The sequence below is a fragment of the Pituophis catenifer genome, unplaced genomic scaffold, assembly GCF_029215685.1.
Source record: "Pituophis catenifer annectens isolate HBS135680 unplaced genomic scaffold, rPitCat1.0.hap2 SCAF_1, whole genome shotgun sequence".
Lineage (NCBI taxonomy): Eukaryota > Metazoa > Chordata > Lepidosauria > Squamata > Colubridae > Pituophis > Pituophis catenifer.
In genome coordinates, this window is record NW_027256881.1 from 64,797,155 (window position 1) to 64,858,102 (window position 60,948).

The 60,948-nt window shown below is 41.2% G+C and overlaps 1 protein-coding gene and 1 long non-coding RNA gene across 2 annotated transcripts; one reads left to right on the forward strand and one right to left on the reverse strand.

Annotated features, from left to right (window-relative positions):
* Positions 1–24,680: 24,680 nt before the first annotated feature.
* On the reverse strand, positions 24,681–28,019 carry LOC139321640 (uncharacterized). The gene is made up of 3 exons (XR_011600809.1): positions 27,856–28,019; positions 27,051–27,172; positions 24,681–25,141 (listed from the first exon to the last, which is right to left on the reverse strand). It is a non-coding gene; the product is annotated as an uncharacterized lncRNA (long non-coding RNA).
* Positions 27,688–55,770, forward strand: SRD5A2 (steroid 5 alpha-reductase 2). Its single transcript, XM_070950418.1, has 5 exons — positions 27,688–28,001; positions 50,109–50,272; positions 52,076–52,177; positions 52,763–52,913; positions 55,193–55,770. The coding sequence occupies exons 1-5, from the start codon at positions 27,688–27,690 to the stop codon at positions 55,257–55,259; spliced, it is 798 nt and encodes a 265-aa protein (XP_070806519.1). The 3' UTR covers positions 55,260–55,770.
* Positions 55,771–60,948: the final 5,178 nt, after the last annotated feature.

The window sequence follows — 60,948 nt, forward strand, 5'->3', positions numbered from 1 at the left end:
TTTGCTTGCTTGTTTAGCAAATTTATTAGGCTGCCTGTCTTAATGAAATAATCCTGGGCAGCTAGCAAAACATAAAACACAAACATATTTGTAACCAAAATAAAAATGCTTGGTAAAGATAATCTGTTCCTCACCAAAACTATCAAACAATGCAGAACAAAACACTGACTCTACTAATTCCCTAGCTCTGAAGTCTGAGAGAAAATATATCCTGGCCACAATAAATAGCTGTTATGTTGTCTATATTGTTGTTCAATAATTAGATTTAGCAGGATTGCTGTATAACATCAAGTTCTTTCTTGAATTGTAGGCACACAAAGGACAACTATCAATGTTCCTTGAAATAATGTGCCCACAGAGCTTACTTTTTTTACGTTCTAGTACAACTTTTATGAACATATACAGTACATGTCTCCCCCATTTGGAGATGAGACTGAAATTTTCATATCATTTACTCTGAGGGGCAATGGATGTTTCCTATTTTGAATAGGACTCAATGTGCATTTATCATCTTTTTATCCACAGATTTCTATAAACCATTTGTCTTGTTCCTATTTCAAAACCTGCTGCTGGGATTATCAAAAGAAGAATGATCTGTAAGCAATTATCCATCAGAGCTTCGATGTTTCGTTCATCTGATTCCATCTTGCTGTACTGATTATGCTTCAAAGATCTGTATCAATATTTATATGGGTTTGCATTTCACTATGTTTGTCAAACTTGCCGATTTTAAGATGTACATACCTCAATTCCTAGAATTCCCAATCATCATCTCAAAGTTGCCACGTTGGAAAAATGTTAAATTGGGAGATGACCCTTGTTACTGATTTATTTGCTCTCTTTATATAGTCTGTTTGCCTACTGTTGAAGACAAGAATAAGCATAATCATTTTGTTCTTTGTTCAGGGTGCTTTCCCCCAAAGCTAAATACTGATTTATAAATTTCCTGTTAAAGGAAATATGAAAACCTCATCTCCTACCCTAAAGAGCAAGAGTTTACCATTCTCTAGTCCAGGGGTCAGCAACCTTAAACAAGCAAAGAGCCACAAAGGTCCTAACCGGAAGCCCCCCATTCAATTCTGGAGCCGACTGGAAATCCGGTTCCACTACCAAAGAGTCTCCTCCTAGTGCAGTGTCCTTTTTCCTTTTTACCTTTTTCCTCTACCTGTCCTAACCGAAAACCCTATCACTTGGGGAGCTGACCAGAAAACCTGCCTCTTGCCATAGAGTCTCCTCCTAGCGTGGTGTGCTTCCCCCCCTTCCCAACCAGAAGCCCCTCTCAAAATTGTGGCACCGACCGGTGACAGGGAGCTGCAGCAGAGGGATGAAAGAGCCACATGCAACTCCAGAGCCGCGGGTTGCTGATCCCTGCTCTAGTCACAATTCCAGTCGCCATATTAGAAAATGTGATTTCTTCTAGATTTTTTTTCCCAATCCTCAAAGCCCTTGAAGCCATACAGGTATAGGTATAGGTATAGGTATAGGTATAGGTATAGGTATAGGTATAGGTATAGGTATAGGTATAGGTATAGGTATAGGTATAGGTATAGGTATAGGTATATGTCAGATAATAATCTAAAATAGTGCCACTGAACTACACTGTCTATACTGGAAGGATGGTTTTGTGTTTATACTTTCCCTCCATTTTCATTAAGGGACTGAAGGGGGAGTGGCTTAGCCACCCTATAAATATGACCCCCTTTCATCACACACAAAGAGATACACTGACCTGACAGATTTATCACAGACACTCAACAACAGACACTCACTCTATCAAAATGGCTAAATAAGAAGGGAATATGCTCTAGACACATTTACCTAAGAAACAAAATAAAGACCAAGAGACAATGTTCTGTGATTTAAAATGTAAATAGTTTATTGACTTTAAATAAACAATTAAAGTTTTCTTGACAAAAGAAATCTGGCTTAATTGTAGCTGCTGGGACATTCCAAGATCTTATTGACCTCTACAACCTAACTAAAAACTTTTCTAACAGTATAGGTATAGGTATAGGTACAGTATGTATATGTAGTATACACAAGCAGCACAATAGCCTAGAAGTGAAGATGCTCGCCTCACAGTCGGGAGGTTGAAAGTTCAATCCTATCCCGCAGGGCTCAAAGAAAAAATATCTGCAACAAACTCTGTGTAGGCATCAGGAAGGTCATCTGTCCAGTAAATGTTCAGCTCCATTTAGCCACCCTCACTCCATTCCAATTAAAGGGATTACAGGGTCATAAAAAGAAAAACAAATGTACTACATACACACACATACATACACACAGAGGGAGAAAGTATACACAAATACATTCTGAATGCATACATCTAAAGAAATATTTGCTATGCTAACAGTTCACAGTGGCAATATATTAAGATAATATGGTACAACTTTTATTAAAATATCTAGCTTAATGGCAGAAAAATAAAAGGATTTATGAATTTTGTCTCAAATGAAAAATATAAAGCAAGACCAACAACAGTACAAGTTACATAGTAGAGTGTTATTGTTGTGGCTCGCCAGCTGCCAGGAAAGCTGGTGGCCGACTCGGATGATGAGGTTGGGGAGGAACTTGGGCCAGTTCTGGAGCCTGGGAAAGGCTCTGATGGATGTTTTGCGTCGGATGCAGAGATAGAGCCAGGGCCGTCTGACATTACCCAGCCACCAGAGAGGCAGCTGCCTTTGGAGGCTAATATGAGTGAGAAGGAAGAACAGTTGGAGCCTGTTCCAGATGTACGTATGCGCAGAGCAGTTAGGAGAGGTGAGCAATGGAGGACAAGGAGTCGACTTGGGAAGCAAAGCACACATGGACGCTGAATGGCCCCTCCCTGGCTGTGGAATAAATAGAAGGAAGGGGAGTTGTTGTTGTAGGAGACAACAGTTCGTATTTCTGAAGGTTTCGCTCATTGTGTTTTGTGCCACAAAGACTGCTTGCCAGAACTTAACTTGCAGCCTTTCAGCTGGGAGCTCATGGCCTTGTAATTATCGCAAGGAACTGATAAGGTCTATTGCTGCCATTAACTCCTTGAAGGACTATTGCCTGGACTTTTTGGTGGGTGAATGCCATTAATTCACAAGAGGTAAATAAAGAGGGGGTTTTCGTGACAAGGAATCTGTTTCTTGCTTCTGTTAAGGCTGGGTCAGAATAGTTATCCACAATGCCTGTTTATTAATTAATTAATTAATTATTAATTAGCCAACAACTAATTGCTTTAATGAGATTAACTAATGTTGCTTCAGAGAAGAAAAATCCAAGGAAAATGATCTAGCCAAATCTGCATGCTGTTTCACATCATACAAATAGTTTTTAACTTCTATATGTATTTGTATTTATTATGGCTGTTCACCGCCCTGAGTCCTTCGGGAGTAGGGCGGTATACAAATATGAAAAATAAATAAATACATAAATAAATAAATAAAATACCCTGCACAGCAGTTTTAGCTGGTGGTGAACAAGCTATACACCAATTTTGCAGCTCCCAGAAGGAAGAATAATGTCTAGGGATTACTGACCAACGGAGAGCATCAAACACCAATTAAACTCAGCCTTCTAAGAAGTGAGAATGTTCCTCAGAAAATTTTGATTAGAATAATTAAATAAAAAATGAGCAATGAGCAGTAGCTTTAGTGAGTTAATATATATGAAAAACCATCATCCCAAAGCACCTCAAGAGTTTATTTATCAAAGGCTGTAAGGTAGAAACATACATTTATGTTTATCACAACAGAAAACAGAATAAAATAGTTGGAAAGGACCTTGGAGATCTTCTAGTCCAACCCCTTGCTCAGGCAGGAGCGCCTATACCAGTAATGGCGAACTTTTTAGACACTGAATGCCCAAACTGCGTGCACATGTGCAGACATGCACTCATATGTGGACATGCATGCATGCGCAGCAGAGACCAGCTGGCCGGTGGGAGGCGGAGCATCCCAACAAGAACAACCCTGTAAAATGAGGTGTCTGAAAAAAAGACTGTCTGGTCCAAAATTGAAGAAAGATCATAAGCTTGTCCACCCCAAGGATAAAACACCTAGACACAAACTGAGCAATGTGGTATATGCAGTACAATGCAGTGAGCCATGTGCAGATTTGTCCTTTGAGGAAACAAAACAACCACTTCATAAATGCATTGCACAACATAGGAGAACAAACCCATCAGGACTAGATTCACCAGTCCATCAGCATTTAAAAGACAAAGACCACTCTTTTGAAGACATTTTGGACAGAGAGGACTGCTGGTTTGAAACAGGGGTCAAAGAGGTCATCTATATCAAAACTGAACAGCCCTCTCTCAACAGAGGGGGAGGGATATGATATCATCTATCTCCAATCTACAACACAGTCCTTTCAACAGTTCCAAGAAGGTTCCACATCCATTTGCACCACTGAGGTGACCCTGATGACACAGATAAACTCCAGGTGGCCTTAACAACTCACTAAAAGAATGCAAATGACCAACTGTCTGCAAGGGGTATAAATCCTTCAATTCTCCACCATCCAGTCAGAGCTGAAGAAACAAAATGTCTTCAAAGAAAAACAAGAAAGTCCAGTTGCCTCTAGAAAAAGCACCTTTGGGACAACCATGACCTGGATGACTGAGAATCTCCATAGACATCATAAGCACAGTCACAGTGTCATTGAATGGCTGCTTTGCTTGATAATTGAATTGCTGGTCTCAGCAGTAGTCCCTAAAAAAGACTACCTGTACTTATGAGTCAGTTTTCTGTCTACCTGTAGGAAAACAAATTGAAACACACTTTATGTTTTAGCATTATGGGTGTGCCCAGTTACAGTTTCCAGCAAAAGTGATAAAAATGCATATAACAAAATGCAACTTTCATGCTATAAAAACATAATTAGCTCATAAAAAATGAGAACAGAAAGCAATTATATAGTACCCAAATGTTATTTCCCAGCCGAGACTGAATTTTTTGCATTAAATTTATAGTTGTTAAATATCAATTGGTGATTATCAATAAAATGTGTTCAGAGACATCAATATAGAAGATGTGCAGGGCATTTAAAAAGAAAACAAATGCAACTCTCCCTTTGCAAATATCTGTCACTATAGCTATACCTGTGAAAAAATGCAGTCACCCTGAAACAAAAATGCCCTATGAATGACATTGTATTTTGCCTGGACAGAGTCCCAGGGATGTATATGGCTTCCAACAAGCTTGTTGTTCAGATAGTTTCAAAATGGAAGAAGACACACGCTGTTCTCCATATAAAAACAGGAAGTGCATCCCATGGTTAATGGGGAGAGTATAAAAGAGAGAACAGAACAGCTCCTTTATTAATAAAACTGCCAATAAACAGTGGGATGTATTAAGAGGCACATGAGAATTATATTTTATGTCTTATGTCTTTGTGATAATACACTTTTATTAACTCCTTCTTCACATGTGGACCCAACTGGCTGCAAAAACCAATTACATTGCTCTATCATAGGGCTAGATAGAAAACAGCAGTAAGCACGAAGTCATCTCTTTCAAGCAGTATATTATATTCCAGAAAAATGGTTCAATCTGATAACTTCCTACGATCTAATCTAAATCATCTCAATTCAACAGTTTTATTGAAATGTAGTATCATTTCAGAGTATTTTTCTAGCATCTATTTACTACTGAAACTATTGTGTCTATTGCAGGGGTGGGTTCTACTTACCTTTACTACAAGTTCGCAACGGGATCACACGTGTGCCTTGCTTCTACGCATGCGCAGATCAGCGATGACGATATCTGGGGCAGTGGGCGGGGCCTCCCGTCAGTTTTACTACCGGTTCTCATGAACCGGTCCGAACCGGGGTCAACCCACCACTGGTCTGTTGGATACTTTGTAACCTTCAGCTGGACAGAACAATGCATCATAGGGCAAAACTTTGTCAACAATGGTACCTCAAACAGATTAATTTTTGTCATTATTCCTGAGGGAATGGAATTTGGGAACAGTCTGGCTGTTTTGGTGCTGACAGGCTGCCGCTACTTCACCACTACCACATGCAACTGCAGTTAGCTGCAGTCACATAATCCTCATTCTCCGCGTTTCCTGAACATTTCCCAGAAGTCCGTGGGGAACTCAGAAGGAACTGTTACGATTGCCAAAGTTCCTTGCCACCTTCCCTTCAGTAAAGTCTTCCTTGTGGAAATTTGGAGAGAGTCAATGGAGAAATGTTGCATCCTGTGCCAATTCTGTGCTGGCACCATGCTGGCCACTCATGCATCCCTCGCTCTCTCCCCCATCTGGCAGCATCCACTTCCTTGCATGCTAGGAAGGGAAGGGAAGGATTTCACGCATATTCACTGCCGGTTTCCCACAAGGAAACCCAACAGAGAAGCCAACAGGAAGTTAGAAGTTGCTACCACTTCCAGAGATTCTTTTTGCTTGCCTTTAGTCATTGTGTTTCTTTGTTTAAGTAAGGAAACTTAAAGTTTCCTTACTTAACTGACCCAACAGCTCACAGGTTTTCTAATACCATTTAACATCTGGTGCTCCAGGGAGCTTTCTGAGCTTGATTGTTTGCTTGCAGACATTTCAATACACAAGTAGGTAACAACATCAGTGCCTGTGTGTGTGGGGGGGGGGGTTTGGGGGGAATATTTAATCAATTTGTTTGAAGATGTTGCTTGGTGGTCTGTTTCCTTTTTCTGGTGTTCAGGTTTGTTGCACTGCATTTGTATTGAATAGTGTTCTTGCCCAGATCCTCTTGTGCGAGGTTGGATGGTTACTTTGGTAATGAAACACCTGGTTAGTGTGGCTTATTTTTCAATCGACCTGTGTTTCTAATTTGCTGTCTGATCATCTGTTGATGAGGAAGGGTAGCATGTTGTCGTTGTTGTCTTCTTCTTTCATGAATTTTATTTCTTTTGCCTATAAATTCTACCAATTGAGCAGTCAGAGTAGAGAAATCCTCACACTTACAACCATCACAATATCCCCATGATGATGTGAACAAAGTTTGGGCGCTTGGCAAACAGCTTCCACTCATGACAGGTACACATCCCGGGGTTGTGTGATATCCATTAGTGACTTGCCCAGCTGGCTACTGACAGGCAAAATCAAGGAGGGTAGCAGCAGGCTTTATTTAACTATCATGGGATTCACTTAACAACTGCCTTGCTTAGCAACAAAAGAGCTAGGGCCCAATTATGGTCATAACTCGAGGACTAACAGTAATAGTCTTGCACAATGAGGTGGATAATTTTCATAATTGTTGCAAACTCAGCATTTCGTTGTTGGTTCTCAACGAAACCTTCCTCAGAGCATTTCACTCCTTTGTATGTCATATCATATTTCATTTCATATGTCATAAGTCATATTTCATATGTCAGAATCTGACAATTGCTTCTACTGTAATTAGAAACAACTAATGCTTCGGGCTTTTAATTATTTTTAATTTTAAAAGCTGAACAAAGCTTTTATTTTGAACAAATCTCCTGTTTGATGTAACCATCCATTCCTTAATGCAACTACAGTGCATTAAATTTTGGAACCTTAAGAACTACAGCGGCAAGAAATTATATCAAGGCTGCAAATCAAGAATTACCATATTTTTTGCTCTATAAGATGCACTTTTTTTCCTCCCAAAAGTGGGTGGAAATGTCTGTGCGTCTTATGGAGCGAATATGGGTGACAGGCAGCAGTGGCAAATCTGACAGGCTTCAGATTCCCCGGCGGAGGCAGCAGACATAGAGGAGGCGGGCTGTTTGTTGTTTGCTGTGAGGATGCTAGCCAGATGAATACCGGATGGACACTGGGAGGCAGAGGCAGATTTTGTTTTCTTGTTTTCCTCCTCTAAACCTAGGTGTGTCTTATGGTCAGGAGCATCTTATGGAGTGAAAAATACGGTAAGTAAATTCAAAGTTACTTCAGTTGTTAGGTCTGTGTTTTACTGTTATTTTTTAGTATATAGCTGTGATGGCGAACCTGTGGCATGCAGAGCCATGTCACCTGGCACGCACGGCATCGCCCGTTCCACTTCCGGGTTTCTGGCGCGCATGCACACGCATTGATCAGCTAGCCTTTGTGCCTATGGCAGCGCATGAAGTGCTCCCTTTTTGGCACTTGGTGCCGTGGGACAAGCAGGTGCTCCCTTTTTGGCACTCCGTGCCGAAAAGATTCACCATCACTGATATACAGTATAATATATAGTAAAGTGTCACCTAACAGTTAGAATGGAGAGCTATTTAATATTTCTATATCAGAAGTCATATTGGTAGGTCCTGGAAGTTTTTCTTGCTAGATGGCTGATCTACAATACATGGCTTCTTTATACAGTATGTCCTTCTTTTACAAAACAGAGATTTTTGCCTAGTTGAACATCAGCTACTCTAACTTATTTTGATTATAACTTAATTCAGTGATGCTGTTTAAATTTTCCTAAAGGCCATTCGACTTGATAAGTGCGACTTATCCCTATTTCCCCCCTGAAATTTCTGCTAATAAGAACAATTCAAATGGCCGTCATTTATAAAATTAATATGGCTACATTAAAATTTTGGTTTATAAAAAAGAAAACAAAATGTTGCTGGTTCCACTCAAAATTTATTAGTGGCACGGACATATAAGGTACGCATTATCATAATGTTCAATCCCATTACTACTAAACTTTTTATTATAGAATAAATTACTAAATGTCAAGGTTTGAAAAAGCAAAAAAAAAAAAAAAATGCAGAGCATGAGTTCCTTCTCTTTTTCTATGTTTAAGTAAGTTTGCTGAATTACATACGGCAATAAAAAGCCCTTAGCCCACAATTTAATACAGATGAAGTAGCCATATAGCAGTGATGGCGAACTTTTTAGGCACTGAGTGCCCAAACTGTGCATGCACGCATGCCCAGTTGTAAATCTTGATTACCATTTTACAAAGATATTTTTACCTGGACAACACACTGTTTAATTGAAGATAGAATTATTATATTAAAAAATAAAAAATTTAAAATTTAAAAAAAATTGGCTTTCCTCCTTGCTTATTCTTTCCTGTCTTTGCTACTTCTCTTTTGCATCGGTGCAATCATCTGCCTTCTCTTTCATATACCAATTCTATAGCTACAAAGATCAGAATGGTGCAAGGAATGGTTCTCCCTGTGACAAGCAAAAGTTGGACTGTGAAGAAGCAGGACAAAAAGACTATTGACACCTTTGAACTTTGGGGTTGGACGAAATTTGTGAGAATACAATGGATAGCCAAGAAAAGAAATGGATCATTGAACAAATCATGCCAGGGTTCTCACTTGAGGCACAGAGGACTAGGCTCAAATTATCTTACTTTGAACACATTATGCAAAGACACTTTCTCTGGAGAAAATTCTAATCTTTCTTTCTGGGAAAGTGGAAGGAAAGAGAAGAAGAGGACAATTAGCAACACGGTGGATGTTATAGGACACAATGTGGTGAACCTTTTAGGCACCAAGTGGCCAAAGTGCGCGCCTGCGCCCAAACTGCAAGGATCAGGTGCATGTGTGTGTGTACCCTGCACATGCACCAGCGCCCCACCCAAACTGCAAGGTGTGGGCACATGAGCATGCACCCTGTGCATGAGTGGCAGAAATCCAATGACCAGCTGGTTGGCAGGAGGTGTGCGCAGCACAGACCTGAAACAGAGCTGGGGCAATGGTGCATGTGCCCACAGAGAGGGCTCTGTGTGCCACCTCTGGCACTCGTACTATAGGTTCACCACCACTGTTATAGCAGTGGTGACATTTAGCCAGTTTTGTCCGGATCGCACAAATGCAGTAGCGATTACTGCGGGAGGCTCCACCCACCTGCCCGGACGTAATGCACGACTACTGCACACGCACGCTCACATTTGCAAACCGGTAGGGAAGGTAAGTGAATCCCACCTCTGTGTTATACGTCAGTGATGGTGAACATTTTCGACACGGAATGCCAAAAAGGGAGCACCTGCATGTTCCACGGCACCAAGTGCCAAAAAGGGAGCACTTCATGCGCTGCCATAGGCACAAAGGCTAGCTGATCAATGCGTGCACATGCGGGCCAGAAACCTGGAAGAGGAACGGGCGATGCTGTGTGTGCCAGGTGACATGGCTCTGTGTGCCACTTCAGGCACGCGTGCCATAGGTTCGCCATCACAGCTATAGGTAGTCCTAACTTAATAACAACCATCTCTTGACTAGACAGTCGTAGGGTGGTGCAACAGCCAAAACTTTAAGGACCAAAGCACCACTCATTTAACCCCATTGCAACTTCAAATAGTCACTGAATGGGTAGTCAATAAGCAAGGACTACTTATACAGAGGCAGTGCATGTAATGTAAAATGTGAGGGACCAGGTTAGGGACAGATTGTGATGGGGGAAAATCTATTTGTGTGATTGCTAGGAGTCCACAGTGACTTGATGGCACACATTAACACACTTTAGGGCAGTTCTTTGATGAAGCATAATAAGGAGGAAACTATTGCTTTAGCACATGATGCTAAGGATGAATTACAATAGGTTGGGACATGGCAGAAACCAGAAATGCTATTAGCCCATGTTAGTAGCATTGATAGATGTAGCTTAGTGATCTGTCCCCGTCCACACACACACACAAACACAGCCAGCCGAGGGTTAAGGAAGCACTTGGCACACACCCAGGTCTTTATCTCCAACTTGGCAGCGATATACACACCGTCTGCCAAGTGCTTTATTTCCACAGAAACAGAAAGATAATATACTCAGCGTACAAGAGTCCAACAAAAATAAATATTCCGCTCAGCAGTTTCAGACAATGTTCTAGTGACTATCCAAGGTTTATTTTTGTTCGTCACAGGGATCACTGGCCACCCACCCTCTATTATATAGTCTCTGGGGTGTGGTCCAGTGACTCAGTTCTAATCCCTAGCACGCCTCCTGAGCTGCTGCAATCGTTTATCACGCCTTCGGAGGCGTGCGTCCAGGAATGATGTCTCTCCTTCACTCTCATCCGAGACACCTGTCTCCCTGCTAATCTCCTCTCCCTCGGCCGGCACCTGAGACAGTGCCAGAGGGGAGGGGCCTGGAGAGGGAGGCCTGGCTGACTCCTCTTCCTCATGCTCGGAGCTTTCTTCCTCCGATGGGATAGGCTCAGAGGGCGGGGCCACAACACTTAGATAGATGCAAAGCTTAAACCATTTCAAACTGTAGAAAGAAAATTATATGTTTCTATTTTTCCTTGCATAATGATAATTGTTGTATGTGAATTGCCCAGGGGTGCTTAAGACTGGGCAGCCATACGAATCTTTGAAATAAATGAATGAGCAAATATGGTTGTCATTTCAAATTAGATTTGCCTAACCATTGGGTGTGACATCCAAAATCATATTTAAATTATGATTAAAGCAGAAAAACTTAATTCAAGGGTTATTCACTCATGATATCTGTATGATACGTGGATAAAAGTCTGTAGAGATTCTCAGTCATCGAGGTCAGGGTTTTCCCAAAGGTGCTTTTTTCAGAAGGCAACTGGACTTCCTTGTTTTTTACTTTAAAGACCTTTCGCTTCTCATCCAAGAAGCTTCTTCAGCTCTAACAGGATAGTGGGGAATGGAATGAATATAAATACTTCCATTCCCCATTATCCTGTCAGACAATGTTGTTGAATAACTCTTTTTCTTTTGGACTCCCTACCTATGCTGAGAAAACAAACACCATTTGCTTTTCCTCACCTGTTTTTCCCTGTGGTTTCCATCTTTGTACAAGCCCCATTGCTGCTGGCTTCTGTTCATGCTTGACATGTTCCCTTCTTAGTTTGTCCACTTGTGGTTTAGTTAGAAAGAAAGCATTCCTTGTATCACCCTTTTAGCAGAGACCTGTTAAAGAGAAATTCTAGTGTCTCATCAGTTCTGCAATCCAAGAAGGACCTGTTACCAGGACTGCAACCAGTGACTGGAGAGGAAGGGAGGTTTCCTGCCACGATGCACATTAATAAATCGGAGGGGGTTGCCTACAGTGGAATTAAGCAGAAAAGTCTAACTGGAGAGGCACAAACTGATAAACGCTGGTTTTGAGCCATCTTATAAAAAGACAGGCAGAAGATGCCTTTTCAGTGGACTGTGGATGAGGAAAGCTCTGAATCCTTGTCCTTGAGAAACTGTTAGTGACTTTTAAACTTTACATCTCAGGAATGCATCCCCCGAGTTCCTTGGCTACAATGAAAGTACAGGTAGTCCTCTACTTACAATAATTCATTTAGTGACCGTTCAAAGTTACAATGGCACTGAAAAAAGTGACTCATGACTGTTTTTCACACTTATGACCATTGCAGCATCCCTGGGGTCATGTGATCAAAATTCAGGTGCTTGGCAACTGACTCATATTTATGACGGTTGCAGTGTCCTGGGGTCATGTGATCACCTTTTGCGACCTTCTGACAAGCAAAGTCAGTGGGGAAGCCACATTCACTTAACAACCATGTTACTAATTTAACAACCGCAGTGATTCACTTAACAACCATGGCAAGAAAGGTCATAAAATGGAGCAAAGTTCACTTCATAAGTGTTTCACTTAGCAACATAAATTTTGGGCTCAGTTGTGGTCTTAAGTTGAGGACTATCTGTATATGTAATATTGGTTCTGTCTATGGAGATTTGAACAAATTTTCAAGTGAGCATTCTTCCAGGGGAAATGAAAAAGAAAGACAAAACAAATATTTGTACTAAAAACCAGCCTAGCAAGATGCAAGCTTGAGTAGTATGTGCATTTATGTCCCTACTCAAGGTGACATCATCTTCTATTTTCAGTAGTGGAAGTGGTTTCTACTGTTTTCAGAGTTGTCCATCTAATCAGCCCTCATCATCTTCTGTACATTAGCTTTCCTCAGATTTGTGCCCATCACACTGAGAAAGAGTGTGACTGAGAAATGCTGAGCTTCTGAATGAGATCCAGCACAAATAAATGAATGACTAAATAGAGGTATTGTCCCCAAGAACTGTATAGCCCTTTGTCACTGATTTGTCTCTGGTTCAATATTACTTTTCTGCAGTTCAAAGGTCCCCATTTCTTTTAGTCACAAGAATTTAACTACGTTAATATTGATGGCATTTCGATAATGAAAATGAATGAACATCACCCCCCCCCAAATAATTTGTGAGCAGGTAGCACCAAACTATGTTTTACATCTGCCTCACTATAATTTTCATAGTAACCAAGTCCTCATGAATGCATTAAATTTCTGTAAAAAAAAAATGGACAATTGATTTCCATTTCTTACAAAAGGATGACTATTTTTATTTCTGATCCAAGTCTTGTTCACAAAAATGTTCATGCTCTGAAGGACTAATGGTAGATTTTTCCAAGAAGAAAAAAAATACCTCCATTTAGATATAATTGAAAAACAAAGCACATACTTACCCACATCTACAAAATCTAAAGTGAAATTTGTTTTAATCAGCTATTCTAATTTCCAGATTCTAGAATTATGGCCAGACAACACAAGTGAAAGAGTGACAAATTATAGATTTATAAGATTTTTGAACCAAAATGGATAAAAACTTTCTCAGGAGATCCTCTATGTATGTATATTTAATTAGCTTTCCAATAATTATTTCCTAATATCTGTTTCCACTTATGTTAGTCTTTTGTGACAAATTCAGAGTTCCTAAACACAAAATCTTTTCTCACAATAGGGGTCTGAAGGCTAAAACATATGAAGAATGGTTGCAGGAATTGGGTATGTCTGGTTTAATGAAAAGCAAGGGTGTCATGATAGCAACTTGCCTTGAGAACTTGTGGGTGCTCCAACACTGGAGGTTTTTAAGAAGAGATAGGACAACATATATCTGAAATGGTATAGGCCAGGGTTTCCTGCTTGAGTCAGGATTGGACTAGAAGTCCTCCAAGGTATAATGATGATTGATATGATATTTCAGAGAGAAAACACAACTATAGAAAAGGCATGCCTTGTTAGATGACAGCCCTTAATAAATGGGACTGGAGCATATTTTTCCTGCCTAACCTAAAGTAACAGATAGAACAATGAAGTTCTTCAAATAACCTGGACTCATGCCATGTAGGTCTTTAAAGTAGCATTTTGAATTATATCAGGAAGCAAACTGAAAGCCAGAGCAACTCATGGAGCAAAGATGTTACATGGATATACCAAGACATGTCCATAATTTCCTGGATTCTGCACCAATTGAAGCTTCTGGATGTTCTTCAAAGGCAGCCCTATAGACAGCATAGTGTAGTAATTCATTCAGGAATGACCAAAGCACAAGTGACTGAATGCAGTACCTCAAGACTCAGGAAGTGGCCCAAAGACCCCTTGGCTTTTAACAGGAGCCATGAGTCCAGGAGCATTTCCAAAACAAACACCTCTAGCTGGGCTGGTGCAATTCCATCCAGAATTAAAGATGAGATATCACTGGATTTAGGAAGTTCTAACACCTAAATAGATCCCTGGTGGCGCAGCAGACTAAAGCACTGTTATTAACATCAGCTGCCTGCAATTACTGCAAGTTCAAATCTCACCAGGCTCAAGGTTGACTCAGCCTTCCATCCTTTCTAAGGAAGGTAAAATGAGGACCCAGATTGTGGGGGCAATAAGCTGATTTTGTATAAATATACAAAAGTATGAAGGCTATTGCTTAACGCATTGTAAGCCACCCTGAGTCTCCGGAGAAGGGCGGCATATAAATAAATTAAAAAAAAGTCATTCTATCTGTTAGGGTTGAGTTGAAGCTCATCTATCTCTATCCAGACCTCACAGCTTCCAGCCACTGACACTGAGCATCAATAGCATCAATTGACTAGCCTGAGCCAGAGATGCACTGTTGGGTATCATCTCCCTATGCTATCAAATTACTTCATCCAGAGCTTCCATATATATGTCAAAAATGAATGGAGTGAGAATTGAGACCTGAGGCACCCCACATAAGAGTCATGGATCATGGTATCAAAAGTCACAGAGAGATCAAGGAGAGATTGGATAGACACATTTCCCCATCCTGCTGCCTCTGGAAGTTATCCACAAGTGCAGCTAATCTGTTTCAGTCCCACATCCTGGCCTCGACCCATTTGGAAAAGATACAGAAAATCCTTTCTGGACCCTTTATAGCTACAAGGCAATCATATTCTTACTAGCTTTTCCTAAAAAGAGTAGGATACAGGATGATATTTATCTAAAACTAAATCTAGGGATGGTTTCTGGGGGAAGGGTCCTTCTGCCTCCTTAAGCAATAGCACAAGCAACCCTTCCCTCAAGAATGCATTCATCATCACCCAGATCCAACTACATATCATCTCATGGGCAGCCCTGGCCAGCCAGAAGGGTCCAGAACAACTCTGCATGACCAGCTTGACCTGGCCAGCTCAGCATTGCCAGCTTGCCACCTCTAAATCACCTCTGCCAACTCACCACTGCCAAGATGTCACAGGACAACTCAGCATGGCCAATTCGCCTTGGGGACAACTCACCATAGGCAGCCAGAGGGAAGGGCAGGAGGGTGAACAAGCGGGTGGGTAGAGTGTAGAGTGGCAATGGCAGTAGCTGGGGGCTTCCCATTTTCACACTCCCTGCTGCCACTGCACCGAGCTCCAGGCCATTCAGAGTTCAGTCTGTTTGATGGTGGTGACAGCATGGCAGGAGGTGGCAAAGATTGGATGCATCCGTTTTCACACTCCCGTCACCACTGTGGGATGTTCCATGGCAACAGCAGTGTTTGGGCTATTCAGGGTGGTGGTGGTGGGCAGGTCAGGAAGGAGAGAGATGGCAGAGGCTGGGCTCATCTCATTTTCACACACACCCTATTGCTGCCACCGCCGTGCCAAACTCCCCAGGAGCTTGGCACAGGAGCAGTGGCAGCAATGGCAGATGGTGTGAAAATGGGATACGTCTGGCTGCTGCCGGCTCCTGACCACCCGCTGAGCCCACTGCTGCCGCACCCGAGTGGCCCAAACACTATTGCTGCTGCCAAATAGCCTGAATTCTGAATGACCAGAGCTTGGCATAATGGTGGCAGCGGTGGTGCGTGTGTGTGAAAATGGAAGCCCCCAGCCACCATCCTTGCAGTGAGCTGTCCCACCCACTCTTTTTCCAACCCAGCTCTCCCTCCGGCTGTCCGTAACAAATTGTCATTCTGCAGAATTAGCCATGTTGAGTTATCCTGTGATAACTTGGCAACGGTAAATTGGCAGAGATGACTAGGTGGTGGCAAGCTGGCCGCACTGAGCTGGCCAAGCAGAGTTGCCTCTTTCCGAGCCAGAAGAGACATATATCCAACACTAGGTGGAGGAACCTAGACTTAACCCAAGCATCTTGTCCACCTTCAGACCTTAAAATAGGCCATTACAAAAATGACACTTCCAAATCTGCTCTATCAATTCTTTAGTTTTTCCATAATACCTTTAATGTTCACAAGGTTTTAAAGATGTACTGTACCTTTAGGATGAAGTGTGGCCCTGATTTTTTAGAAAACCTTTTTGTTGTGTCCTTATATGGGCATCCGCCGGTGGTTGGCTAATCCACTGGCGGGAAGTTTAAATGGATGTCATTGGCCAGCTAGCTTGCTGGAGCTGTATATAAGGAGGGCTCGGCAGCTCAGCCGGCAGTTCCGCATGAGATGAATAAAGTGCTGAACAGACCTCTGCTGAGTCGCGTCTTCTTTTCCCTGCGCCAATCTAACACTGGCGACGAAGGACACAAAAGAACTGACAGCATACCTCGTGGCACGATCGCCACCATCTATCAAGAGCTGAGTCACTTGAGCAAAGTCACTGAAACTGAACCACAGAACCATATCTGGACCACAGATCTCGCTGGCTCCGTTCGATCCTAATCAGGAGAAATGGAAGTCCTTCATGGTCCGGTTCAGACAATTCCTGGCGGGCAGCGGTTTCACCGACCTGGACGACAACCAAAAGCAAGCTCTGTTCCTGGCTCACTGTGGCTACGGGGTCCTGGAAATGGCCATGGATCTCGTGGCACCGAGGGACATTGAGCTGATGCCTTGGACCGAACTACAGGAAGTTCTGCAAGAGCATTACGCTCCAACCAGCACCCCATTGGCCAACCGGTTTGATTTCCACCAGCGGAATCAACTGGACGGCGAATCTGTTAAGGATTTCGTAGCTGCGCTCCAGACAATCGCAGCCAGCTGTGAGTTTGAGAACGTGGACATCCAACTGAAAGACTGGATCGTCTTTGGGATGAGGGACGTTTCGGTCCAGAAGAAACTCCTCAGCCTCAGAGAAGGTCTCACTGAGAGATGTGATCGAAGAAGCTACAGCAGCAGAATCGTCAGAGAGAGCAGCAGCCGCTATGAGGAGGTCTAAGGGGATCCACAAGATCTACAAGAGTCCCCAACCTTCATCAGACGAGACCACCATGGGGTCAGAGTCCGAAGCCGAAATGGCCATCCACAAGGTTCTCAGACCCCAACGGCGGGGAAACCCTCAAGATGGGGGATGAGAGGAACGCTGTGCCAGCTGCAATGGGGATCACGTGCGCGCCAGATGTCGCTGGCTGGATGCGACCTGCAGGCGTTGCAGGAGGAAGGGCCACATCGCTGAGGCGTGCAGAGTGGCAGAACTGGTCATGGAGACTCCCAGAACCCGCGACCGCGAGAACCAGAGATCATCCAGATGATCCCAATACCCCAGGCGCGAGGGAGAAGGCTACGCAAAGAGCAGAGGGGTCCATCAGACCACCATAGCGCACGCCGCTGCTGAGGGATCCAACAAGTTCCACATGACCGTCCACGTGGAAGGGACACTATGTCCCATGGAGATCGACTCCAGATTGCCCTATTCTATTATAGACTGGGTTCAGCTCAAGAAACTCAAGCCGCAGATTGCCAAAAGCCACCTCAAGCTGCTGCAAGCGAGATTGGAGGATTTTGGAGGCCATCCAATCGGAATCCTGGGAAGAACCAAGCTCGGAGTCCATTACAAAGACTTCTCTGGGAACCTACCCATCGCAGTCGTCAAGGAGACCAGACCATCCCTTCTTGGAGTGGAGTGGTTCAAGCCTCTAGGGCTCACCATTGGCGTGATTAATCAGATCAGACAGAGCGAACTCGACAAGCTCCTAGAGGACTTCCAGGACATCTTCAACGGGAGCCTAGGTAAATTTTTGGGAAAACCCATCTCATTCAATTTAGATACAACAATTACTCCAGTTCGGCTAAAGCCCCGCAGGGTTCCATTCGCCCTCCAGCCTAAAGTTGATGCCCAACTGGACAAATTAATTGTCCAGGGCATATTGGAGCCGATTGATCATGCTGCATGGGAGACCCCCATTGTGACCCCAATGAAGCATGATGGATCTGTGCGCATCTGCGCTGATTATAAATGCACCATTAACAGGGCATTACAGCAGAGCACATACCCAGTCCCAGTGGTGCAACATCTGTTGCATTTGCTAGGAAGTGGAACCATATTCGCAAAACTGGACCTGGCCCAGGCTTACCAGCAACTGCCAGTCGATGAAAAAACTGCGGAGGCTCGGACTATTGTCACTCACTGGGGTGCATTCAAATGCAACCGCCTCCAATTTGGAGTCAGCGCTGCCCCAGGCATTTTCCAATCGATGATGGAATGTCTTCTGCAAGGCATTCCAGGGGTGGTGCCATACTTCGATGACGTCTTGGTCTCCGGCCACTCGGAAGCCCAACTACTGGAACGGCTCAGGCTTGCCCTACAGCGGTTTCAGGTGAAGGGTCTAAGAGTCAGGAGAGACAAGTGCATCATCGGGGTCCAGGAGGTTGAGTTCCTGGGCTACCTAATTGATAGCAAAGGCATCCACCCCACCAAAAGTAAAGTAAAAGCAATTCACGAAGCTCCAGCCTCCAAAAACAAAGCAGAGATTCAGGCTTTCTTGGGACTACTGAACTTTTACAGTGTCTTTTTAAAAAAGAAAGCCACAGTTGCTGAGCTGCTCCATCGACTTTTAGGGAAGAAAAGACAGCTTTCCGGAACATCAAAAGACTACTCTCTTTGGACAGTGTCCTCATGCAGTACCATGAGACACTCCCCCTGTTTCTGACCTGTGATGCCTCGCCATATGGAGTTGGGGCTGTCCTCAGCCACCAACTTCCCAATGGATCAGAAGCTCCCATTGCGTTCTTTTCTAAAACAATGTCCACTACTGAGCGCAACTACAGCCAGCTGGACAAGGAAGCCTTGGCCATAGTAGCTGGCATCAAGCGTTTCCATGAATATCTATACGGAAGAGCGTTCACCATCGTGATGGACCACAAGCCACTGCTGGGACTCCTCGCAGGAGACAAACAAACTCTCACCTACATGTCGCCCAGGATGACACACTGGGCCATCTTCCTCACCGGCTACTCGTATAAGCTGATACACAGACCTGGCAAGACCATCTGCAACGCCGATGCCCTCAGCAGATGCCCCATCCAAGAGCCAGTGGAAGACCTGGCACCCACTCTCGGACTGTTCCATATTGATGATGACCAGTTGTGCCCAGTTTCATCCAACACCGTGGCAAAGCACACCCAAAGAGAAAAAACCCTCAGGCAAGTCATGTCCTGGATCTTGAGGGGCTGGCCAACGGGGAGAGTGGGAGAAGAGTTCAGTCCATTCGTTTGGAAACAACAAGAACTCTCCACAATGAAAGGATGCCTCCTCTGGGGCAACAGGGTGGTGATTCCCCACACCCTACAGAAGAAGACCTTGGAGACACTGCACAGTGGGCATCCTGACATCGTCAGGATGAAGGCCCTGGCACGGAGCTATGTCTGGTGGCCAACGCTGGACAAGGACATTGAGGAATGGATCGCCAGATGTGACCCATGCCAGGAGGTGAGACCGGCACCAGTGCAAGCTCAGCCAACGGAGTGGGAGACGCCCAGCAGCCCCTGGTCGAGAATACACGTTGATTTTGCAGGACCAATAGATGGCAAGTCTCTCCTCATCGTGATGGATGCTTTCTCAAAATGGCTGGAAGTAATTGCGATGCCCACCACCACGACGGAGTCCACCATCAGGGCACTCCACCGGCTGTTCGCCACACACGGCCTTCCAGACATCCTGGTCTCAGACAACGGCCCCCAGCTCACTTCCAAGACCATGGAAGCCTTCTTAGCAGAGCTGGGCATTAGGCACACCCTCATCACCCCTTACAGGCCGGCAGGAAATGGGCAAGCAGAAAAAATGGTGAGACTCACCAAAGACACACTCGCCAAAATGGGCACAGGAGACTGGCAGGAGAAAATTGATAAGTTCCTGTTCGCCTAGCACACCACTCCGCACACCCCCACAAAGAAGAGCCCGGCAGAGCTCCTGATGGGGAGAAGACTACGATCACCTTTGGATCGGCTACACCCCCCAGTACAATCCGCAGTGCCAACAAAACAATTCCCAGCCGCCGCAGACTCTCGGAATCAGAGATCCGGTCTTCGCGCTAAATTTCCAGGGCCCTCCGAAGTGGCTGAAAGGACTGATCGGGAGAGTGACCGGCCCGAGGTCATACGAAGTGGAGCTGGACGACAGACGAACCTGCAGGCATCACATCGACCAGCTCCAGAAAAGGTAGAGGGGAGTTGAGGAAGACCAGCCAGACAAGGTAGGCCTGCGCCACCCCGGCAAGGTAGACCTACACCACCCCGACGAGGTAGGCCTACACCACCCTGGCGAGGTAGACTGCCACCACCCCGACGAGGTAGGCCTACACCACCCTGACCGAGTCAACCCGCACCACCCCAATGATGCCAGCGACCACCACCACCCTGGCAGGGTCGGCTGGCGACAAACACCGCATCAACCGCAACCACAGCCGCAGGGACGCCCCACCATGACAGTCCGCCAGGGGCCTGGAGCACAAGCCGAAGAAGGGAGGAAAGAACCCAAGGACCTACCGCGGTTCAGCTGCCCAGCCCGGGTCCAAGGCGAACTTCAGTGGCCGAGTCTCCGTCATCCCGGCCAGGGAGAGGGACTCCGCCACCCGCAGGACAATCCAACAAACCCAATCGGAGGCACTAGGCAGGACCCAGCGCACTCGACGGCCGTGTTCAAGGCAATTCCACGTCGGGAACTAGAGAGGGCAGGAGCCCGACCAGTCCGGATTAACAACAAAGCAAGAACTGAACCATGCAGGTCAAGAAGGGCTAGTAGAAACCCCCCCTACCTGCACGACTACGTGACCTCCTTCAGCCACGGATTGACAGACTGAGAACTAGGAGTAGAAGCGTGTTGTGTCCTTATATGGGCATCCGCCGGTGGTTGGCTAATCCACCGGCGGGAAGTTTAAATGGATGTCATTGGCTGGCTAGCTTGCCGGAGCTGTATATAAGGAGGGCTCGGCAGCTCAGCCGGCAGTTCCGCATGAGATGAATAAAGTGCTGAACAGACCTCTGCTGAGTTGCGTCTTCTTTTCCCTGTGCCAATCTAACACTTTTCACTGAATATAGATTTCTAGACAGCAGTGTTCTCAGTCCAGCGTTCTGGTAAAATAATCTGGTTGATTGAGGAGACTTCCTAAGGACATAAACTCATTTTACTGTTCCTTCCTCCAAACAATGCCCTAGGTCCGTGATGGTGAACCTATGACACGGGGGCCACAGGTGGCACACGGAGCCATATCTGTGGGAACGTGAGCATTGCCCTAACTCAACTCCAGCGTTCATGCACGTGCCAGCCAGCTGATTTTGGGCCTTCTGGACCCACTGGAAGTCGGGAAATGGGCTGTTTCCGGCCTCCGGAGGTTCTCCAGAGGGATAGGGGAGACCGTTTTCACCCTTCCTAGGCTCCAAGAAAGCCTCTGGAGCCTGGGGAAGGTGAAAAACGGGCCTTCTGGGCTGACTGGAAGTCGGGAAACGGACCATTTCCGGCCTCCAGAGGGCCTCATGGTGGTGGTGATGGTGGCAGTTTTCACCCTCTCCAGGCTCCAAGAAAGCCTCTGGAGCCTGGGGAGGGCAAAAAAACGGGCCTACCGGGCCCACCGGCAACCTTTTTGCCGTTGAGTGCCAAAAGCAGGGGGAGTGTGGGCGGGACGTGAGGGGGCATTGAATTATGGGTATGGGCACGCATGCGTGTGACCCCCCCCCATGCTCCCCCGCTTTTGGCACGCGATGGCAAAAAAGTTAGCCATCACTGCCCTAGGTTAATTCAGTACATTGCACAAAACTATCACTTACTTAATAATCTCTTTTTGTATAACCAGAGTAGGCTTGTTAGGTTATGACATCTAAAACCATGATTTACAAGGGACAGTGATTGAATTCACATAATGCATTAAATCAAAACCATCCTAGCTTAGTATGATGTTTGAATGAGGTCTCTATAGGCAAAAGCTTAGTCACCCTTTGCATGTTGAGTTCCCATACTTTGGGCAATAAAGAGATAACAAATAATTATAGTATACCTTTTGTTCCATTTGTCCATAATCACATGGATTTTTGAAAATGAATTATTTGAAAACTATTACAGGAATATGCATAGAACCTTTTTATAGAAAAATATACTCCAACAGACTAGGTATAAACTTCAGCTGGTGTATTCTCATAAAATGTTCCATCCTTAGATTTAACTCACATTCTAATGGCGTAACACCTGCAAGTAGAGTTGTCTTGATGAAATCTGGCCAATCACTTTCCTGCATACACTTCTGTGCTCAGGCTAGATAATTCACAATTTCTTGATTTCAGTCCAATAAGATTATTATAGTCAGGCAGCTACACTAAGAATGATGACAGGCTTGGTTAATGTACATACTGTGTTAAGTCCTCGCTGTTACAACCTTCCCCGAAGCCAGCCATGTTGCTGCCCCGCTCCGATTGGCTAAAGCGCGAGCAGGAATATAGCGGGAAAAACGCAGCCCGCTTATTGGTTTACCCTGTCTGACAGCTCCCTATTTAAGCAGCTGTCAGGCGGCTACAAGTTGTCAATGTTCACACACGCGCGCACTATTGCCTTGTTCTCTGTTAGCATTCGGTTAGAAATAAGGCGTTTCCTCAAGTCTTGCCTCCGAGTACCTGCCTAGTTCTCCAGTTAGAACATGCTGTGTTACATATAGGGGTTTTTTATATGCATATTTGTGCTCATTACCTTAAACTTAACATAGAAACATGAGTATTTAGAGCTCTTACAATCAGCTCTTGCAGACACCATCCATTAGTTTTTAAAGCAGCTGTAAAAAATCTTGGCATATTATGCACTGACTCCACTGTTTAACACCCTACTGTAACAGAAACTGACCTGGTGTTGCTTTTACATACCTTTTCTGGGTCAAGGTCAAGAGAGAAAGATCGGTTGGATTTACCTAGCTTTGTTTTCCCATCTTCTGGCAGGAAAAGCAAAGTTGGGCACATGTTGGGCAAGTGTAGGCAAGTGTTTAGAACAATGGGTACTGGTATACTGCCAGGTGTTCTTAACTTTAATGAATATGTTTTGATTTTAAACTGTTAACATTTATGATTTTCAAATAATCAAGCCACAGTGAAATACATACTGTAAAAGTGTCCATCCTTCCATAATATGGCTTTCTCACTGAGGATTAAACTATAACCAATTTTGTTTCCTCTCTGATTGCTGAGGAACATTATATTGTTTGTGATGGCTATTTCTGAGTACAAGGCAGGGGTGAAATGCTCCCGGTTCGGACCGGATCGGGCGATCCAGTAACAATTGTGGCAGGTGATTCACAGAACCAGTAGCGATGGCGGCGCGAGGCTCCGCCTACCCGCTCAGGTGTCATTACTCCCTTTTAAAAAGTAAAAAAAAAAAGGCACTGATGATCACAGCTGTGGCACATGATCGACAGAGCCTTTTTTAAAACCTTTTAAAAGCATTTTTTACAATCTATTCGCCTGAATAGGTTGTTAAAAAATGCTTTTAAAAGGTAAAAAAAAGGCTCTGTCTGTCGTGAGGCACAGCTGTGATCTTCAGAGCCTTTTTTTAACCTTTTAAAAGCATTTTTTTTACAACCTATTTGTAGAGACCACACACACACAAAGGTTGAGGATGTATGTGGTAACTTTATTGTCTTACATAGTGACATTATATAGTTTGTTACTTTCAAGTTACAGCATACTTGGCAGAATATCATTGGCTCACAGAATCTTCCAGGTAACTTAAATCATAGTTTAATCATTACTGCTGGCTTAAGCACTTCTAATATTTGGCTATAATTAAAATCTAACACACATCCCACTTCCTCTCCTCCTGTTCCTCTTGTTTACAGAATTAGGGCCTTATCTTCTAATGTAATTTCCTGGCGCTTACGTGCAAGTAACCTTCCTTATCTGAGGTTTGCCATCCAAGATAGGAAAATCCCTGCACATATGCAGATTGCAGATTCCTACACCTATTCACCCGAATAGGTTGTAAAACTATGCTTTAAAAAAGTAAAAAAAAAAGTTGGCCACACCCACCGTCACATTAACCCCCCCAAGTCACGCCCACAAATGGGTAGTAACCACTGGTACAAGGACATATGCAGAACCCACAACCTACTTTGCATTCTTTTTTCAAGCTTGCTAGTGGAAGAAGAGTCCATTTTGGTGGGAGGAACTGGACACTGAATTGTCATCGGTGAAATGAAAGCACAACAAAGCAGTTGAGGCATAACCAGTAGTCAGGCACAACCACAGAGGGGAACGGGACAACTTGCCCTGGCCAACTCCTCGCAGCCTACTCGCTGCGGGACAATGCGCCATGGCCAACTCGCCATGGGACAACTTGGTGTAGGACAATGTAACAATTCTATTTCATTATTTAAAATAAATAAAAAATATTTTAATTTTTGCCATTCACATTTTATTCTGTTCCTCCTTTTGCATTCTTTCTTTAATGATTCTATTCCACCATTACTTGGATATTAGTATAACTCTTGTCCTGCAGCGAGTTGTCCTGTGGTGAGTTGTCTGTGGCAAGTTGTCTGTGGTGAATTAGCCATGGCGAGTTGGCTGTGGCGAGTTGGTCATGACGAGTTGGCCATGGCGAATTGTCATAGACCTTACCAGAGTGCGCCAAATTGAGCTTGAGTCTATTGTAAAATGACTGGTCCAAAACCTGCAACCCACAATTAAGATGACTCTTTCTATTTGCAGAAACTTTCTGTTTTGGTAGAGCAACCCCATTTTTGAAGAGAATAGCACTCCGCATAATTCCTTCTTCAGTCCTTGCCATCATATCCTTTATGGTTTTCAATGGAGAAACAGGTGGAGCCAGAAAGATACTCTTCTCTCTATATTTAGGCCAAACCCTGCTGGCAGAAAAAAACAATTTAAAAAGGGATCATATCCTTTGATTGTTCATTTCATAATAATAGTGTTTTGTCATACATGTATTGGTCAATTTGACATGGTCTCCCTTTGAAGATCATGGACTCTAAGTCCTGTGGAATAATCTGATTCTTTCCTCATGGGTTGAAACCTGATTTACAAGTTCAAAGATGTGGGCAAAATTTATTTACTATAATTTAACATATTTATATGGCTGCCCATCTACCAAAAATCTCTGGGTGGCAAACAAATAAAAGTAACAATAGAATCCATGATATTAAACAAATGGCATAAGAAATATAGCAATAATAGTCTTTTAAAAAATCTTAAACCATAACAGGTAGACCTGCACCCATATCAGAACTCCAATAGCTCCGTAAGAGCAGCGCCTGCGGGAAGAGCCAGACCATAGAAGTCTAAGAAAACAAATAATTCAGCTTACCCTTTCAACAAGTGAAGAAATATTTAATAGCTTGTTTGCCAATTGAAGCACTTTGTTATGGATTTTGTGCCAACCTAATTTGGAGAGAAGAGTCTTTATGTTTTAAAATAATGGCTAGATATAAATCTTTCCCATACAATGCACAACTTTATGGGGAAGAGAAAAAAATTCCCCTAGTGCAAGAACAAGATGTTTGCTGAAGAAATCCAGAGGCATCACAAAACTCTTTCTGAGAATGTATTTATTTATTAGATTCTTAATCCCATTTTTATTACTTTATAAGTAACTCAAGGTAGAGAACATACCCAATAATCTTTCTTCCTTCTATATTCCCTTCACCATCTTCCCTGTAAGGATGGGCTCAGAGAAAGTTACCGGGTCAGTCACCCAGATGGCTTTCATGGACAAGGAGGGTCTGGGTTAACCGGTCCAAACCGGCAGCAGCTCACCTCTGGTTGTGATAGGTCGGACACGACTTCGCGACTAACAACAACAATCTCCCTCCCTCCCTCCCCCCCATCTGTGTGTGTGTGTCTGTGTCTGTGTCTGTGTCTCTCTCTCTTGCAAGATCACACAGAGAAGAAAAAATGCCATACCCCTTATCATCATAATATTAATTTAGCTTTGGCTTAGTATACTCTGGACTCCAGGAGATTGTAAAACAAGATTTATTGCACATCACCTTGGAAGAGATTGATTTCAGAATAAACATTTGCAAGACACCCTTTTATCTTTATTAAATTGGGTTCAGAGATGTGATTGCCACATAACCAGGAGATGCATGATGGCAACTACTGTACTTTGCTTCTATGAGTGCTGAAAATTCATCTCCAACTCCATTGGTAGGTGACTTCTGTCCACACAAACCATCTCCAGAAGTAACAAAAAGCGGTCTCTGGACGACCTGAGCTGGAAAACCACTTACACCAAGGAGACACAAAACTCAACCCTAAAGTCCCAGTATCCCTTTGGAAGATACTCCACATATCTCCACATTTTAGTTTATGCTGGGAAAGGTGGAAGGAAAGAGAAGAGGAAGAAGAATCAGTAAGCAAGGTGGACAGTAGTGATGAGTTGAGAAGACCTGAAAAACCAGGTTGGGGGACAAATCATAAGGGAGAAAATCTAGATACGTGGTCACTACATGTTAGGAAGAGTTGATGGTACATAATCAACCTGTCGAAAGAAAAGATGAATATGAAAGGATCTGTAGAGTGGACAGCCACTTGTCTGAAATGGTATCAGGTCTCCTGCTTGAGTGTGGGGTGGGGGGGGGTTTGGACTAGAAGACCTCTAAGGTCCCTTCCAGTTCCATTCTGATTGATTAATGATTGATTGAAATGCCTAAAATCACTGGGATTGAATCGAAAGGGGTTCTTTCTAGTGAGATAAGGACGGAGCAGCAAAGATACTTGGGAGTGACTTGCCTTTATTAGTACAACTTTAACCGTCCAAATGCAGCAAGCGTTCCCTTCCACAGACCTGTTGCCGACTCCTGATGGGATGATTCAGCTCTTACGCTGACTCAGTCAACGGGCTGGGAAACCTGAAGACCGGGCATCAGTTCAGCCTGAATCAGGAAGGCACCACAATGTTGGGAGACGGTCGCACAGGACAAAAGTGAACATTGTGAACAAAGTGAACATTTAGTGGACATTGTTGTGAGCCGCCCTGAGTCCGGCTGGAGATAGGGCGGCATATAAATCTCATACATACATACATACATACATACATACATACATACATACATACATACATACATACATACATCGGATTACAAACCAGGGGCGCGAACTCCAGCCGCTGACTTTTAAATCTGAGCCGCTTTAGCGAGAAGTGGGGGTGAGGGGGCGCGTGGGAAGGGGGGAGCGGTCCCATTCCCGCGATCCCCGGCAGATTGAAAGCAGTCGCGCGCCCGGGCGAGGAAGAGAGGCGGGTTCCGACGACACAGGGTCGGGCGAGCCCCTCCCTTTCTTCGCACCTCGCCATGCCTTGGTTGGGAGGGGAGGCGGTTATAATCCATGGCAGGTTTCGCCTTGACCTCTTCCGTCGTGGCTGAGCGTCCCTTCGGCAGAAGTCGTGACCATGCAGTGCTGGCCGAGCCTGGTGATGACCCTGAGCGCCCTGATGGCGCTTTTGGGGGTGCTGCACTTGTGGCTCTTTCGTCACCAGCCCACTTACTACGGGAAGCACGAACCCCGCCAGTCAAGGCCGGGGGAAAACCCCGCCGCGAGGACCCCGCGCTGCACCCACCTGCCGTCCCGCTGCGCCTGGTTCCTCCAGGAGCTGCCTTCCTTCCTGGTGCCCGCGCTTCTGCTGGCGCTGCGCAACCCTCCGCGCTTCGCGCCGCTGGGCTGCAGGCTGCTGGGTGGCATGTTCTGCGGCCACTATTTCTACAGGTACCTCGCTTGGGAAGGAGGTCGGGCTGGAAAGAGGAGTGGAGAGGAGAGCGCGCCCATCTCCCCCTGCGCCGCTTCTGTAAGCGGATGCGCCGGATTTTCTCTGCTTGCTATTCTAAGCCTGAGGCGAATTCGCCTAGTTAGGTATTGCGGGGCGCGGAGCGGACGGGGCGGCAGTAGGGAATGTCCAGTCTCCTAGGCGCTTCTTACACACCCTGATCCTTTTTACCGGGGTGGGGTGGGAAATTGAGTTCCAAGCGCCCTTTACGCGAGTACGGAACATGGAGAGCTTCGAGCGGCTTCCTCTTCTGCCCTGGAGTGGCGATCCAAGTGAATTCTTTCTTTGGAAAGAATTAAAACTTTTTCGCTTCTTTCAGGATTGACTCTCCGCGCAGATTTTTTTTTTGGGGGGGGGGGGGAGAGAGGTGAGGCGGGGGCAAGGCAGCGGGAAGTTCGTTCTTTGCAGTTCCGCAAAAGGCGCCGAGTTTTGCGAGGGATTCTTCGGTGTGCAGGATCGCAGCCTTACAACTCGGTGGGAATTACGAGGCTGTTATTGAGAAGTCGCCGTTGTTCCGTTGCTCAGGTCAGATTTTGAGCTCGGTTTAAGGCTCGTGTTGTTTTTCAACCGGCGGAGCGAGATTGAAGTCTTAGCCAAAGTAAATTCCAGTAAAAGTTTGTTTACAGAGTAACATTTTCTAGTCGACCTTCATTCCCGGTGACTTCACTGCCAGGTTTAGTGGATAGGATCCGCAGTTCCTGCAAATAGTATTCTCGAGTAGCTGAAATGATGATGCTTTGCATCATCTTATGGGTTTTTTTTTTTTTTTTTTAAAGAGAGCAGTCTAAAAATATCCATACATGTAGAGAAGTCTTAGTCTTTTCTGTCTCCTGCAATTTATTGCAATAAATGTTCAGCTTCTATTTTTAAAAACGAGGAATGAGGAAGAAAGAAGATATTAAAGCTATTGATGGAACAGCTTGCTTTCCCTGGCATACTAAGATCTTGATACCATATGAAACTGGTTTTTGTACTTCTAACACTTTATTGAACGATTTACACCATTCACCTTTTATGTCCCGTGCCCTTTCAGAGCCTCAGCGCTGTCTTCCTAATCCTTTAAAATCTTTTTTAAAAAACGATTTTATTTTTTATATACTATATTTTCATTCATACATTAAAACAACAGCCTGGTGGCGCAGCAGACTAATAGCCTGTTATTAACATTCAGCTGCCTGCAATTACTGCAAGTTCGAATCTCCCCAGGCTCAAGGTTGACTCAGCCTTCCATCCTTTCTAAGGTAGGTGAAATGAGGACCCAGTTTGTGGGGGCAATAAGCTGACTTTGTATAAATATACAAAAGTATGAAGGATATTGCTTAACGCATTGTAAGGCGCCCTGAGTCTCCGGAGAAGGGCGGCATATAAATCAAATTTAAAAAAAAAAAAAAGTGCCAGAATAAAAATGTAAAAATATAAGTTTCTTGAACAAAATTCCCAACCAAAATTCCTGTGAAGGATAGCCAACCCCAATGTATCCTGCAAGACGTGGACTACAATTCCCACAATTCTCATCTAGCAACGGGGCTCTAGGTTTTGTAGGAGTTGAAGGAGGGGTTGGAACTACCAAGTTTTTTGTTCACCACATTTGTAGATTTATCCATGAGTGTCCGTGTGTAGAAAATCCTACTGGTTCTGCTCCTGTTGTGAAAGTGGATTCTTCCATATAGGCAGAAGGAGGGATTAGATCAGAGGTCTTCCAACCTGGCAGATTTAAGACTTGTGGACTTCAACTCCCAGAATTCTCCAGCCAGCATAGCTGGCTGGAGAATTCTGGGAGTTGAAGTCCACAAGTCTTAAATCTGACAAGTTTGAAGACTCCTGGATTAGATGATCTTGAAGGGCTATTCCAATCTTTACACTGTTTGATTCAGTGGCACCTGCTACCAAAATACCCTCTATGTACAGCAGCAGTTGTAATAGCTTTGCAGAAGAATTGTAACTGCCATTTTAAGGCCATATTGTTATAACACTCACTTGGAAGTTGCCTCTTTTGAAAGACAAGCGGTTGGCTTGGTGTAACATCTCCGATATAGTTACTTTGAAAGGGCAAGTAAAGTAAAACCTTTAATGTGTGTGTGTGCCAAAGACACACTGTGTAAATGTCATGTTACATAATTTCATTAAAAAGAGATTAAAGGTGATATAATTTTTTGTTATTAACATTTTAATATTGATGAAAATATTAAAATGAATGTTTCTAATTATCCTTTATAATTGGTTTTGGAAGATACAGCTTATATTCAGCTATATAAAAATATGACATTTGTGCTGGCTTTTTAAGGTTAAAATAAAAGTATGGTATTGACAGATGCAGGATTCAAATGTATAAAGTTGTGTAAAATGTACATTTAACAAAAATGGCCTAGTCTAGTGTAAGAAGGGAGAAAGTCAAAGAAAGCTAAGGGTTAATTTAATGACAATGGCTCTCTACAATGCAAGTTGATTTGTGGTGTGCCAGTTCTCTTTCACCCAATTCTCTGGGAGCTGAACATGATTAAGAACGGAGTGAAGTCTCTTTAGAGAAGCGCTTCTCAATCTTGGTAACTTTAACATGTGTGGACGTCCCTTTGCTGGCTGGGGAATTTGGGGAGTTGAAATCCATACATCTTAAGGTTATCAAAGATAAGAAACATTGCTTTTTAGAGGTTCTTCTGGGGCTCATCCACACAGCAGCTCCAGGTCTCGCCGTTTCATCAGAATAAGGAAGATACTTAGGGATGATTCACATCTTGGCCAGTGTTTCTTTTCAGCTTTACCATTGGACAGAAGACATCGAAGCATTGCCAGGCGGACAAACAGGTTTAAAAACAGTTTTTATCCATGGGCTGTCAGACTCCTGAATACAATCACAATCACTCCACGTACATATGGAAACGTATGACTGTTCCCCCCCAATTATTTGTATAAGGATTATTCTCTATACTATAGGAGAGAGAGAGAGAGAGAGAGAGAGAGAGAGAGAGAGAGAGGGAGGGAGAGAGAGAGAGAGAGAGAGAGACCATCTTATTTGTCTCTTGAGAAACCTATATGTGGGTCAAAAAGCAACAGTGAGAACTGGACACGGAACCACTGATTGGTTCAAAATTGGGAAAGGAATCCGGCAAGGCTGTATACTGTCGCCCTGCCTATTTAACTTATATGCAGAGCACATCATGAGAAAGGTGAGGCTAGATGAATCAAAAGTTGGAATTAAGAGTGCCAGAAGAAATATCAACAACCTCAGATATGCAGGAAGCGAAGAGGAACTAAAGAGCCTCTTGATGCGAGTGACGAAGGAGAGTGCAAAAGTTGGCTTGAAACTCAACATTAAGAAAACTAAGATCATGGCATCTGGCCCTCTCAATTACTGGCTAATAGATGGGGAAGAAATGGAGGTAGTGACAGATTTTATTTTCCTGGGCTCCTAGATTACGACAGATGGGGACTGCAGCCAAGAAATTAAAAGACGCTTGCTTCTGGGGAGGAAAGCTATGGCAAATCTAAACAGCATACTGAAAAGCACAGATATCAGCCTGCCAACAAAAGTGTGTATAGTCAAGGCTATGGTTTTCCCAGTTGCAATGTATGGCTGTGAAAGCTGGACCATAAGAAAGGCTTAGCGCCAAAGAATTGAGGCCTTTGAACAATGGTGCTGTTGTGACCCAGGCCCAAGTAGGTATTATCAGATGCAATCAGTTTGAAACAAACAGACTTTATTAGAGCAGCTGAGAATTAACTCATTCTCAGCATAGTCCAAACTAATTAAAAACAAATTCTTCATAACACAATTTTTCAGCCTTATCACCAACCTTGGTCTAATTAGGCAACCTGCCAAAGGCTCTTCTTGGCAAAAATTCAGAAGCAGTATTGCTGACAAGAGATAAATGCAGCAAGACAAGAAACAAATCTATCAACATTGTTTTCCAACAAAGAGCCCAAGAGCCATTGCTGGTCTCTTAAGCCTTATAGGAGAGGCCAATCATCTCTTGGCCCTACTCCCGAGTCGTCCTTTTTGCTTTAGCTGCTCTTGCCTTCTGGCAGCTCTTCTCATGCGTGCACTAGGAACAGGCTCCTCCTGCTCCTTTGCCTCTCTGCTGTCAGCCTCTGGAGGCTCCGGAGTCTGCACATCACTCCTAGATGGCCCTGGCCCCATCTCTGCCTCTGACGCAAAGCCCTCATCCGGGCCTTCCCCAGCCTCCAGGATTGGCCCATGTTTTTCCTCAGCCTCCTCACTGTCCGATTCCGCTGCCAGCTCCACAGGCTGCTGGCGGACCACAACAGGTGCTGGAGAAGACTCCTGCAAGTCCCTTGGACTGCAAGGTGATCAAACCAGTCAGTCCTAGAGGAGATCAACTTTGACTGCTCTTTAGAAGGCCAGATCCTGAAGATGAAACTCAAATACTTTGGCCACCTAATGAGAAGGAAGAACTCAACTGGAGAAGTGCCTAATGCTGGGAAAGATTGAGGGCAAAAGAAGAAAGGGACAACACAATGAGGTGGCTGGATGGAGTCACTGAAGCAGTAGGCATGAGTTTAAATGGACTCCAGAGGATGGTAGAGGATAGGAAGGCCTGGAGGAACATTGTCCATGGGATCGCGATGGGTCAGACACATCTTCGCAACTAACAACAACAACTCTATACTATTCATGTTGTCTTGTATTTTCTGTTATGGATTGTACCAGTAGAGGCTAAATCAATTTTGTTGTATACCTGATGTGCAATGACAATAAAGGCTATTATTATTATCTCTTTTATTCATTAAACGTGAAACTCAGTCAACTGAACATTTAAAAATGTGTCACAAATACCATTGACTGGTGCTAATGGTTGATACAGGTTGCTGCCAGTGTCCTAGGTATCAACCAAGTACCTTCTTAAGATGTACGATGTTTCGCGGGTGTTATAGCAGGAAGCTGCAATTTCTTGATGTGTTTTGTAAAATTCTTTGACATGGTACCAAGTGCCCTGATGACAATGGGTATCACTGTTACATGTTTCATCCATAGCCATGTAGTTTTGATGGCTAGGTCATTATTATTATTATTATTATTATTATTATTATTATTATTATTATTTATTTATTTATTTATTTATTTATTTATTTATTTATTTATTTATTTATTTATTTATTTATTTATTTATTTATTTATTTATTTATTTATTATATCCTTCCTTCCCTCTGCCCGAAGACCAGGAACAGAATATGCCAACACATGAAATTGCCTCACAGTATGTACTTAACCCTGCCTCTGGGATCCAGCTGTACTGGATTACTGTTGATACAGCAAAACCAGATGAACTTGAATGGTTTATGATAGGCAATTACGCTCCCTGTAATCTCAAACCGCAATGCCATCCACAGAAACAATCTGCCAAAGGGGATGGATATTCCTTTTCTGCTTGGACAAAATTTCTTTTGTGGAAAGGAATATGGATTTAGCAAATATCAGTCATTTTTCTGTGTTAAGGCTTTGGAAATTTGGTGGGTTAGCCAGATATTGCTCAATAGCAAACTTTTCGGAGTAAGATTTTTTTTTTTGAGACAGATTTTACTGCATACTGTTATTTTATTCATTAGTTGGTATGTATACTTTGTTCTTTGGGTTGAAGTTACATTGTGTACCAGAATAACCACAACAGCAGAGTTCTCTTTCCAACTTTTCCACTCCATTCATTTTTTTTTCAAAGCCTGCCTTTGGGCTCCCTGATGTTCAGGCCCCATTCTCCTTCCCTTTGTGGTTAATTGTAAATTGATGTTGCTGAGTCAGATGTTTTGCCCCATTTTTATGACCTTTCTTGCCACGTTTGTTCAGTGAATCACTGCAGTTGTTATATTAGTAACCACGGTTGTTAAGTGAATCTGGCCTCCCCATTGACTTTGCTTGTCAGAAGGTTTCAGAAGGGGATCACATGACCCCAGGGCACTGCCACTGTCATAAATGTGAATCAGTAGCCAAGCATCTGAATTTTGATCACATGTCCAGGGGATGCTGCAAAGGTCATAAGTGTGAAAAAGGTTATAAGTCACTTTTTCAGTGCCATTGTAATTTTGAACAGACACCAAGCAAACTGTTGTAAGTCAAGGACTACCTGTATTAAAAGACAAATACAGATGTTGGCCAACTAGTACACTCACTTTAGAGTTTTTGTGCCTTTGTCAGTCTACAGTGTTTCTTAACAATGGGAGCTTGAAAATATGTAGATATCAAGTCTCATTATTTCTCAGCCACCTTCCTGGCCAGCCTAATAGTTGAAGAATTCTGGAAATTGAAGTCCACACATTTTCCAGTTGCCAAGATTGAAAAATACTGGTCTAATAATGCCAATAAGATACATCTTTTCTTTTGGCTTCATGCTTGTGCTGGAGAATGTTGCTAATTGCTTGATTGCCACCATCATTGTTGCACCTCCTTCCAAAGCATTCAAAAATGCAAGTCTCCAATAACAATAACCAATAACTTCGGAGGAGATTGTTGTGGCAATTAAGCAGTTAAAAATAGGGAAAGCTCCAGGAACAGATGGACTAACAGCTGTTTATTATAAGAACTTACAGCTTGAAATGGTAGAGCCTCTTAAAACTCTATTTTGTAAAATTCAATCAGGGGGAGGAGTCCCACCCTCTTGGAAAACAGCTTTTGTTTCATTGATTCCGAAGGAAGATCAAAACTGTACCAAACCTGAAAATTTTAGGCCAATTTCATTTTTTAATACGGATTACAAAATTTTTGCTAAGATACTATCAAATAGACTAATGCCAGTTATGCAACAAATTATTCACAATGACCAATCAGGTTTTATAAAAGGGAGACAGATGAAATATAATGTTAGGCAAATTATAAACTTATTGGAATATTTGGAGAAAAATAATCAGGTCCCTGCAGCGTTTATATTCGTGGATGCAGAGAAAGCATTTGATCGATTGAACTGGCAATTTTTGTTTAAAATAGTAGAAAAAATGCACTTTGGGGAGTATTTCATACACTCAATTAGAGCAATATATCAGGAACAAACAGCACAAATAATAATCAATGGAGGTTTAACAGATGTGTTTAAAATTGAGAAAGGTACGAGGCAGGGTTGTCCATTGTCGCCATTGTTGTTTATTTTAACTTTAGAAGTCTTGCTGAATAAGATACGTGATCCTGACAAAATAAAAGAAATTGTAATTAGACAGCAGGATTATAGATTAAGAGCGTTTCCAGATGACCTGGTTTTTACTTTATCTCAACCTATAGAAGTGGCTCCCTATATGTTGGATATGGTAGCTGAATATGGTAAAGTATCTGGATTCAAAGTAAATTTACACAAGACAAAGATGATAACTAAGAATTTATCTATAACTCAAAGAGAAGAGTTAGGGAGGATAATGGGGTTTGAAGTAGTTAAAAAGGTTAAGTATCTAGGAGTATATATTGCAGCCTCAAATACGAAATTGTATAAAAACAATTATGAAATTCTTTGGCAAAAAGTACAGAAAGAAATGGAGAAATGGAAAAAGTTACAACTATCACTACTGGGAAGGATAGCAGCAATAAAAATGAATGTATTACCTAGGTTTTTATTTTTGTTTCAAATGATACCAGTGCTTAAAAAAGATGGAAATCTGATGGAATGGCAGAAAGGGGTTAATACTTTTATTTGGGCTGCGAAGAAACCAAGAGTGAAACTGAAAATTATACAGGATATACGTGAGAGAGGAGGTCTTAAAATGCCTAATTTAAGATTGTATTATGAAGCTGCTGCAGCTTTATCACAAATTAGTGACTGGTTTAACTTAACTGAAGAAAGAATGTTAAATATAGAAGGTTATGATTTGTTATATGGATGGCATGCTTACTTGTTGTATGAAAAAAAGGTGGATAAAGTGTTTAAGAGTCATATACTTAGAAATGCATTGTTGAGGGTGTGGAAAAAGTACCAATATAAGATGAATTACAAGATACCTATATGGGCAAACCCCAGACATGTAATAGAAAATATAAGTACAGAGCAAAGAATAGAGGCGATTACTTATAAAGAGCTTCTTCTTTTGGAAAGGGGTAAGTTGCAATTGAAATCTCTAGAGGAATTAAAAGAAGAAGGGATAATTTTTACTTGGTTTCGGTATGGTCAGCTCCAAGCTAGATGGAGGGAGGATCAAAAAATTGGGGTTATGCAAAATGAGGAAAATTTGGTGAAACAGATTAGAGATCAAAGTCAGATGCATATTAAAAGGTTGTATAACGCATTATTGGAAATAGACTCAGAAACTGAATTGGTTAAAGATTGTATGATTAAATGGGCACAAAACTTTCAGGAACCAGTGATGATGGAAACGTGGGAAAAGATTTGGGTCAGAAATGTTAAATTTACGCAAGCACAAAATTTGAGAGAGAATTTTTATAAAATGTTTTATAGATGGCACTTAGATCCTAAGAAATTATCATGTATGTACTCGAATTTGCAAGCTAAATGTTGGAGATGTGAATGTAATGATGCAACCTATTATCATATATGGTGGACTTGCAAGAAAATCAAGGCATTTTGGATAAAAATTTGGTGGGTGATGCAGAACATTTTGAAAAGAAGGTTGAAATTTACTCCTCAATTGTTTCCATTGGGTATAACTACAGACTGTACAGTTTCAGAGACTAAATTGATTTTGAACTTAATATCAGCAGCTAGGCTGCTGGTAGCTCAATATTGGAAGAAAGACTCTTTGCCTACTATTGAAGAGTGGACATTGAAAGTAACAAACCTAGCAGAAATGGCGAAAATCTCGGCGTACTTGAAGGACCACACGCAAGAAAGATACGTATCGGAATGGAGAAGATGGATTGATTATATTCAAAATAAGTATCAGACAAGAAAATATCAAATAGCTTATGAATGATTGTTAGTATTAGAAGTATTTGGTTATCGGTAGTAGAGTTAAGGTTTCAGTGGGGGAGGTAGTACTTTGAGGATAAGTAGATTAATCTAGTTTATGTTTGACTAAATGAAATACCTTATATTTTGCTCTGGGAAGTCGGGGGGGGGAGGGTGGGATGAAGGGGGGCAAAGGGTGGGGGGAACGGGGGGGAATTCTTTCTTTTTGTAAAACTTTTCAATAAAAAAAATGCAAGTCTCCATTGACAGAAGGTGGCATGATTAATCAAGCTGGCACTGAATATTGTGTTGTGGCTCTACTGTGTAAGATACTCCTGGCAATATATTCATGATCCCATTTACAATCCTACATTATAAATCAATGAATCAGAATAGACCTGGAAGGGACCTTGGAGGTCTCCTAGTCCTCCCCCTGCTCAACCAGGAGATCCTATATCATTCCAGACAAGTGACTGTCCAGTCTCTTCTGAAAAACCTCCAATGATGAAGCACCCACAACGTCTGAAGGCAAGCTGTTCCACTGATTAATTGCCCTCACTGTTAGGAAGTTTCTCCTTAATTTCAGGTTGCTTCTCTCCCTAATTAGTTCCCATCCATTGTTTCTTGTCCTGCCCTCTGATGCTTTGGAAAATAAATTGACCCCCTCCTCTTTGTGGCAGCCTCTCAAATACTGGAATACTGCTATCATGTCCTCCCTAGTCCTTCTTTTCTCTAGACTAGCCAAACCCAAATCCTGCAATTGTTCTTCATAGGTTTTAGTCTCCAGGCCTTTAATCATCTTAGTTGCTCTTCTTTAAACCTTTTCCAAAGTCTCAGCAATGTGGTGTAATCTTGTAATGTGGTGACTAAACCTGGATACAATATTCCAGGTGTAGTTTTATGAAATGATACTAATACTTCACGTGATTTTGAATCTATGCCTCTGTTTACACAACCAAGGATTATATTAGCTTTTTTGGCTGCCGCCGCACAATGCTAACTCATGTTTAAATGATCATCCACTAGGACTCCAAGTCGCTCTCACAATTACAGAATGTATTCCTGGCAGGGTCAAACTGCTCCTCCACTCCCAAGTAGAGGAGTGATCCTTGGCAATTATACTTTGCAATGCATTTGCATTTCTACCCATTCTCCCTGCATTTCTGGTTTCCCTTCTTAGAGAGCTCTATTTTGACATTCACATTATAGAGAAGAGTCACGTAATACAGTATACGGGGCTCGTTGCCTCTGTGAGTAGGACACCCTGCGCAGTGCTTTCGAGCAGAGAGAAGAGTATTAGTGCCCAATAATTAAAATGAGATTGATGTATCAATGGCATGGAAGTTAGTCACTAGAGTTCCATGTTACAGTATTTGTTTTTCCTCTCTTGTTAATTTGCATGCTGTGCATTGTCCTGGCAGTCTCACGTGTACTGTTAAACTGAATCTAGTGTCCAGAATCCCAAGCAAAGAAGAGCTTTATTTAGGACTCATAAGAAGCTAAACTGAATTAAACTATGTTATGGCTTAATGTTATTACGAATGTACAAACCCCAGTGAGAGTAATATTCTAACAACTAAAGCTTTCCTATGTTTATTATTATGACTACTTTAACTAGGTTACTATGACTTTCTCAACATTCTTTAGAAGTCCATTCTAATATGGGGGTGGGGTTAGGGTTAGGGTTCTGTTAAAATAATGTTATTTGCAAATTGTCACTTTCCATACTCCGTAATAGAATATTTAAAATTCTCATATTTTCTGCAGTTCCTTCTGAGATAAGTCACCAAGTAATAAGAATAAATATAAATAAGATAAATATAGGAATGGACAATCAAATAAATGATTACAAAACAGTCATATATTCACCATATCCTGCAGCATCATGGAATAGGATAGGATAGATAGGATGGGATAGGATAGGATACTTTATTTTGGCAAGCATCAGAATTGTGCAAGTATCAGAATGGATACTGATGCACTCCCTGTTTGTCAACTTGTTAGGTTGGTATAAATCTCCCAAAATTGTTTCCAAAATGAAAGAAAATAAGTGCATACTCAAGGCTAGGTGTGATCTCAAGGGACACCTAAGATAATAAACCAATTCTTTTCATGTTTACGTGAAAATAAGAAAGTGAAAATTTAAAAGTAAATTCACATTTGTTGCACTCTTCTTCAACAGAAAGAAATTTGAAGCTGTCTTAACTAACCTTCTGTCCTCAGACTGATTGGACTTTGGAGCACATCAACACATCTGAAGTGCACTAAGTTAGAAAATACTGTTTCATGACATTCACTCTAAACGGGAGCCATGAGCAAAGAGCTTGGCTAGTGTACTTTTAATATCTGAATGGGTACAAAGTTCCCTATAGTACCAGGTTTAAAATACAAGTGATAGTATATCACTTATCTCTTTTACAGAGTCCTATTACCTATTGGTAGTTTGGGTGCCTTCTCGAAATCATCAGTGATGAAACTACATCTCACCTGTACACAGTTTATCAGTAAAGAATGCTAAAAACAGATCTACATGAGTCAATTTTATTCCATACCTCACAATAGTAAGATTTTAAAATCAAGAAACGTTTCCTCATATATCCTGCTTCATGTTTGCAGAAGAAATCTTCAAAATGTAAAATGATTAGTAATGAATTAAACAAATTAAAGTCCCAGAATGCAAAGATTCTGTTTCTTAAAAGTTGGTCTTCATTTCTACATTCTTTTCATTTGCCCATTTGTAAACATTTTAATATATATGTTCATAAATTACATGTAATCTTTCTTACATTGTGTAATCTTCCTACACAATGTATGTGTAGGAATGTCACAATTTTTAATTGTGAGTCCTGTTGCATGAGGATTAAAACTCAACTAATCTGTAGCCATGGCATTTATGTTCCATTTTAATATGCAAGAAGTCCTTTCTGTTCTCCTCATAATTAAAACCACATAATAAATCTTAGAACTTTCTGCACTATTCCAGCAACTAGCTTTTTGAAGTATCTAGTCTGGCTAAGTCATTCTGGCACATCTTTCATCCTTTGAGCTGATATATGAGACACATTAAAGCAACAGGAACAAACTGATCTATCTTCATAAAATTTCATGTGTTCATTTTCTAGAAAAATAGTAAGGGATATTTTGTGGCAAGAAAATAAGGGCAATTTTCAATTATCTGCCAGGTTGTAAACTAATACATTTCTCAAACTAATAGATAGAAAAAGACTAGTAGAATAAGTTTAGCTGGAAAGTAGATGTGGGGGAGAAAGTTTGGCAGAACTTTCCAAGAATGAGCATTCCCGTGTATAGGTTATAAGCAGAAAGCCCAACAGCACATACTCATCACTTCTTCTATAGCAACAAGCTGTGGCAGTAAAATGTCTTATTTAAGTTGCAATTATAGAAAGGGCTCTGACTATGTAACTTAATAGACATATCACAATGACATGTGTTCCTGACAACAAAATCTTATATTTAAGAAAGTTAAATAGTTAACAAAAGTCTGATGTTACCCTCCTGCAGCATTCTTTCAGAGGGGGAAAAAATTCCCTTCTCACTCCATCAGTGGTACGTGTCTTCTTTAATCTTGGGTCCTCTATCAGGGGCATGGAAGTTTGAGGGTTCTGTGCAGTATCTTAGCTGTTCCTAATATTGCACTCTTCTGGACAGAGAGCTCTGATGGGGTCTATTGGAGCCAGTCTCCCAGTTTAGGAGTCACAGCCCTAAGTGCTTCTCCCACCAATGGGAGCACTTTATTTTCCATATTCCTTCTAGTTTCTCCTTTGTGGCCCAGTACTTCTCCAGCTTCTCCTTCTCCTTCTTCCTGATGTTGCTGTCACTTGCCATTGCTACGTCTACCACAACTGCTGAATTGTGGATCTTATCTACTACCACAATGTCTGGTTGATCAATCATTACTGCATGTCTGCCCAGACCCAGAAGTCCTACAAGATTCAACCCTGTTAATCTCATGTAGAATCTCCTATGTGGAGATGTAAATTTTCCTGTACACAATGCCACCTACATGGTTGTGCTACTCAGAGTGTGCTGTTCTTGCCTGCATCTTTCATCCTATCACTATGTGTTGGATTGTCTGTGGGGCCTCTCTGCATAGACTGTACCTAGGGTCCTGTCTAGTGTAGTAGACCCCTGCTTCTATGGATCTGGTGCTTAGTACCCATTCTTGTGCTGTTCTTATCAGTGGTTCAGTGCTCTCTTTTAATCCAGCCCTTTCCAACCATTGGTAGGATTTCCCAATGTCAGTCTCCTCAGGTATCTGCAGTTCCTCTGCTTGATTTTCCCATGTCTGTTGCTGCCCCTGGCAATCTCTCAGAAATTAATCTTTGGGTACAATCTTACTGATGTATTTTTGGATATTCTGGGTTTTGTCCAGGACAGTGGCTTTCACATTCACCAGACTACATATGCACTCTTTCCATCTGGTGTACAATCTCTTGGTTTTGGACCTGGAATGGAAACCTCCTTAAAATTGTGAGGAGTTTCCAGGTCTTAAAATAGGCACCTCCATGCCCTCCTTTCGCTAGGTCACTATACTGGCAGGATATCTGATGACTGGAAGGGTGTATATGTTGATGTCATGGATCTTGTCTATCTATTGAGCTGTCTTTTCAGGACATGCATTATCCTTTGATGGTACTTGAGGATTGCTGTCTTTCCTGCCTCTTCCTTATGGTTCTCATGAAACTGTGGGATACCAAGATATTTGTAGTTGGTCTGTATGTCTGCTATGTGGCCCACTGGTCCTCTCCATCAATCTTAACTACTTTCCAATATATAAAATTCCAGTAAATGTATAGTTTGAAATAATGCCATAAATGCATGTATTCTGACACTCAGTTGATGGATCTTCAGTGTGAGAACTTTAGTGGGAAGCAATTCTAAGCTTTCACTTACTTTTTCTGAAGAAACTTCTATTCTAAAGGAGTTGAGATTTTAAGATTTATAAACCAATTCACTCCCCAAGACTCTATTTTTAGAGTTGTGAAAATAAAATAAGAACATTGAATGTGACCTATATTTGCAACCTTCCTAAACCTCATGTTTTTATTACAGCTTCTGTCTTTCCTAGTCATCATGGCAAGCTTGTAGGTAAAGCCATGAGAAAGCCACCAAGTTGGAAATGGCTACAATCAGAGGTGAAATGCTACCAGTTTGGGCCGTTTCACCCGAACCGGTAGTAAAATATGCCACTGGTTCGCTGAACCGGTAGTAAAAAAATGTAAAAAAAAAATTCCGACGATTACGCGTCGCTTAGCTGATCTTCATAACTTTTTTAAAAAACTTTTTAACATTGTTTTACTACTGGTTCTCCAGTTAAAAATGCTTTTAAAAGTTAAAAGAAAGGGAAATGCACCTAGAAACACTCATAAACTGCTTTTGGAAAATAACTTAAAATGTGTTATAGATGGGAAAACAGCAGTGTGGCTATTGATCTGAAAGCCATTTTCTGAAATCCTATTATCACTTACAAGAGAACAATGACATTATCAAGCGAAACTGCAAAAGTGAGAGACTTGCTCCGATTTCTGTCAGTTGCATAACTCTCCCTCTGGTCTTTTCCTGCCATTGGTTACAAGGCTGCAACTTCTCTCTTTCTGGTGCAATTTATTTGCTCCTGGTGATTCCCCCACCCCCCAAGGTTAGAAAAGGGGGTGGATTGGAAGATGCGGTTTCTTCCAATCCGAGACTTACAGTAGAAGCCTGAAAGCCCAAAATTCTGTTGTTGCTCTTTCTTTGGGAAACAACATAATGAAGCTTCTCAGCAGCCTCCTGCAGCTCTGGCCTCGATGATCTGTTTCAGTGAATGTTACCCTCCATTTAGCCACTTCTGCAGGACTTGATCATCTCCAGTTAGCTTTTCTTGTCGAGCGAGAATTTTCCCCAAATGTCCCATTGGTCTAGTTCTCTTATACGCTCTTCCCAAACTCCCTTCCAGATATGCGGTGCAATCTTTGGGGAAAATCTTTTGAAGCAGAAGAAAACATCTCTTCTGCAACTTGGATTCTTTTTTCAAAGCAGCATTTCTCAACCTTGTTCACTTCTAAGATGTGGACTGGGGAACTCTGGGAGTTAGAGTACACACATCTTAAAATAGCTGAGGCTGAGAAACCCAGTATTAAAGGGTCCAAATATGCCTGTAAAGCAGGGGTGAAATCCAGCAAGTTCTGAGAACCAGCAAATGCCACCTCTGGCTGGCCCCAGAGTGGGGAGGGAATGGAGATTTTTCAGGATCCTTCCCTTGGAGTGGGGTGGGAATGGAGATTTTTCAGGATCTTTCCCCTGGAGTGGGGAGGGAATAGAGATTTTGTAGTATCCTTCCCCTGCCACGCCCACCAAGCCATGCCCACCAAGCCACACCATTGCCACCAAGCCACGCCCACAGAACCGGTAGTAAAAAAAAATTGGATTTCACCACTAGCTACAATATATTAGCCAAACTTATGTAACTGTTGAGTTCTAAGAGCTCTTTCCTTGATGAGTCCATTGCAGACTATTAAAACATTGAACCAGAATTAATAAAATATTTGCTCTAATAATAATAATACCAATGGCTAAAAGGAAAATTATCAGTTTATTGTAATAAAATACATATTCCTAAGCATCAAAATTTTTCTCCCACATTCATGGAAAAATCACTAGGAATAGAGAAAGCTAGGTGGCAGTACTCCTTTATTAATAATTGTATGATAAAAACTTATTTTCTCTAAAGGCACATTTTACATCTGACACAGACACAAAAGTTATCTCTTTTCACTTGCACTGTTATAGAGGATATTGTTAGACAAAAAGAGGACGAGATATATTTGTCATGTTACAAGATAATCAAAATCTTAAATACTAGAGGAATGTTTTTGATAAAAGAAAGAGAGCAAGAAAAGAAGGAAGGAAAGAAGGAAGGAAGGTAGGTAGGTTGGTGTATTCTCCAAGTTTATATCTTTTATATACATTTAATGATCAGAATAAAATCATAAAAGAAATTGGTCATATTCCTGCTACTGGCACCTAACTAAATTATTGGTCAGTACATAGCACTGAAAATTCTATTCAGATTTAGCACAAGAAAATGCAAACAATTGCTATGCTTAAAATATTTCTGGAAAAAAATTGAAAGATTGAATGAAAAAACGTGCCGCCAGCATTAACAGTCACCAATGGATAACAGCACAGATGTGCTAGAAGCTTTAACATGATTGTTAGCACAGGGAAAATGGTGAATTGGGAAGAGATGATTGGGGTGAAAAGGAAAAAAGTGGATGGTCTATGACAGAAACCAATGAATTTCACATGAGAACGGTTAATGAACTGAGGAAAAACAATCAGCAGATGACTCATTGGGAATGTGTTTGTCAGAAGGCTGCAAAAGTTGATCCCACCACCCCAGAACATTGCAGCCATCATAAATATGAGTCAGTTGCCCAATGGCTGAATTTTCATCATGTGACCATGGGGATGCTGCAATGATCATAAATGTGAAAAATGAGCATAAGTCCATTTTCAGTGCTGCTATACGTTTGAACAGTCACTAAACGAAGGTTGTAAATTGAGGACTACCTGCAACTTAAGTTTTTTTCTTTTAAGTTTGCTCAAGAATAACTAAGCAAAGACCAGCTCTTCTGGATCAATGTGCTCTGATAGACAAGGCAAAGATAGAATTATTTGGCCATAGTACCAGACAACATGTTGGATGAAAAGCAAAAACAGCATTTCACCAGACGAACCCAATACCAGCTGTAAAGCGTGGTAAAATGTTATAAATGGGTCTGCTTTGCTGCATAAGGGCCTGGGCACCTCAGCATCCCAGAATTAACTATGAATTCTTCACTGTACCAGAGAGTCATTGAGTATCTGTCAGAAGATTGAAGCTCAACTGCAATTGGACCCTGCAACATGATAGCAACCCTAAACATTCTAGTAAAAACACCACAGAAAAGAAAGGAAAGAAGGAATGGTGGAGGTGGGAGTCTAGAATGGCCAGGTTAAAGCCCAGAACTAAACCCTGTCATAATGCTGTGAGGTGATCTGAAATGGGCTGTGCATGCAAGAAATCCTTCAAATATTGCACAGCTGACAAACAACCCAAGCCAACTAAAGCTCTTCAAAACATCCTAAGCAAACCAAAAGACCCAGCAACCCCAGAAGAAAAAACAGGAATCATCTACAACATACAATATAAGAACTGCAACAACCACTATGTAGGACAAACATAAGGTGACCAGACGTCCCGCTTTTGGCGGGACAGTCCCGCTTTTGAGCAATTTGTCCCGCGTCCTACGGCGTTTTAAAAAAGTCCCGATTTTTCATTCTGCCTCCTGAGTCCCCGCTGATGGCTAGAGGGAAAAAACCTGTTTAAACTCTTGCCGCGGGGCTTCAAAGGGCCGCCCTACGTTGATTAGCTCGGCTTCCCCCTCTCAGCTGATTTGCGCAGGGCTCTGCTCTTGCTAAATTGCTCAGCAGTTTTTTTTTTTCTCTTTGTGCAAACTAAGCTCAAAACGAAACTGAAAGTAAAACAGGCTGTTGGCTTTGCTGTTTGCTTGCAACGTTGGAAAATTAGGCAGCAGATTTATTTTCCTTTTCCTCACCAAAAAAGGTAGGTGGAAACAATGGGAAATTATTTAGGGCAAAAGAGGAGAGTTCAAGATTTTAAAACACAAAAGAAAAAAAGCTCTTTTTAACTAGGGAATTGTAATAATTGAGATACTATTAATTGTATACTGTGTTGAAAGCAGAAATGGTTAAGTTGTGGTTTGGAGGAATATATGGGGGAAATTATTTGGTTTATTATTATTGGTAAGTATAATTAATTGATTTGTAAGAAATTGGATTGCATGGAAATAATTGGAATATTCATGTTCATATTGATTAATATACAAAAAAGATAGTTATATAACTAATTGATTTATATTAAAATGTTGAATTTGTATTAAACAACTGTATTACATAATTACATAATTAACCAATGTGAGGATGGATATAAAAATAGATGACAATGGAAGGGGTATAATATAGAATAGAAGGGAAAAATTGAATTTGATTAAGATTAGAGATGAGGATGAAGGGTAATATTGTTTTTTTAAAAAAATAGATGAGGAATAAATATGGCAAAAAGGAAATATAGAAATTGTAAATTTAATTGAAATGACTAAACACTGTTTAAATTTGTGAACCAGCCAAATATTTTGTTCAAAGAAAATACATTGTATGTTTGTATGTGTGTTTCTAATTATTGCTATTTATTCATATTTGTTCTCTTTTATTCTTTAAAGTTTAACAATTCATTCTTTATCTTAATATCTTTATATTTGTTTGGGGTTGGCTTTCTTCCCTTTCATCTTTTTTATTGTACAGCAATCTTTCTCCTCAAACCTACCACCTCTCTTTTCTTTCCTTCTTACTTTCTCTTCCCCCCACCCTCTTCTTCTCCTCCCTATTTCTTCTTCCTTTCTCCTTCTCCTCCTCTCTTCCTCCCTCTCTTACCGTCACTCCTAATCTAATTTCCCTTCCCTTCCTTCATCCCTCTCTATTACTGTATCCTTTTATGCATATGGACTACTCAGAGGGCTGAAAAAGTTATTTTTGACTGGTCCTCACACTTTTGACCAGTCCTCGAACTTACGACTGTCCTCACATTTTACATTTTTGCCCTATCTTGTCATCATGGTGAAGAGAAGCAGTTGTGAAATGAGTGACATGGTTGTTAAGAATGCTGCACGGGCATAAATGTGAGGATGGTCATGAGTGTGAGGACCAGTCAAAAGTGCGAGGACCTGTCAGAAATGACTTTTTTCAGCCCTCTGGTTAGTCCTTTTGTGCATATGGACTACTCAGAGGGCTGAAAAAGTTATTTTTGACTGGTCCTCGCACTTTTGACCAGTCCTCGAACTTACGACTGTCCTCACATTTTACGTTTTTTGCCCTATCTTGTCACCATGGTGAAGAGAAGCAGTTGTGAAATGAGTGACATGGTTGTTAAGAATGCTGCACGGTCATAAATGTGAGGATGGTCATAAGTGTGAGGACCAGTCAAAAGTGCGAGGACCTGTCAGAAATGACTTTCCAGCCCTCTGAGTAGTCCCTATACACATAGCCATGGCCACCCGGTCACATGACCAGCTAGCCACGCCCACCCAGTCACATGGCCTCCAAGCCACGCCCACACAATAAGCCACGCCCACAATGGTGTCCCTCTTACCAATGTTAAAATCTGTTCACCTTACCCTATACACATAGCCATGGCCACCCGGTCACATGACCAGCTAGCCACGCCCACCCAGTCACATGACCAGCTAGCCACACCCACCCAGTCACATGACCAGCTAGCCATGCCCACAAAATAAGCCACGCCCACAATGTCCCTCTTTACCAATGTTAAAATCTGGTCACCTTAGACAAACAGGCAGAAGACTGGCAAAACGCATCCACAAACATCAACTGGCAGTCAGAAGGCAAGATGAAAATTCTTTAATTTCACAACATATAGACAGATTTAACCATAGTTTCAATTGGGAAGATGTGACAGTCCTAGACTAGGCCAAATCAAAAATGCTCGGGAATTTCTAGAAGCACTCTGACAAATCAGACATCAATAGACACATAGACATTAACAACATCTATAGGCAATGCAAAAGAGACGACCAACCAGCCCCAAAGAGAAAAAAGACTCCAGCACCAGTAATAAACACTCAGATCAGTATAGATCAGTGATGGTGAACCTTTTTGGCACCAAGTGCCCAAAACAGAGCGCATGCGCTGGAGCGCCGGAAACCTGAAGACCAGCTGGCTGGTGCACATGGTCTTTGGGTTTCTGGCATACGCATGCACGCCAGACAGTGGTCTTCGCACGTGGCGGAGCACCAAAAATCCGGAAACCAGGTGGTTGGTGAGTGCATGCGCACCGGCCAGCTGGTCTTCGAATTTCCGGTGCTCTGGCACACTCGAAAACCAGCTGGCGCGCCAGAAACCAGGAGAGCAGTTGGCGATGGCGCGCATGCCCACATAGAGGGCTCTGTGTGCCATCTCTGGCACGCATGCCATAGGGTCACCATCACAGGTATAAATGAACTCCAAGGTCAACTTCAGACCAACAATCAAGTAAGCAATACCCCAATAAAAAACTGCCAAAGAGCCATTAGTAAACAGCCCAAACAAAGAATCCCTAAGACTGTTTCCACCACACATACGGCAAGACACCAGAATATAAACTGGCAGAAAATTGTACTCCTTACTAGCACTACTTAGGGTAATGAAAGGTCTGAAAGAAAACAAGCAAGCTCAGAGAGTTATAAAGAAAAATGCTATATGTATTATTTAATAACAACCTTCACACAATGCAATTGCTGGCGATAGTCCTATGTAGAGAGAATAAAATTCAGGATTTTAATCTTTCTCTAGTTGAGTAAAACCATGGGCCAATACTTATATTGAAGTATTTTTTAAAATAATAATAATAATAATAATAATAATAATAATAATAATTATTATTATTATTATTATTATTATTATTATTATTATTATTATATTTTATTTGCCACCTGTCTCACCATGGAGCTATTCTGGGAGGCTTCCAATAGTAAGGCTTCCAATTTTTGTGGAAGAAAATTGAAAAGGCGTATAAACAGAAGTATAATAATAGAACAATAAAGTAAACAATGACAAAGGAACACAACGAGAATACATACATCCGTATGGTTATTATTAAAAAGATGGATGAATGCAGAGAGCAAGGGGGGAGGTGGAGTCTGCCATCAATCTAGCAGCCCCTTCCCCATGTTGGAAGAAAAATCCATCTGGTTCAGTTCCAAGCCAGGAGAGAGGCACTGGAAATAAAATGGAGGCTGATTGAAAAGAAGGATTCCATTTATTGATGAGCAGAATCACCAACAACATGTGGTTCCGGGGCAGCTGACCAACTGATTGAATGAGTGGATGGATCTTTATAGGTTTCTGTGATACTGCTGGGGGTTGTGCAATGTCTGAAATGCCCCTTGGATTTGTGCAATGCAGTGAATTCTGTGTCTTTTGTGGGTTAATCCTATTATGTCCTAAAGTCATGTCCTGTTCTTAGAATCTGGGTGGAGAAGGATGTAAATTGTAATCCTATCGCTGGAGATCAAGGTGTTGTGTTTGTGAATAAGCACATTAAGAAAGACTGGGTCTGCTTTCTGCCTCTAAGAACAAGTTTCTCCATTTCTCCTTTGTGGAAATATAATAATCTGCCTTTTAATATCCCAAAATATTTCATTCTCTGAGGTGGGATAGGTTCCCACACCCATTTAATCCCTAGACCAAACCGGTAGAGCCAGGTCTTCAGACTCTTATGGAAGGATAGGAGGGAGGGGACAGATTTTACAATAAAGGGTATGATGTTCCAAAGCAAGGTGCTGCAGCAGAGAAGGCTCTTCTGAATTCATATAGTCAGAGTTCTTTGACAGACAAGATCCAAAGTAGGCCCTCTCTGCCAGCACAAATAGGATTAGCTTCTCCAGTGGTGGGATTCAGCCAGTTCTCACCACTTCGGGAGAACCGGTTGTTAACTTTCTGAGCAGTTTGGCAAACTGGTTGTTGGAAGAAATCATTAGGGCAGAGAACCGGTTGTTAAATTACTTGAATCCCATCACTGGGCTTCTCCTAGCAGGATGAGGCAGTTCATCAGGTAAGCTAAAGGTCATAGCCAACACCTTCAACTGCTCTCAGAAGCAGACCGGTAGCAAGTGAAGGTAGCGGAGAAGAGATGTAATATGGACCATCTTCGGGGCCCCAAAGTCTGTTCTCGCTGCTGCACTTTGCACCAACTGGAGCTTCTGAATGGATTTCAAAGGTAGTCCCATGTAGTAGAGCATATTGTAGTAGCCCAAGCAAAAGATGACCAGGGCTTGAATAACTGAATACAGAATACAGAATAACATAGTTGGAAGGGACCTTGGAGGCCTTCTAGTCCAACCCCCTGCTCAGGCAGAAAACCTATACCATTTCAGACAAATGGGCGGGAGGAGAACCGGTTCGGTGATGTCATATCGTCACCACTACCACTCCGCCGAACCAGACCGAACCGGGAGGAACCCACCACTGGTGCTACTGAAAATAGAATACTTGGCAACATGTAAGATTATTTGAGATCTTGAATGTGTTATAAATCTGAGGTTTAACATTAATTTTTATGTGATTTTCTGTTTCTTTTCCTTTCTTTCCTGTATCCCTCAGGACATTCATTTATTCATTCTTCCAAAGAGGCAGACCTTTCCCACTGAAGATAGTGTTTTTTGGTGCACTGTTCTGCATCTATAATGGCTTCCTTCAAGGTTACTACATGATTTATTGTGCTGAATATCCAGATGATTGGTGTAAAGACATACGATTTTTGTCAGGTATTGTCTGTGATGTGTGATGTGTCATATGTCTGCTATTCAGTTCATCCAAACTCTGCCAACATTGGGAGGGATGGAGGGCATAGTACCTGTGAAAATCTTAAGGCAGAAAAACAAAACAAGAGAATTAAAATAATAACAACATAACTTGTTTTCCTGCCACAATTTTATACTAATTGAACAAAGGTACAAAATAGATTCTGTACTCATGATAATAATTGTCAGAGAGGATTCTGATCACATTTCAGGCTAATATAGAAAGGGCTTTATCCCTTGAATGGAAGAAAGAAATGATATTTAATAGGAATTAGAACTTTTAAAATCTATGCTTGTGGGTCCAATTGCAGTTGGATAGCATTTTTCTGCATTTGATACTACAATTCACTACTCAGAATAATTTGCCCAAATATGTACCATATTAGGAAGATGTGTTTACAGGTATTAGGGAGGGGAAAAAGCTTTTTAATACACATTTTTATGTGGAAAGTTTTGCAAAGTTATGCAGCAAGCATACAAAATGAACATCTGCCAAACTCACTTTTTATATTCAATTTTTAACTGCATTTATTTAATTATTATAAATATTTGGTACATTTGTAATGAAAAATTTATAGAATACTATACATACTATCTGTGACTTTTATACGTAATTTTGCTTTAAATTGTAAGCCGCTTTAGAAAAACACCCTATCAAATGTTGAGAATAATCGTCCTGATGATCCTGTATAGCAGAGGTGAGGAACCATGGCCCTTTTATGACTTGTGAACTTCAACTCCCAGAATTCCTGAGCCAGCCATGCTGGGAGTTGAAGTCCACAAGTCATAAAAGGGCCATCACCTCCCGTCTGGACTATTGTAACGCTCTCTACATGGGGCTCCCCTTGAAGAGCACCCGGAGGCTCCAACTGGTCCAGAATGCGGTCGCGTGGGTAATTACGGGAGCGACTCGATGCTCCCATGTAACACTGCTCCTGTGCGAGCTGCACTGGCTCCCGGTGGTCTTCCGGGTGCGATTCAAGATGTTGGTTGCCACCTTTAAAGCGCTCCATGGCTTGGGACCTGGCTATTTACGAGACCACCTTCTGCCACCGATAGCCTCCCATCGACCGGTAAGCTCCCACAGAGAGGGGCTCCTCCGGGTGCCGTTGGCTAGGCAATGTCGGCTGACGACCCCCAGGCGGAGAGCATTCTCTGTGGGGGCCCCTACCCTCTGGAATGAGCTGCCCCCGGAGATACGTAGGATTCACGACCTTCGTACCTTTTGTCGCGCTCTAAAAACATTATTATTCCAACAAGCAGAGCTGGCCTAAATAATAGTAACATTTTACTATTTTAATGGGTTGTTTTATTAGAGTTTTTTGGCCAATTTATTTAATTGTTTTAAATTGCTTTTAATTTTTATATTGTCATGGTTTTATTTTTGGCTGTAAACCGCCCTGAGTCCTTCAGGAGAAGGGCGGTATAGAAATTCAATAAAATAAATAAAAAATAAAATCTCCTGCTGTATAAGAATCTCCTTGGTTCCTCCCAACTAGGAGAGATCAAGTCAGCCAGCCAGCCAATAGAGGACTGAGAAATAAGCATATTTTACCACTTTTATTGCCACAAGGCAAGCCTGAAGAAAGACTCTTACATGATCCTGGTTGGAATTACTCTTGAGGTATCTCTTCTGAATACTTTTCACAAAAAATAGGGAGTATATTTTCTCAGTGGCAAAGAATAAAACCAGTGCAATATTTGTCTGAATAAAGTCTGAAAATCAAATATTTGTACTATCCAACTCATAAATATTTTTTTCTTTAGGTCTTTTGCTGTTTTTGTCTGGCATGGGAATCAATATCCACAGTGATTTTCTTCTACGTCAGTTAAGAAAGCCTGGAGAGTTCACTTACAAAATTCCACAAGGTATAATAATTTTCCTTCCACACTTCATGAAATATAGGATAACTCTGAAAACCTTCCTTGTATCACAAGAGCCTATCCTTAGGGTATGATAAAGAAGACACTAGCTGGAAATGTGAAATCATTTAATTGGCCTTTTGTTCATTAACATACTTAATGAGATTCTCTGAGAAAGTCTTGATCAGATACCAGAATGAAGAACTGGAAGAGATCACACTTACTTTGGCCTATCAGCCCTGTTTCCTGCTGGTCACCATTTATTTAGGCTCTTTGGTGTGCTTAAAATGCAATGGAAATAGTTTTCTTACATCACAAGTATCAAACCCACGGCGTCACATTGCCATCACATGACGTTTCACGATGTTTTTCCCATTTGTGGAGCTGGGGTGGGCGTGGCCTGTGCATAATATAGCCGGCCCGCAGGCCACCAGTTTGACACCCTTGTATTAAACAATGTGTGTTGTCCAACTTTTTACATGAGCACTTAGTTTTGATATAATTCTTCAAGGGAACCATAAACAAATAATAATAATGCTAATAATTAGCTGCTGTTTCTCAAGAGTATTTAAATGAATCTCTTCTGTGCAGGAGGATTGTTTGCATACGTCTCAGGAGCAAATTTCTTTGGGGAAATCCTGGAATGGTTCGGGTATGCTATAGCATCCTGGTCTCTACCAGCTTTAGCCTTTGCATTTTTTACACTCTCCTGCGTTGGACCACGTGCTTATCATCATCATAGGTATTTTTACTGTATAAATTATACAATATGGTATCTGACAACATTCTAGTTAATAATATTGCTCAGAAGCAGGAAATAATATATCAAGCTGGAATCGCTCTATGAGTGAGATGGGCAGTGTCTAAATTTATATAAATTTATTTATATATAAATAAATAAGTAACCTAAAGTAAATTAAAGGGCCACTTGATCAGAACTGTGAAAGCTTCAGAATAAGTGCTTCAGACTATTCATGAGTGTGATGCTTCTTTGCTCTTTATTAAAGCAATCCAGTTTTGTTTTTCAGGCTTCTGCTCATCTGAAAAATGGGTACCTTAAACTAAAGCAATTCTTAAAACAGTTGCATCCCTTTTCATTTTGCTACCATTTTGCTTTCATTTTGCTTGTGCTCTTTTTTCTTTTCCAGACATACATTGTGATGGTGTGTATGTTTGTTCTGGGAAACAGATTATACACATTCTCTGCCACACTGCCGTTCTATTTTTATTGTATTGCAAACTGCTTTGATGCCACTTTTCACTAAAATTCCCTTCTCCCTCACAAAACTAACATTGCGTTATTAGCAAGCAATGTGCAGTTATGCTTCAATCTATCTTGCTCAAATATTTGTCTCCCAGAATTGTCAAAATAGATAAAACAGTAAAAGATAAGTAAGAAGATGCCCATTTATTTGAAATATTAATATTCTGCCTCTGATCCAAATTGACTCTAGTGTGCTAAAATAATCTCCTGTCAGCCCTTAAAATGACATGTGCAGCTGCGGATTATAGTTCTGTTTGGATGAGCACTGTGGCCCTGGGGAAATTTGTCTGTTCTCCTCCCTTTTAGGAACTCTAAGTGTGAGCTGCCTATAGCACAAGGCACATGAGAACATGTGTGTTTCTGTATATTTTATTCTAAAAGTCAGACAGCAGGTCTATGGAAATGTGTGTGTTTCTGGATAGGAATTTTGTAGCTACCTGCCTTATTATCAAACCACATAAGATAATCAATGGATTTATCTAATTGTGACCGTCTACAAGTGGATTAGAAACTGCTGAAGCATAGATTTTTCCATCTATCCTCGTTTTCTTTGTTTCCACACAGATCTGCTTCACTTATGTAATTTATTGGACCTAGCACACAGCATGTCTATTGTCTATTTTACTTTGGCCCTGAAACTTCAAATGCTGAATCGGATATGCTACTAGTCATATAAATATACACAATGCTTTCTGTAAGAGCCACACTGAATAGACAACTTAGAAAATTAGAATAAGAACTTTCTTTTCACATTATCCTTCAAGCTGAGGCTTTTGTAAACTTTCACAAGGAACATAACTTTTTGTTCTATTTTATATAACTTTTTATTCTGTTAAGTTTCATTTAGCCAAGCATAAAAACTGTGTAGAAAATACCTTGAAATACAGGTAGCCCTTAATTTACAACCATTTATTTAATGACCGTTCAAAGTTATAACAGCCCTGAAAAAGGTTTCTTATGACCAGTTCCCACAATTATAACTGTTGCAGCATCCTCATAATCATGTGATCAGACTTTGTATGCTTGGCAACTGGCATGTATTTATGATGGTTGCAGCAGCAGCCCAGGATCCTGGGATTGTCATTCACAACCCTTACTAGAGAGTTCTGACACGCAAAATCAATGGTTGTAAAATGGGCCATGACTCAGTTAACCACTGCCTTGCTTAGCAATAGAAATTTTGAGTTTCATTATGTTCGTACTTTGAGGACTACCTGTGGCAACTCTTCCACTGTTTTATTCTTGAACTTTTCTCATGGTGGATAAATAATGCTGAATATAGATTTCTGACAGATGACGATCAACATTTACCAGCTAGTCGCTATTCAAAGTTAACAGGAGTTCTCTACAAATAATATCAGTTGAAGTCCGACTCTGCTGGAAGACACCAAATGTTTAAATCTTGTCTTCCAGAAGTATTGAGTCTTTCTCAAGTGGCTTACAAATGAAAGGAAACATATATAAAAGTCACATGTAGTTTTTGTAGTATTCTATAAATTTTTCATTACAAATTACCAAATATTTATAACAATTAAATAAGTGCAGTAAAATATTGAATTTTGTTAGAAAGAAGGACATAAAATTAACTTTTCATTTATCATTTAAATGTTAATATTCTTTGAAACTTTGGGTCCATTTATGACCCATCTTTGAAGAGCCATATACCAGAAGAGATTTGAGAAATGAGATTCTACCTTCTTAAAGCAGGATTATAGTTTATGGTACATATCTTCATGTTTGTGTATGTTTTCTTACAGATATTATCAGAAGACATTCACAGCCTATCCAAAATCAAGAAAAGCCTTGATTCCTTTTATATTTTGAAGAACAGTTATCAGAATGGATGGGTGTTATGTGTTCTTTATTGTTTACATAAATGTTTTATTATTGTTAAGTATAATATATTAAAGTCCCTTGAATAATTAATTTCATTTTGTATAATAGAATCCTTTTGGCTCTTAAGAGCATGAAGAATATTCATCAACTAATGTTCCCCTGTCTGCATTTCACAGGTTGGCAACTAGTGCTGCTTGTCTGGGAAATTGGACTGTTATCACTATCTACTTTTCACAGAAAGTAGTGAAAATTAAGAAAAATTCAGTTAAGGGGGAAAAAGGGCTTGTTAGCTGTAAGCTTATTGCTCTATTTTGGTGTTCTTTCTCATAAAGACAAAGAAAACATTCCATAAAAAGTGATACTCAGTTTCATATTTTGGTATTTCTTCAAATGAGTTATGGTTGTATATAATTATCATCAAAAATGTAATTTAATAGGTAATAGTGTTTTTTATAAGTGTGATCCTTGAGCTGAATATGACATCAAATAAAAATCAGACCTTTTGTGTGAAACAGAAAAATGTGCTTGTGATTTGTGGTTTTGATGATTAGGAAAAAAATGGATAAAAGAAAAAAGGGATGGTTGTAATAATAGAATAAAAATTAATATTGTACATGTATTTATATTTCCTGCAAAGAAAATTGGAAGCTTCTTCTGTTTTTTATTCTTTCTTTATTTCTGCACTTTTGCTTTGCTTTCTTTCTTTCTTTCTCTTTTTCTTTCTTTCTGCACTTTTTTCTCTTTGTTTTTCTCTTTCTTTTTTCTTTCTTCTGCTCTTTATTAGTTTTATGTGCTTTGTAAAACTTTAAAAATTATTTTTAAAAAACACTACACAAAGCATCCTATCACTTTAAAAAAATTCTATTTACTTTTACCTGTCAAATCAAGAAATAGGAATCCATCTCCCATCTTCTTATCCAGATAGGTATTTTGTGTTAAAAGCCTAATATTTGGTGACAGAATGGATCCATAGCACAGAAATGGTTCTTCATTGCACTTTCTTGTTTTCTTTTACTTTTTAAATTAGCCCTGGATTTTCTGAGTAGTTTCCACACATCCAGTTTTGACTTAGCTGTTTCAGAGTCCAGACAAGAAAGATCAACTGTTGCCACTTGGCCAAGTAGTCTCAAACTGCCAACAAGGGGGAAAAAAATGAGCTGTTCAGTACCCCTAACAGCAAAATTTTTATGCTTCTCAAGAGACACCTAAATTTCTGGGTATATACAGTACTGCATACAACAGCTCTGGCTCCATAGATCAGTTGACTAAAAGGTAAGGAATAGCAGAGATGACAAAACCCAGCATCTTCTCTGTGTCCAAAACAGCTGATCCATGTCCTTAGATTCTGTAGTGTGTTTGCATGATTCTCCTGTTAGCTTGCTTCCAAATGAACTGAATACTATTATGCGGGTGCTAACCAATAAGGTTGGACAGTACAGTTTATTCTTTAAATAATAAATTCCAGCTGTTTTCTTGTAACCTTTAGTTTTATGTAATCTTTTGCAAGCAATTACTCTTGTATGTTTCTATGTAGGCATATTTAAAAGAGACAAAGGCATTTTTCCTGCAACATTGCATCATCTTTGAAACAACTTGGCTTTTCATTATTACCTTTAGACTATTGTCCTTCTGTCCTGCTTCGCATCATGTAGGGAGAAGGTTGTGAATCAAAGGGTGAGCCCAAGATCCCACATAATTCTGGTTCTACAGCAGTGTTTTTCAAACTTGACAACTTTATGGTATGAAGATTTCAACTCCCAGAATTTCTAACTTCTTCTGCAAGAAACTAGTGAACAAATATACTTCTTTATGTAGCTGGATACTTGATTTCGTATTGATAGCTCCAGTTTGTGCAAATTGAAAGAAAAGTTGAGTATGGGTTCCCCACAGGGCTGTGTCTTGAGTCCATTACTGTTCACCTTGATGACACCTTGATGAATCATATTGTGAAGTATGTGGATGACCTGACAGCAGTGGGGCTTATCCGGGATGACAATGAAGATTCTTATAGGGAGGAGGTGAAGGCTTTGGTGGGCTCGTACAATAAAAATAACCTGGTTTTGAATGTTAATAAAACAGAGGAGATCATTGTTGATTTTAGAAAGAGCCGGCATAGTTATACCCACTTTGTATCAAAACTGCAGCTGTTGAGGTGGTCAACAGTATTACGTTGCAGTTTTACAGTATAACAGGCCACTTTTTACAGAAGCACTGCATCACTGTTTGGTTTGGTGGTAGTAGTGCCTCAGATAGAAAGTCCATACAGAGAGTGGTAAGGACAGCTAAGATGATTATAGGAAGCTCACTTTCCATTATTCAGGATACTGCTTATAAGCGCTATGTGTATGTATACATCCAAACTAGACTGTGATGTTTCTCTGTGTCGTGTGTGTGTGTGTGTGTGGGTATATGTATATTGGTTATGTTTTGAGAGCTGAATGCAACAAAATTTCATTTTAATATATGCTGATTAGTGTACATTTCAAGGGACAATAAATATTCTATTCTATTCTATTCTATTCTAAATATAATGTCGCTTGCTGATAGACCTAAGAAGTTTTGCAAAAACAGGAGACGTCAAAGAGATAACATATCCCTCCCTTTTGACATTGTCTCCATCCACCACCTGTATCAGTCTTGTCCATCATGCAGTTCTCATAGATTTCTCCTTTCACTAAGGAATGCAATTGGCTATATTGTATGGTGTGGTATGGTATGGTATGGTATGGTATGGTATGGTATGGTATGGTTTGTTTTTTATTTAAATAAAGTGATTTCTTTATTTAATAAACTGGCTGACTTAATTATTCATTCATTCATTCATTCATTCACTCATTCATTCATTCATTCAACTGGATAATCCATTCCACCTTTGCAAAACAAAGTCCCAGAAAAAGAATACCCACATCACTGAAACCTTAGTAGGGGAATGTTAACTTTTTTTAATTGCTTCTCTAAGATCTCAGTTTCTAACACACTTTTTTTCCTGAACATAAACTTCTGCAATGTAAGATTTTAAAAGATTGGAGCAGGGGTGGTGGGGGAATGTTCTGCTTTTGGATTTCAGCTGATTGATTCTCTTCATTGTTGATCTCTATGCTTGAGAGAAGTCTGTTTTGACAGATCTCAAAAATGTGCTCTCAGAAATATGTGATAAAATTCCATGCGTGTATACAGTATATAGATAGATAGATAGCTGTCATATTATTTCTTTCCACTCTGTCATCCATGTAAAGGTAGACTGAACTATGAAACAGATAATGTGTAGGCCGAAAGTTACTTTTATTAGAAAAACTATATTATTTTCATATGAATAGAGGATGCTGTCCAAGTCATTTTTGTAAATCTCATTCTTGGCATGATTTTGATCCTTATTTATCTGATTATTATCTTGGTAGTGGAGCTTCCCTGTGTCCTTCAAGTCCATCCTCTTTATCCTCTCCACAATGTGAAAGATGTTCAGAAATAATTCCACATTCCACATTCAGGAATTAGAAATAAGCAAATCAATTATGGACATGAGATAAGAAAAAATCCCACTAGACTTGTTACTAAATAATGGTCTTCAAAAGTCCAGTAAAACTGTTTTTTTTTTTTAAAGCAGGGGGTAGAGCAGCCAGTTCTGTTGAATAGGAGAAAAGATGTATTGATGATTCTGCTTCCCATCAGCGTGCTAAAGGTTTTCTGCTGATATGGGTTTTTTTACACAGCAGTGCTTTCTACTATTTTTATTACTTTGAAAGGAAGCAATTTTGGCAGTGAATTGCTATTTTCATGCAGCATTTATTGATTGGGATATTAGGGAGCTGGGTAAAATTGACCAGTTTCCTCTTATATCTCAAATGACAGAAAGACTGGTATACAGGTAGTCCTCACTTATCAACTCTTTGTTCAGTGACTGGTTGAAGTTAGAACAATGCTGGGGGGAGGGGGAAATTAAAAAATAACTTCACAGCCCATTTTCAATCTTTGCAGCATCCCTCAATGACATGATCACCATTACAGTCAGTAAGTGTATTCCCTCCCCTCTGCCCAGAGCAAAGAAATTAGAGAGGGATTTCAAGAGAGTAAGCAGTTTGCTTTTCTACACATCGAAAGCAATCACGATTGCGCCAGCAACAGGAAAGGGTCAGGCAAAGGAGAGATAACATACCTGTTGCAATATTTTCAGGATCAGACTCAATAAATTTAGCAAGAGTTAAAGGTTTAAATATATCTCCTTTTATTTACATTAGGCATTCTATATTCACTGAATATTCACAGATAGAAGCTAGGAAGTGGGTGCATACAGCTCCTTATATATACAATGGGTGGAGCTAGATATGGGAGTGGTGAATTATGAATACATTAAGAAGTGAAGAATAAGTTAACCCCTGATACCCCGTTCATATACTATTTACATATTAGAGAATAAGGCATTTACATCTGACAATACCGATGCAAGAATGGGAAAATATGCACTGAAAGTAATGAAATTTACACTATCATCTTGAAGAATGTTTTTTTAAATAAAATGATGTACCATTAGCACACTTCAAATTTATGTTGTAAATGTGAACAAGAAGGGACATTTTATCATGTTTGGTGGGTCTGTAAAAAGGCTAGAAAATTCTGGATTCAAATACATACACTAACTCAGAGGATTTTAATGATTAATATACAATGGGGACCAAAAGTTTTTCTTTGGGGATTGATGGATTTTGATGATAATGAGACATCCATAAGGTCAGTACACTGGTAGAGTGTGTGTGTGTGTGTGTACACGTGGACACACATGCAAACAGAAGCCAAAGGTGTGAAACTAGTCTTGCCTCTTTCAAGCCAGAAAGTATAGTCATGGTCATGTTATTTCCTACTTGGTGAGAAATGTAGGAGTGGATCAACCACAATGAAGTGTAAAGCTTTGTAGGAAGAAAAATCCGATCTGGTTCCAAGCCAGGAAAAAAAGGCTGGAAATAAAATGGAGGCTGGCTGGTTGGAAAGAAGGTTTCTGTTTATTTGGATGCCAGAAACTTTAATGATAGCAGCATGTTTCTGGGATGGCTGACAAAATGGCTGAGTAAGTGGATGGATCTTTATAGGGTTCTGGGGTTTTGTGATTGAGATGCTCCAGGGGGTTGTGCAATGTAGTGAGCCTTGTGTCTTACTATTTCAATGGTGGTGGGTTAATCCTATTATATCCTAAATTTGGGTGGGGGAATATAAATTCTCAATCCCATCAGTTCCAGCCTTAGGTATGAACTATAGCTGAAGGCGTTTTATTTATGAATAGACTGGCCTAGTCTTTCTGAATGGATACAAAATTTGCATTCCTAAAGGTCAGGCTCTTCAAACCTCTTAGTTTGAGACTGTTTTCCTATGGCAGGAAGACTGGGGCTGCTTTCTGTTTTTATTAAGATTTTTTCTCCATTTCTCCTTTGGAGGAAATAATATTCTGCCTCTTTTAATATTCTTCAAAATATTTCATTCTCAGGTGGGGGGGGATTTCCACAGCTTCAATGTGCTGCATGATCTACTAAGTCTGTAGAGTTCCCTCCAGCATACTCGACACTCCTCCTTCACCCCATTGAGCTGAGCTATTTTTCGACACAGGTCTGCCAGACTTTCAGAAGACCAATAGACCCATGTTCAGCAATAGCTCAAATGATGTGTCTCCATGCTGTCCCATCACTTGCCT

Bases quoted from the DNA above. Each gene is read 5' to 3' on its own strand.
- SRD5A2 (XM_070950418.1), top strand. From the start codon at position 27,688: ATGCAGTGCTGGCCGAGCCTGGTGATGACCCTGAGCGCCCTGATGGCG. The intron at 52,178-52,762 runs GTATAATAATTT...TCTTCTGTGCAG, and splicing joins CACTTACAAAATTCCACAAG to GAGGATTGTTTGCATACGTC. The intron at 52,914-55,192 runs GTATTTTTACTG...GTTTTCTTACAG, and splicing joins CGTGCTTATCATCATCATAG to ATATTATCAGAAGACATTCA.